General features: G+C 37.5%; 1 protein-coding gene and 2 long non-coding RNA genes across 3 annotated transcripts; all 3 read right to left on the bottom strand.

Annotated features, from left to right (window-relative positions):
* Nucleotides 1-19,259: 19,259 nt before the first annotated feature.
* Nucleotides 19,260-19,781, bottom strand: LOC145114515 (uncharacterized). Its single transcript, XR_013711058.1, has 2 exons — nt 19,608-19,781; nt 19,260-19,516 (listed from the first exon to the last, which is right to left on the bottom strand). It is a non-coding gene; the product is annotated as an uncharacterized LOC145114515 (long non-coding RNA).
* A 7,750-nt stretch (nt 19,782-27,531) lies between these two features.
* LOC145112407 (uncharacterized) lies at nt 27,532-28,311 on the bottom strand. Its single transcript, XR_013710521.1, has 2 exons — nt 27,880-28,311; nt 27,532-27,788 (listed from the first exon to the last, which is right to left on the bottom strand). It is a non-coding gene; the product is annotated as an uncharacterized LOC145112407 (long non-coding RNA).
* Nucleotides 28,312-29,639: 1,328 nt separating this feature from the next.
* On the bottom strand, nt 29,640-35,908 carry LOC145115857 (type 2 DNA topoisomerase 6 subunit B-like). Its single transcript, XM_079052216.1, has 14 exons — nt 35,777-35,908; nt 34,534-34,646; nt 33,390-34,084; nt 32,245-32,271; nt 32,036-32,065; nt 31,725-31,918; nt 31,546-31,615; nt 31,210-31,398; nt 31,014-31,059; nt 30,456-30,584; nt 30,333-30,374; nt 30,185-30,247; nt 29,946-30,085; nt 29,640-29,858 (listed from the first exon to the last, which is right to left on the bottom strand). The coding sequence occupies exons 3-9, from the start codon at nt 33,441-33,443 to the stop codon at nt 31,048-31,050; spliced, it is 576 nt and encodes a 191-aa protein (XP_078908342.1). The 5' UTR covers nt 33,444-34,084; nt 34,534-34,646; nt 35,777-35,908; the 3' UTR covers nt 29,640-29,858; nt 29,946-30,085; nt 30,185-30,247; nt 30,333-30,374; nt 30,456-30,584; nt 31,014-31,047.
* Nucleotides 35,909-72,089: the final 36,181 nt, after the last annotated feature.

Here is a 72,089-nt window from a genome sequence, read left to right as displayed (position 1 = left end):
CATACATATGATAGGAAATGACATTTCAACTTTGAAAGAAGTTAAGTATTGGCTTAGAAAGTTTTTTGATATGAAGGATCTGGGAGAGGCTGCCTATATTCTAGGGATGCAGATTTTGAGAAATAGGAGAAAGAGACTAATTGGACTTAGTGAAGGTACATATTGGGATAAAGTATTAAAAAACTTTAGCATGGAGAATTCCAAGAAAGGAGAGTTGCCTATCCAGAAGAATACCAAACTAAGTAAGACTGAAACTCCGAGTACTGATACAGAGATAGCAGAAATGAGTCGAGTTCCATATGCTTCCACCGTTGGATCGATAATGTATACTATGACATGTACTCGCCCTGGTGTGGCTTTTTCTTTGATCATGGTTAGTCGATATCAGGGAAATCTAGGTAGAGCTCATTGGATAGTAGTCACGAATATTCTTAAGTGTCTGCGAAGGACTAAGGATTGGGTCCTTGTGCTTGGTGGAAGTGATGACTTGAGAGTAACTGGGTATAGTGATGCCACTTTTCAGACAGATGGAGATAACTTCCATTCTCAATTTGGTTGGGTGTTTACCCTTAATGAAGGAGCAGTGACTTGGAAAAATTCCAAACAGGAGACCGTGGCTGATTCTACATGTGAATCAGAGTACATAGCTGCTAGCAAAGCATCGAAGGAGGCTATATGGTTGAAGAACTTCATCAGAGATCTTGGAGTTGTGTTAGCCATAAAGTGTAACGCCCGTATTTCTGGGCTAAGCACTAATGCTGATGTAATAGTCTAGGTCAACCATTGTAACTCGTTTTAAAGTAATAAAAATGAATTACTTGAATATTATGTGAATTATGTGCTTTTGTGTGCTTATTACTTGTTTACCATAATATAATAAATAAAGGATAAAAATAAGCATCAAAAATAAAATGTTAGATAAACCCGATAGCTATGAAGAAAGTTGTAGTGGTCGTGTCAAGGATTCTGGAGATCTAAAGAACGCCGAAATCCGAGTTATAACGAAGAAGTTATGGCCTGTCGAAGCTTCGTGACAGAACCGGACGACACTGCGTGACGTAATTAGTGAATTTACGATAGAGGACTTTTTAGCCCTAGCGATCTGAATGAAAATCGTAGTGTTCGTTACACCAAGAGTGTGCATAAAAAGAACGCCCAAATCTGACTTCGTATGAGGAAGTTACGATTTTTCTAAGTTTCGGATCAGCAGTGCACAGCCCGAGGTTCGAATATTAAAATCGGTCGAGGACTAGCCGACAAAGTCTAAACGAACGTCGTAGAGTACGGTCCCGCCTACACGTGGATATAAAGAACATCGAAAACGGAGCTCGTAGAGTACGGTCCCGCCTACACGTGCAAATTGCGAAGCTGGATGCGAGGCTACGCCCCGCGAAGACTGCGGACGCCTCGCGTACACCGAAGGTGTAGATCTGAAAGAAAAAGTTTCAGATCTAAAAGAAAGAAGTATAGATCTTTCATCCAGCAAACATCTCAGGTAAATAGATAACATATATATACACATAACACATAATTAATATAAAATACGTCATATCTATGTGTAAGATGAAAGTGACAATACACTCACTTGATGAAGAGTGATTCGGACAACACTTTGCTCCTTAAAATAATCTTCTTTGACGAAACCGGGAAGTTTTCTTGAAAACCGGGCTCTGCACGGGCAGAGTTTCAAACCGAAAACTCTATTTCTTGGAGACTCCGGGCACTCCGAGGCTTCCTTCGGGGGCTAGGTGTTTTTCTAGGCGTTAGGGGGGTTTAGGGGGCTAGAGAGAGAAATTAGTGAGAGAAAGATATGAGGAAATGAGTGAGAAATGAGGCTGGCTTCGCTGCCTTTTTATAGCACCGAAGGTACGCTTAGCATTTTGACTTCTCCTGTGGTCCGAAATTAGCCACGATGCACCACCGAGACTCCGACACGTGTTGTACGAACGAGCCATTACGCCCAGCGTACCGAGGCCTCGCAGGCTATAAAAAGGCAGCGAAGCCAGCCTCATTTCTCACTCATTTCCTCATATCTTTCTCTCACTAATTTCTCTCTCTAGCCCCCTAAACCCCCCTAACGCCTAGAAAAACACCTAGCCCCCGAAGGAAGCCTCGGAGAGCCCGGAGTCTCCAAGAAATAGAGTTTTCGGTTTGAAACTCTGCCCGTGCAGAGCCCGGTTTTCAAGAAAACTTCCCGGTTTCGTCAAAGAAGATTATTTTAAGGAGCAAAGTGTTGTCCGAATCACTCTTCATCAAGTGAGTGTATTGTCACTTTCATCTTACACATAGATATGACGTATTTTATATTAATTATGTGTTATGTGTGTATATATATGTTATCTATTTACCTGAGATGTTTGCTGGATGAAAGATCTATACTTCTTTCTTTTAGATCTGAAACTTTTTCTTTCAGATCTACACTTTCTCATCTCAGTTCTAAACTTTTTGTTCAGATCTAAATTGTATACTTTGAGATCTATGTTGGATGAAAGATCTGAACTTTTTCTTCAGATTTAGACCGTATATGTATTTTATGCTGTGAAAATTATGCTGGATGAAGGATGCAAACATTATTTTTTTTAGATCTAGACTGTGTAAGTATTTTATGCTTTGAAGATATGCTGGATGAAAGATGTAAACTTTGTTTTTTAGATCTGGACTGTGTATGTATTTTATATCTACAAATATGTTGGGTAGAAAATGGGTAGATAAAATAGATGATGTGTGATAAAATGATGAGAGGCTTTGATGTTTACGATGTTTAAAGATGATGCAGTCATCTAGCGGAGTATAGATACCGACCATAGACTTTTCTAGGCAGTCCAGTGGAACGCTAGCAGGCTCGCAACCTGTATGTGTTTTTGAAGATGTACTCCATCCCCCCGCCCCCCACCATTGTTGCCTTATTGACATGTATTGCTGAGGAATCCCCTAAGCAGTGTTGTCATCCCGAAGAAAAATCCTTAGGCTAGATCCCTTAGAATAGATGCTTTAGGGACGTAAAGTGAGGATAACGGGAATCCCCTAAGCAGTGTTGTCATCTCGAAGAAAAATCCTTAGGCTAGGTCCCTAAGCAGTGTTGTTAATGATTTGATGAAAATAACTAATGAACTTATTATTGTGGGTTGAAAACCCTATATGCTCACCAGGCTCCCCAGCCTGACCCACTCAATTTCTTGTATTACAGGTAGTGGCAAAAGCATAGTTGTATGATCTGACGAGAGATTATGGATTTGTAGAAATTGATTAGAATGTTATAAGGCCTATGATGTTTGAGGCCAATTTTTGTTTTGTGGCCATGAAGTTATGTTTATGCTTTTGTTCTGTATCGATGATGACATCCCGACTTTTGTAATATAATGATAATACATGTCTTCAAGAAATGCTTTGATAACTTTTATCATATTATGTTTTGGGAACAAATTCCGCCGCACTTTTCTTTGAAGATTACTCTGATTTTATTAAAAAAGGATGAACGAAATTGATCTTTTCTGGCCGTGAAAAATGGGGATGTCATAGTTAGTATCAGAGCATTAGTTTAAGCGAACTAGGAATTTGTAGGATTTCTAGACTTAAACTTAGAATGCTAAGCGATGATCGTGAGATGAGTGTCTTCCATATTTTAGACATGAGCACTAGTTTGTTTTAGGAAAGATGCCTAAAATGGTTTTACGTGCTAAATGCTTTATGTTAGCCTTGTATGCTATAATTTGTTCGGATCCATGGTCTGTTACCAACCGGATCTGGAAACCTTATGTGTTCAGGATTCAAAGCGTTCGATTACGATATTAGAACTAGCATGTAACGTTTCGGAGTGATAAGGAGAATTTAAACGTCTATCGTGAGTAAAGATCTAAATTCACCTAATTTAGTGTACAGATCAAAATGGCAAGAACACGAAGTGGAGCTGGAGATACAAATGGAAACAGGAATCAGCGACCTCAAGCCCAAGGGATTAAGCAAGTGTCAATCATAGAAGCTGCACCTGAGGACAGTCACTATGGCCGGAGTACAAGCCATGATTCGGGAAATGATGGCTGAACAAAGGGAAGAGATGAGACAACTATTCCTGAATAACAAAAATGAACCTTCGATGCCTGTTGAGCAACCAGAACTGAATGACGGACAGTCAGAGGAAGGAAATTACAGCTGCACTGTCAGTCAAGTGGAACCCCCAGTGATCAGGAGGAACTACCATGATGTAGGAGTCGAGAGGAACGAATGCAAGTATAAGGACTTTACTACTTGCAAGCCATCAACTTTCACGGGGAAGGACGATCCAATTGGAGTCATGGACTGGATATCGGAGATGGAATTGGCTTTCATAACATGTGGTTGCAAAGGCAAACTACAGACCACATTTGGAGTGCGTCAGTTCAGAGGTGGCGCTGTTCGCTGGTGGAACACTCTGGGGAAGACCCTAAGCCCCAATGAGCCACTGCAGCTGAATTGGGCAGAATTTTTGGTACAGTTCAAGTGGAAGTACTGCTCAGCCCAAAATCTGCTCGAGCTAGAGAACCAATTCCTGACATTGAAGAAGGAAAACATGTCCATTGATGAATACACCAATGCCTTCACTGATAAAATGGAGTTTGCTTTGCGCGTCGTTCCAGACGAGCTGACGAAAGTTGATAAGTATGCAAAGGGACTTCCATGGGAGTACGCTGTGCCAGTCCGCCAGGCACCTACTCTGGAGGCAGCTATCTGGCTGCCAAGTCTGTTGAGGAAATGATCAAGGGAAGAGCCGTCGACAACGTTGAGGTTGGCGAAAAGAGGAAGTTTGATGGGTCGTCAAAATCTAACAAGAAGAACATGTCTGGGTCAAATAAATCTGGAGGAGGAGGAAACGAGGCAAAGTGGTGCGAAAAGTGTAAAAAGAAACACTCAGGGAAATGTAGCGAGGAGGTGACTTGCTACAAATATGGAAGGACATGGCATTAGGCCAACGAGTGCACATCCAACAAGAAGGTGTGCTATGGATGCAATGAACAAGGGCACATCTCTAAGGATTGCCCGAAGAAGAAGGAGGTGGCAAGGCCCAATGTCCCACCGAAGCCAAAAGCCAGAGCTTTCCAGATGACCCTGGAAGCCGCGAAAGAGGCAATGGACGTCGCTTCAGGTACCTTTCTTGTAAATGGATTGCCTGTCAATATATTGTTTGATTCTGGAGCAAATAACTCCTTTATATCACATAAATTTGGTGGAAGACTAGCATTGTCTATAGAAAATCTTGATGATGCTCTAGTTGTAGAAGGTACTAGTGGCAAATTCATACCTGTTAGCAATTGCATTAGGAATATCGTCATCGACTTGAATGGAAATGAATTCCACGAGGAGTTGTTGCCTATTGAGCTAAATGGTTTTAATATCTTACTGGGAATGGATTGGCTTAGCACCAATGATGTCGAGATACTGTGCAAGAAGAAGATAGTAAGAGTGAACCTGCCTGGGAAAGAGTCATTTGTGGTCTACGAAGACAAACGTAGAGTGAATTCTGGAATCATTTCCCTAATAAAAGCCAGAAAATGTTTGTCCAAAGGATGCACATCATACTTGGCATTTGTGATCGATGCTAAGAAAGAGAAGAAGGAGATGCAAAATATACCAGTGGTGTGTGACTATCCAGAAGTCTTTCCCGAAGATCTTCCTGGATTGCCCCCTGATAGACAAGTGGAGTTCCAAATAGACTTGTTACCAGGAACAAAACTAATAGAAAAAGCACTATACCAATTAGCGCCGACTGAGATGAAGGAGCTTATGACGCAACTTCAGGAGTTGTTGGACAACAGTTTCATTAGACCTAGTTCATCACCCTGGGGAGCTCCGGTGTTATTCGTGAAAAAGAAAGTTGGAAGCATGCGAATGTGCATAGATTACAGAGAGCTGAATAAGGCAACTGTGAAGAACAAGTATCCATTGCCGAGGATTGATGACATGTTCCATCAGTTGCAAGGTTCGAGCTATTTCTCCAAGATCGATTTAGATCAGGATATCATCAGCTGAAGGTGCGAGAAAAAGATATTGAGAAAACCACGTTCAGAACAAGATACGGACACTATGAGTTCTTGGTTATGTCGTTTGGATTAACCAATGCTCCAACAACATTCATGGATTTGATGAATAGGGTTTGTAAACCATTCCTCGATAAATCCATGATAGTGTTCATAGATGACATTCCGATTTACTCAAAAAGCGAGCAGGAGCATGGCAAGCATCTACGAGAGGTGCTAGAAGTTTTGAAGAAGGAAAAGCTATATGAAAAGTTCTACAAATGTGATTTTTGGATTCGGGAAGTCCAATTCTTAGGTCATGTGGTCAACCAAGAAGGAATAATGGTCGATCCAACAAAGATTGAAGCCGTGATGTAGTGGGAATGACCGAAAAGTCCCACCGAGATTCAAAGATTTTTGGGATTAGCTGGATATTACCGAATGTTTATCCAAGGCTTTTCTTCGATAGCAGCTCCATTGATAGCTTTGACCCATAAAGGAGCTACTTATACTCTGAGTGAGAAGCACGAGGAAGCATTCGAGAAGCTAAAGAAGAATTATGTGAAGCACCGATTCTTTCTCTACCCGACGGAGTTGAAGACTTTGCAGTTTATAGTGATGCATCTGGAGTTGGGTTAGGTTGTGTTCTGACCCAAAGGGATAAGGTGATAGCATACGCATCGAGACAATTGAAAGAACACGAAAAGAACTACCCCACTCATGATCTGGAGTTGGCAGCGGTAGTATTTGCTCTAAAGATATGGAGGCATTATCTTTACAGCACGAAGTGCAAGCTTTTCACTGATCATAAGAGTCTTCAGTATCTCTTTGATCAAAAGGAGTTGAACATGAGACAACGACGCTGGCTAGAGTTGCTTAAGGATTACGACTGTGAGATACTCTACCATCCTGGTAAAGAAAATGTTGTAGCTGATGCTTTGGGCCGAAAAGTGATTCTTGAAAGGAGAAGGCCAAGAGCGTTAAGAATTTAAGTTGTCTCAACGATTGTGGAAAGCATCAAGAAAGTTCAGGAAGAAGCTTCAGAGAAAAACGACCGAAAGGAAGAGCGTTTGGGCAAAACGTTGGTGTTTGGTAAGAATAATCAAGGATTGAAGGTATTCCAAGATAGGATTTGGGTACCTAGGACGGGAGGAGTAAGAGATCTTCTAATGGAAGAAGCTCACAAGACCATGTACTCGATTCATCCCGGCAGCACAAAAATGTATAGGGATCTGAAACCCTACTACCGGTGGCCGACGATGAAGCTCGATGTTGCGAAGTATGTGGCCGAGTGTGTGAGATATGCGAGAGTTAAGGCACAACACCAGAAAACGTTTCGGATTTTAGAACCTTTACCTGTACCCATGGTTAAATGGGAAGACATTACCATGGATTTTGTCACTAAACTGCCCAGAACAAAGAACAGTCACGCCATGATTTGGGTGGTCGTTGACCGGTTCACTAAGAGTGCACACTTCATAGCAGCCAATGAGAGGTGGTCTATGGATAAGCTTGCAAATGCTTATGTGAAGGAAGTAGTAAAACTTCATAGTGTACCTTTAACGATTTGTATCAGATCATGATACTCGTTTCACGTCAACGTTTTGGAGGAGTCTACAAGAGGAATTGGGTACAAAGTTGTGTTTAAGTACAGCTTACCATCTGCAGACCGATGGTCAGAGCGAAAGGACGATTCAAACACTTGAAGATATGTTGAGGGCATGTACCCTGGAATTTCAAGGTAACTGGGATGAACATTTACCTCTGGCAGAATTTTCCTACAACAATAGTTACCATTCGAGCATCAAGATGGCACCTTATCAAGCTTTGTATGGAAAAAAGTGTCGTACGCCGTCTTGTTAGCTTGAAGCTGGAGAAAAGCAGTTTATGGGCCCCGAAATAGTCCATCAGACTGTTGAAAAATTGAAGGTGATTAGAGAAAGGATGTTAGCAGCTCAGGATCCTCAAAAGAGCTATGCTGACAAGAAGAGACGACCGGTGACGTTCCAAGTTGGAGATTCAGCTTTGCATAAAGTCTCACCGTGGAAGGGACTGATAAGATTTGGGAAAAAGAGGAAAGTTAAGTCCAAGGTTTATTGGACCATTCAAAGTTCTTCAGAGGATTGGGAACCAAGCTTACAAGCTGGAACTTCCAGAAGAACTAGATGGTATCCATAACACATTCCATGTGTGTTATTTGAGGAAGTTCACGAGAGAAGTTCCCGACATAATTCCAATTTCAGAGTTAAGAATGGATGAGAATAAGAGGCTAATCGAAGAGCCTGAGGCGATTGTTGACCGTAAGACGAAGAAGTTAGGACGCAAGATGGTCGACTTAGTGCTTGTGCGATGGAAACATTAGAATGGGCCAAATATCACCTGGGAAACGGAGAGTGACATGATGAGTCGCTATCCGCATTTGTTTGCTGATGCATGATTCCGGGACGGAATCATCCTAAGGGGGAGATAATTGTAATGCCCGTGTTTCTGGGCTAAGCACTAATGATAATGTAATAGTCTAGGTCCACCATTGTCACTCGTTTTAAAGTAATAAAGATGAATTACTTGAATATTATGTGAATTATGTGCTTTTGTGTGCTTATTACTTGTTTACCATAATATAATAAATAAAGGATAAAAATAAGCATCAAAAATAAAATGTTATATAAACCTGATATCTATGAAGAAAGTTGTAGTGGTCACGACAAGGATTCCGGAGATATAAAGAATGCCGAAATCCGAGTTATAACGAAGAAGTTATGGCATGTCGAAGCTTCGCGACAAAACCGGCACGACACTGCATGACGTAAATAGTGAATTTACGATAGAGGACTTTTTAGCCCTAGCGATCTGAATGAAAGTCGTAGTGTTCGTTAAACCGAGAGCATGCATAAAAACAACACCCAAATCTGACATCGTATGAGGAAGATACGATTTTTCTAAGTTTCGGATCAGCAGTGCACATCCCGATGTTCGAAAATTAAAATCGGTCGAGAATTAGCCGACAAAGTCTAAATGAAAGTCGTAGAGTATGGTCCCGCCCACGCGTGGAGATAAAGAACGTCCAAAGAGGAGATCGTATGCGAGAGTTATGAATTTTAGAAGTCGGAGGTGCAAATTGCGAAGCTGCATGCGAGGCTACGCTCCGCGTAGACTTCAGACGCCTTGCGTACCAAGTGCGCCCCGCATACACCGAAGGTACGCTCAACGTTTTGACTTCTTCAGCGGTTCGAAATTAGCCACGATGCACCACCGAGACTCCAACACGTGTTGTATGAACGAGCCATTACGCCCAATGTAGGTCTGTGGTACGCCCAACGTACCAAGGCCTCGCAGGCTATAAAAAGGCAACGAAGCCAGCCTCATTTCTCACTCATTTCCTTGTATCCTTCTCTCACTACTTTCTCTGTCTAGCCCCCTAAACCCCCTAAATCCTAGAAAAACACCTAACATCCGAAGGAAGCCTCGGAGAGCCCGGAGTCTCCGAGAAAAAGAGTTTTTCGGTTTGAAACTCTGCCCGTGCAGAGCCCGGTTTTCAAGCAAACTTCTCGGTTTCGTCAAAGAAGATTATTTTAAGGAGCGAAGTGTTGTCCGAATCACTCTTCATAAAGTGAGTGTATAGTCACTTTCATCTTACACATAGGTATGAAGTATTTTATATAAATTATGTGCTATGTGTATATATATGTTATCTATTTACCTGAGATGTTTGCTGGATGAAAGATCTATACTTCTTTCTTTTAGATCTGAAAATTTTTCTTTCAGATCTACACTTTCTCATCTCAGATCTAAACGTTTTCTTCAGATCTAAACTGTATACTTTGAGATCTATGTTGGATGAAAGATCTGAACTTCTTTCCTTCAGATCTGAACTTTTTCTTCAGATCTAGACCGTATATGTATTTTATGCTGTGAAAATTATGCTGGATGAAAGATGCAAACATTATTTTTTTTAGTTCTAGACTGTATAAGTATTTTATGCTTTGAAAGATATGCTGGACGAAAGATGTAAACTTTGTTTTTCAGATCTGGACTGTGTATGTATTTTATATCTACAAATATGCTGCGTAGAACATGGGTAGATAAAATAGATGATGTGTGATAAAATGATGAGAGGCTTCGATGTTTACGATGTTTAAAGATGATCCAGTCATCTAGCGGAGTATAGATGACGACCATGGACTTTTCTAGGCAGTCCAGTGGAACGCTAGCAGGCTCGCAACCTGTAGGTGTTTTTGAAGATGTACTCCATCCCCCCCCCCCCCCATCGTTGCCTTATTGACATGTATTGCTGAGGAATACCCTAAGCAGTGTTGTCACCCTGAAGAAAAATCCTTAGGCTAGGTCCCTTAGAATAGATGCTTTAGGGACGTAAAGTGAGGATAACGGGAAGGGGTAATCGGGTTAATGATTTGATGAAAATAACTAATGAACTTATTATTGTGGGTTGAAAACCCTATATGCTCATCAGGCTCCCCAGCCTGACCCACTCAATTTCTTGTATTACAGGTAGTGGCAAAAGCATAGTTGTACGATCTGACGAGAGATTATGGATTTGTAGAAATTGATTAGAATGTTGTAACGCCTATGATGTTTGAGGCCAATTTTTGTTTTGTGGCCATGAAATTATGTTTATGCTTTTATTCTGTATCGATGATGACATCCCGAGTTTTGTAATATAATGATAATACATTTATTTAAGAAATGCTTTGATAACTTTTATCATATTATGTTTTGGGAACAAATTCCGCAACACTTTTCTTTGAAGATTACTCTGATTTTATTAAAAAAGCATAAACGAAATTGGTCTTTTCTGGCCGTTAAAAATGGGGATGTCACAGTTGGTATCAGAGCATTAGTTTAAGTGAACTAGGAATTTGTAGGATTTCTAGACTTAAACTTAGAATGCTAAGCGATAATCATGAGATGAGTGTCTTCCATATTTTAGACACGAGCACTAGTTTATTTTAGGAAAGATGCCAAAAATGCTTTTACGTGCTAAATGCTTTATGTTTGCCTTGTATGCTATTATTTGTTCGGATACATGGTCTGTTACCAACTGGATCTGGAAACCTTATGTGTTCAAGATTCTAAGCGTTCGATTACGATATTAGAAGTAGCATGTAACGTTTCAGAGTGATAAGGAGAATTCAAACGTCTATCGTGAGTAAAGATCTAAATTCACCTAATTTGGTGTACAGATTAAAATGGCAAGAACACGAAGTGGAGCTGGAGATGAAAATGGAAACAGGAATCAGCGACCTCAACCCTAAGGGATTGAGCAAGTGCCAATCGTAGAAGCTGCACCTGAGACAATCACTATGGCCGGAGTTCAAGCCATGATTCAGGAAATGATGGCTGAACAAAGGGAAGGGATGAGACAACTGTTGCTGAATAAAAAAAATGAACCTTCGATGCCTGTTGAGAAACCAGAACTGAATGACGGACAGTCAGAGGAAGGAAATTACAGTCGCACTGTCAGTCAAGTGGACCCGCAGTGATCAGGAGGAACAACCATGATGAAGGAGTCGAAAGGAACGAATGCAAGTATAAGGACTTTACAACTTGCAGGCCATCAACTTTCACGGGGAAGGAGGATCCAATTGGAGTCATGGACTGGATATCGGAGATGGAATTGGCTTTCATAACATGTGGTTGCAAAGGCAAACTACAGACCACATTGTAAGGGTCGAAGACCTGTTGTAATATGTCGAAGACTTAAAGTTATTTTACAAGGCATTTTGTAACGAAACGTAGAAGTTTAGTCCTTGTACTTTTTTATTTTAAGAGATTTTTATTTCAGGCATGCGAAGTAGAGAGATACACCTCATTGGAAGGCCAAGAGATATTTATTTCAGGCATGCGAAGTAGAGAGATACACTACGTCTCAGTATACAAACTTTTTTGTTCGTATGAATAACTGCAAAAAAAATACTCTACGAGACAAGCAAGAGTTGAAGAAGATTATTTCTTGGTACACGGAAATTCGAAGAGTGATGTTGTATGCCATACAGATCCTTGCGAACTGAAGAAGGTCGACATTATTACAAAGGGGGAGAATGTAAGGGTCGAAGACCTGTTGTAATATGTCGAAGACTTAAAGTTATTTTTACAAGGCATTTTGTAACGAAACGTAGAAGTTTAGTCCTTGTAATTTTTTGTATGCTTTCATGTTTCCTATAAATAGGGAAATTACTTAGAGTTAGATAAGAGTCTTTGTACGAACTTGTCTACTTTCTCTCTGTAAGAATTGAAAGCGTAATAAAGCTGAAACCATATCATATTTACATCGTGTGTTCTTATTACGTTTTTGTTACTCTGATTTGTTACATACTTAATTCATCACATCTTCACACAATTACAGTGCGTCAGTTCAGAGGTGGCGCTGTTCGCTGGTGGAACACTCTGGGGAAGACCCTAAGCCCCAATGAGCCACTGCAGCTGACTTGGGTAGAATTTTTGGTACACTTCAAGCGCAAGTACTGCTCAGCCAAAAATCTGCTCGAACTAGAGAACCAATTCCTGACATTGAAGAAAGTAAACATGTCCATTGATGAATACACCAATTCCTTCACTGACAAAATGGAGTTTTCTTTGCGCATCGTTCCAGACGAGCTGACGAAAGTTGATAAGTATGCAAAGGCACTTCCATGGGAGTACGTTGTGCCAGTCCACCAGGCACCTACTCTGGAGGCAGCTATCTGGTTGCCAAGTCTGTTAAGGAAATGATCAAGGGAAGAGCCGCTAGCAAGGTTGAGGTTGGCGAAAGGAGGAAGTTTGATGGGGATGTCACATAAAGGAGCCAATGGAGATTTCCTCTGAGAATGAAGGAGCGGTTTTCTTGACAAAGGAACCAAGAGATCATGGCAGATCGAGAGATATCGATAGAAAATACCATTTTATAAGGCATAGAGTAGTAGAAGTACACCTCATCGTAAAGAGGGTATCATCAGAAGAGAATCATGGAGATCCTCTCACAAAGGGTCTGAGTAGGATTAAGCACGTTCAGCATGCAAGGAGCATTGGCCTGAAAGATGATATTAGTTTTAGTAGTTAGATAGATATTTAGAAACTTGTAACAAAGTAAATGAAATTGACTTTTGATGATTAAATAATAGAGAATTATTTATGAGTATTGTTTACTTTCATTTGTCCATTGTTTATTATTTTGTTTCATTTTGCATGTTTTACTTCCCAAATAATTGGATTATTCAAACATCCACAATCATTCATACTTTTGGAAGTAAGTAGTGAATCAAGACTGTCTTGAATCGGACTGTCGATTGTCTAAGGGTTTAGACATAGCAAAAGTTTGCTACAATATTCATGAGTACTTTTGAAATGGGGATTTAAGTATTAGATTAAACCACGCTCAGAGAATTACTTCATGGAATTTATCACAAGAAATTCTAAGACGATAATATCTTATAATCTTTAAACGGAGATATATGAGTTGTTGTTTACAAGTTGGTTGTGCATTGATGATACATAAACGCATCAGTAACTTGATGTTATAAAACATATTGTTGTGCATGATTTGATGAGTAAATAGTGCAAGCATATAAGTCAAATTTTATATGTTTCTTTTGCCCTAACGGGAAAAGCGATATCTTGGGCCCCTCGATGATTTGCTTTTGACTTATAGTGTCGGGCCCAACCAGGACTAAAATTGGTGTGTTCGATTAGTAGTTATTTGTCATTACAAATCAAAAATCGGGAAACAAAGTATTGGAAAAAGATATTAATTTTTTTCCTTGTCGTTTGTCCACATGATATCTTGCAGAATGATGGATTATATGATCACTTATCTTAGGACACATAACTGACTAGGTCAGAGTTCGACAGCGGCTTTGAGAGCTATAATTTGTTAATCAATTTTTGAAGTTATACTGGCAACTATTGTTATTATACTTATCCAAGTGGGAGACTGTTGGACTAGGTTTCTAAGCTCATAACTATAATTTGTATATACTTGAACTGATAGTAGCACGGTCCTTTTGGGTTGCCCTCATAACTAGCAACTAGACATGATGACTTTTGGAGAGAGGTTGAATTTATTATTTGAATAATAAATTGAAATAAATGATTTATTAACGTATTATGAAAATAATATATTAATTAGAAATCATATTATTTAATTAATATTTAATCAGAAATTAATTGGAATTAATTTCGGGATTAAAAGAATTAATTGAAAGTGCAGGGACTAAAGTGCAATTGTTCAATAGTTCAGCAAGAGGTTCCAAAACCTTCCAAAGAAGGAATTGACGGTTTTCCTAAGGATAATTAGGGTTTCTATATTATCCTATGTAGATAATTAAGGAGGTGGATAATTACCAATTTGAATTAATAATATTTTATTCAAATTAGGGCTATCCAATGTATCCTGTCTGCACTATAAATAGACCCATAGGGCTTGAGATTTTCGGCTATCTAAATCCCAGAAGGATAACTGAATTTCTAAGAGCCTCTCCTCCTCTCTCCTCTCTCACCCTCTTGCTTAGTTTGGGTGTGATCTACTAGAGATGTGACACTTGTGACGCTTGCTCTCGAAGTTCAAGATTACTCGGTTTTCAATTGTTATTGCTATATAACAATCAAGGTATGTTTTCTTAACCCTATTTTATAGATTTTGAAAATAGCATATACCTTATAGGTTTTTTTGTTTGATGTTCAAAAGTTGTATGTTCAATTAGAGAAAACATAGATCCAAGAATTAGGGTTGCATGCAGACATATGTTTTTTGTATGTTATGCTCAAAACCCATCAGAGCCTCCACAACAAGTTGAAGTCGTTACCCATTCCCACGTGGAAATAGGAGGAGATCACTATGAATTTTATCACGAAGTTTCCAAGGACGGCACGTGGAGTTGATTCAGTATGGGTCATTATCGATAGATTAACCAAGAGTGCTCATTTCATCCCTATTTCAGAGAGCATTTCCGCGTAGAAGTTGGCTGACATCTACAACAGAGAGGTAATCACTCATGACGAGGTTCCAGTTTTGGTGATCTATGATTGCTATTTTTGTTTCCCCTCCAAGATTTGGGTCATTATCGGGTAAATTTTTCGGGTTTCGGGTAATTCGGGTTTTTCATGTTAAGAAAAATACCCGTTACCCGACCCAAATTAAATTCGGGTAATTCGGGTAGTGGGTCGGGTTCGGGTAATTCGGGTAATATGTCGTGCTCAAAATTTGAACATTGAGATATCAAGACTTTAACAATTTAACCTAGTCTAATAAGATGTTAACAAAACAAATACTTAAAAACATAGTTTAAAAGTTGAATCTTATAATAGAATCAAAAAAGAGTTTAATATATAGATTAGATTTATTACTCATTGTTTTAGATGGAAGATTTGTAAATTAAAACACTAGAAATAAGCCAAAATCGAAAGATACTAGAAAAGTATACACAGATGCATTTTGATGAAATAATAACAACCAAAGTCAACCATTTAAATTACTTGATAACATCAGAACAATGTATATGCATGTATTTTGCATTTACCAAAAAAACTCACGTCTTAAATCTAGAAAACATAGAAAACCATTACATATTATGAAAATAATAACATGTCAAGTTCCAAAAGACATTCATAAATATTCACGTTCTTCTTGAACCTTCACTACTTCATCTTGCTCAAATCTATATAAAAAAGTCAAATATTGTTAGTATTAAAACGAAAAGATATTAAATATACAATCATTAAAATAATAAATGATAAACAATTACCTTTTCCGATTTGTTGATTTTCTTCCCAATCTTTTTCATAATCGATTGTGTCACTTATGCTACCCAGAATCCAATCTTGTGTACAAATTAAACTTTCAACAATCTTAGGAGTCAAAGAAGTCCTAAACGGATCCAAAACCCTTCCACTTGTGCAAAAAATGGATTCTGAAGCCACCGTTGAAATGGGAATGGCGAACACATCTATTGCCATCAATGATAGAATCGGGAATCTTGGACTATTCACTTTCCACCAATCTAGAATATTAAACATTTCTAAGTCGTCTTCAACCCTTTCTTGCAAATACTTTTCTAACTCCCCAATTGATTCAACTATGTTCGTCTTCATCTTTTCTCTTAGTTTATTATCTCAATGGGGGGTTAGGTGCCATAAAATCCGGGTGTTGGCGTTTCCCTAATATCGATGATGAAGTAGTAGACTCGGCAGTACTTGAAGTAGAACTTGGAGAATGAATTCACTACTAGAAAAATAGCCTTTTACGACGCGCAATGCGTGTCGTAAAACGCTCAGACGACGCGCAAATGTGTGTCAATGAAGGCCCTGTCATAACTAGAGACGACACGCTTTTGCGCGTTGTCTATTTACGATGCGCATTTACGACGCGCATTTATGACACGCATTTACGACGCACAGTTATGACACACAATGCGTATGCGTTTACATGTCCAAGACGACAATGCCATAATGATGCTTTATCCAAGCTAGTGGAAGAATCGATACACAATACATTATTTCCTAGGTTATCTACAACCGACACAGTTTCATACACACCATCACAAGGTAATGCTTTAAAATAAATAAGATTATTAAAGAAAGCATTAATACCACCACTATCATTATCAAATGAAAAGGTAAAACCATGTTTGTACAAACCATGAAAGAAAATAATATTTCTTGCCATTTCAGGTGAATAACAATATTTATTCAAATCTAATGTTAACCCACTACTTAGCAACAAAGAATAAACTCCAATTTTGGTGACAGGTGTAACTTTCCTATTTCTCATGATCAAGTTTATCTTCCCATGCTCCACATTCTCACTTCTTCTTAGTCCCTGCAAATCACAACATATGTGAATACCACAACCTGTATCAAGGACCCACGAATTAGAATAGGGTGAGTTATTAGACAATATAGTGTATATACCTGCATGGTTGGGTTGTACTTTCCCATCCTTAACATCTTGCTGGTACTTTGGGCAGTTTCGCTTCCAGTGCGATTTTTCATGGCAATAGAAGCATTCAGCCTCTTTAGGATTATCAGAAGGAGTGACGAAACCTTTCTTGGTTCCACTTGAAGAGGAGCGATCTAGGGACTTTCCCTTGGTAACCTTCGAAGGGCTCTTCATCTTCCTTCCTTTGCCTTGCCCGATTGCCAAGACAGGGGCTGCGGTAGGAGTAGTAACAACCGACTTACCTTTAAGACCACTTCCCACGGTCTTCAAAAGTCCTTGAAGTTTGCTGATTGTAACTTCCTCCTTGTTCATGTGGTATGTCATGCGGAATTCATCATAACACGAAGGTAAAAAGTGCAAAATGATATCAATTGCCAACTCCTCTTGGAAGTTCACATTTTGTTCAACAAATGGTCCAGATACCATTGCATTTTCTACATGTGGCCCGTGATGGGTTCACCATCCTTCATCCTGGTTGTTATCGTGGAGGAGATAATTTCATATCGCTCTTGACGTGCACTCTGATGGTAGCGGTCCATCAAATCCTGGTGCATCTCAAAAGGATAGTAGTCCTGATAGGACTTTTGGAGCTCAGTTGTCATAGTGGCCAACATGATATATGCCACTTTGGTAGCATCTCTTTCATGTGCCTGATATTCAGCGATCTCCTCAGGAGTAGCAGACGAGTCAAGTTCTTTAAGCTCCTTGTCGAGGACATATTCTATGTCCTCATACCGAGTGACCATCCTGATGTTCCTGATCGAATCCATAAAGTTGGATCCATCAAAGATGACTCTCCCATAAAGATTCATGAGAGAAAAGGAGCCGGTAGGGTTTGAGCCAGAAGAAGCATTGTTGGAAGACATCTAAAAAGAAGGAAAAACAAGTTTAGATTAGATATAAAGATAGTCCTTAATAAGACACACAAATGTAATATTAATGCTAGAACCCAACACAATATTTTATAACTTATAAGAGGGATGCTGTAATCCAAGCTATAAAATATTTGAAGGTAGGTGAATGACGATTCACCAATTTCCACCGTGAAAAACGAAATAAATTATTAGGTTTTAATTGGTTTTGAAACTCCTAGATTCTTTGAGATTCATTGAACTTTTCAATGGCATGTTTCAATCTCGAGTGTCCCCTTCAGGTTTTGTGACTGGGATGCCGAGGATCACAAAACAAGGTGTGAAGTAACCATGCAAATTACTTGGTACCCTTAATATTTACCCCTCAATCGATGTGCCGGTTAACCACACGCGCTCCGTCGATTCTATGATAAACATTAAGTTACCCTTTGCCTACCTTGTTAAGTCTAGGTTAGTGTGCCGGTTAACCACACACGCTCCACTAATGACTTAATCAAAGTGCAAAGTGTAATTTCATGGGTTAGCACCTTATTCACATTTTCCTAAAGTAACTAAGATTGGGAATTTATAAAACATTTAGTTACTTTATTTTTCATCATACTTTTAATGAAGATTTAAAGTCCTTGTCTTACCCGTTCGGCTAACGACCCTCCACCGATCAACGAAGCGGTGGGTGAGAGTGGAGACCCATTAAGCTGCCATTTTATAGGCAACAACCTTATACCCCCCTTATAGACCTTATAGGGGTTGGAACTAAAGTTTTTAAAATGACTTTACATGTTCCAAAACTTTTGAGGGCAAGTTTTGTAACTTTCAAAACTTTTCACCTTTCATAACTTATGAGTTAATGAATTAATAAAATGAGAGACTTTTCATTTTATGTAACCTATGTGTTTAAAACTAAAGATATACAAATGTAATTTCACATTAAAGAGAAGCTGAAAGAAGTTGATCCAAGTGGTAAATTTTTTTTGGTAGCAGTTAAAAACTTTACCTTTTTATCAATAAAAACTAAAATTTACCCATCATTTCTGAATGATTTTGAGCATTCTAACACTCCTAAGGTGTACATGCAACCCTAGAAACCTTGGATCTATGTTTTACTAAGATACATGCAAAATTGATTTTCCAATGTTCTTAACCTATCTAGCATAGCATGGGGAACTTTTAAACATAAATGCTAGAAGAAGAACATACCTTTTGTAGTTTGGATTCCTTGAGAACCTTGTGAGCCTAGCACCTCAAGTGTGATGCCTCAAATGTCTCACAAAACACTACAACACTTGGAATAACCTAGAGATAAGTTCACTTAGACTCAAAATCGAATTGCCCGCTCACTTGTACAAGTAGTGCCCGATTTTGCTTGTATAGGGTTCTTTATATAGTTGTGGCAAAATCGATATGCATTTACGACGTGTCTTTACGATACTCATTTACGCATAATACAAAAATATGTAAACAAATATATAACAAAACAATCAATTTCTAATAACATTATGTCAAAAAATTGTAATACATTGTTATTAAGAGGTTTTCCCTAACTATAAAACCTATACCAAAACAATCAATTTCATCCAATCATTACTGTTAGAAGGGTTGTCAATGTTTCTAGTAAAATATCACGTGCAACCCAACTCCATGGCTCATCTTCTAAATCTTTGGTAATAAGGTCTTTAACAACTTCACACATTAAGCCATACAACAGACTGAGTGTGCCAAAAGGCCTGAACATCAAACATATCAAAAATAAAATAACTGAATACATATATACACTTAAAACATGAAGTCAATGATTTATCTATAAAAGAGGGTGACCTTATTTGTTTCAAGAGGTTGTCAAAACTAACAGGATTGGTAATAGAAGCTATCGATAACAAGCAAATCACTGAATAAAAAAAAATCATCATTAGGTTTCTTGCCTGCATTACAAATGCCAAAAACTCAATAAATTTGTGAATTAGTTGTCACATGTTTGAGGATGGGTCAGTTACCATATGTACTTCTATATAGTTAAAGAGGTTGAGAGATGCTCTTGATGTCTTTCTTACCATATATATCACTAAGATAAGCTGTCATATAGTTTGTGAGATCCCTTATGTACGTTTCACAAATTATAACCAAATATTAGAAGGCTCTTGGGACTTATGGGTGAGGATCAGTAAAGATAATATTAAAAAAAACAAAAACAAAATAAAAATATCTTACTGATTTGCTTCCACTGAGTTTTTTATTCCAGAAGTTGAAAGAACAAAGGTCTGAGCCACAGGGATAGCTGCAATTATATAGGTAAATGATATAAGGGTCAAGGAGTTGAGTAAGAATTATAACGCCTCTTAACTTTTCCATATACAAATTTTTGTGAGAAAAATAAAAATAAAAAAAATAAAAAAGATGGAAAAGGCTTATGAAATTGTACCTGGTGACTAGAATTTAGTACTAACATCCCATTTAATTTTAATCACCCATCCTTCTAGATAAAACTGAAGATATACAAATGTAATTTCACATTAAAGAGAAGCTGAAAGAAGTGGATCCAAGTGGTAAATTCTTTTTGGTAGCAGTTAAAAACTTTACCTTTTTATCAATAAAAACTAAAATTTACCCATCATTTCTGAAGGATTTTGAGCATTCTAACACTCCTAAGGTGTACATGCAACCCTAGAAACCTTGGATCTATGTTTTACTAAGATACATGCAAAATTGATTTTCCAATGTTCTTAACCTATCTAGCATAGCATGGGGAACTTTTAAACATAAATGCTAGAAGAAGAACATACCTTTTGTAGTTTGGATTCCTTGAGAACCTTGTGAGCCTAGCACCTCAAGTGTGATGCCTCAAATGTCTCACAAAACACTACAACACTTGGAATAACCTAGAGATAAGTTCACTTAGACTCAAAATCGAATTGCCCGCTCACTTGTACAAGTAGTGCCCGATTTTGCTTGTATAGGGTTCTTTATATAGTTGTGGCACATGTAGGGTTACACCATATAAACCCTAATTGTCATGGCTTTCCATATTCCTTGATCATGGGTTTGTAACCTCCATGGACTATCCATGGAGCACCTTATGGGTTTTAACCCAATCCATACAAACCATGGATCATTAGCCCACTATACAAGAATAGATGATTTACACAATCAACCCTATATATTTAATTAGTCTCCTTTTGATCACTTAATTAATTCCAAATTAATTCTTTGATCAATACTAATTAAATAATATTATTAATATATTAGAACTTATAATATATTAATAATCCTTAAGTGTCATTTCTCTCATTTTGGTCTATCCAAGTATTGCAATGCCATGCAACCCAAATGGATCATGCTAACCGGGTCAAGTACATACCAGAAATAGTTATGGACTTAGACACCTTATCCAACAGTCTCCCACTTGGATAAGTCTAATAACTATAACTGCAAATATGACTTCAGGAACCGATCAGCAATCGTAGCTCTTTCAAGGTCTCACGGAACTGAGATGATGATGATACGCCATTTAAGATAAGTGATCATATAATCCTCTGTTCTAGATATCAGCCGGACAAATACATCAAACAATGTCTTACTTATTGTCCAGCAGTTTGTTTCTCGATTTCCGATTTGTTTGACATAGAACTTAATTGAACACATCAACTTAGTTCTGACCGGGCCCGTTACATGGGTCAACACAAAATCATCGAGGGGCCCCGATATCGGTTCTAATCCAAGAAGGAACATATAAACTTCGACTCATATGCTTGTTCTACTACTTGTTGAATCATGCACAAAGGCACGTTTTATAACATCGAGTTACCAATGCGTTTTCGTACAATCAATGTATAACCAACTCATAGGCAACAAGTCATATCTCTAGGTTTGAAGACTTATCTGATATTACCGTCTCGCGATCACTCGAGATAAATTCCATGAAGTTATACCAGCGAGCATGGGTTGAATCCAGTACTTAGAACTTAAGAGCACTCATGAGTGTTGAAGCAACACTTTGCTACGTCCAGTATCTTGGACATCTACAAGCGAACTCATGACAGTCTTGATTCATATCTACTTTCTACATATGACCGACTATGGAGAATTTGAATAATATGAAATAACATAACATAATTATTCTGGAAGTCAAAACATGCAAAATGAAACGATAGTAAACGATTGACAAAAGATAGCAACACTTTACTTATAAATAAACACAAATTTTATTCATCATCAAATGTCAATTACACTTTACACATTTCAAAGCTATCTAACTACTTAAACTAATATCATCCTTCAGCCCTATGCGCCTCGCATGCTGGAGATGCTTAACCCTACTCAGTCCCTTTGTGAGAGGATCTGTTGGGTTCTCATCCAATGATACCCTCTTTGCCACGAGGAGTCCTTCTTCTATTCGATGTCTGATGAAATGGTATTTTTTGTCGATATGTCTGGATCTCCCGTGATCCCTTGGTTCCTTGGCTAAGGCAACTGCACTTTCACTATCACATAAAATCTCTATAGGCTCCTTTATAGCTGGTACAACCCCAAGGTCTCCAATGAAGTTCTTTAGCCATATGACCTCCTTTGCTGTCTCGCTTGCTGCTATATACTCTGATTCGCAAGTTGAATCAGCCACTGTCTCCTGTTTGGAACTTTTCCAAGAAATTGCTCATCCGTTTAAGGTAAAGACCCAGCCTGACTGAGAGCGGAAATTACCCTATCAGTCTGGAAGCTAGCATCACTATACCCTAATACTCTCAATTCATCACTCCCACCGAGGGTAAGGACCCAGTCCTTAGTCCTCCGCATGTACTTGAGAATGTTCTTTACCGCAGTTCAGTGAGCCTTGCCAGGGTTCCCCTGATATCTGCTGACCATGCTCAACGCAAAAGCCACATCAAGACGAGTACAAGTCATAGCATACATGATCGAGCCTACAGCAGAAGCATAAGGTACTCGACTCATCTCAGCTATCTCAGCCTCTGTACTCGGGCTCTGAGTCTTTCTCAGTCTGGCGTTACTCTGGATCGGTAACTCTCCTGTCTTTGAATTTTGCATGCTGAACCTATTCAGCACCTTATCCAAGTAGGTACTCTGACTAAGTCCAATTAGTCTTTTACTCCTGTCTCTCAAAATCCTTATCCCTAGGATATAGGCAGCTTCACCAACGTCCTTCATAGCGAAACACTTCCCAAGCCAGGACTTCACTTCCTGTAGAGTTGGGATGTCATTTCCGATGAGTAGTATGTCATCCACATACAATACCAAAAACCTAACTATACTCCCACTAGCCTTGACATATACACAAGATTCATCTTCACTACTCGAAAAACCAAACTCTTTGACTTTCTCATCGAAACAAAGATTCCATCTGCGAGGTGCTTGCTTTAATCCATAGATGGATTATTTCAAGCTTACACACTCTATTAGGGTACTCTGTACTGACAAAACCCTCTGGCTGACTCATGTAAACATCCTCAGCCAACTTTCCATTAAGGAAAGCAGTTTTGACATCCATTTGCCATATTTCATAATCATGAAATGCAGCAATGGCTATCATAACCCTAATAGACTTAATCTTCGCTACTGGTGAAAAGGTCTCATCATAATCAACTCCCAGAGGTTGAGAAAAGCCATTTGCAACCAGTCGCGCCTTATAAGTGTGTACATTACCATCCATGTCGGTCTTCTACTTGAAGATCCATTTGCACCCGACTGTCTTACGACCTGGTACATTGTCAACCAAGTTCCAAACTTGATTGTCATACATGGATTGTATCTCGCTGTCCATAGCCTCTTTCCATTTAGCAGGCTCAGGGCCTACCATGGCTTCCGTGTAGCTTTTAGGTTCACCCAGACTCACCAGTGTGCTATCACTGATAAGTGTATCACCTTCCGCAGTAATATGGAAACCATAGTAATGCTCAGGTGCATTCCTAACTCTCGTGGAACGCCTCAGAGGTACAGACTCTTCTGTCGGATCAACAGGAGTTTCCTCCTCAGGTTGATTGCTAGGGTTTGAGATTCCTTCACCACTTGACTCTTGAATTTCTTCAAGGTCAATTTTCCTCCCACTGTTTCCTTGGCCCATGAATTCTCTCTCTCGAAAGACTCCTCTCCTTGCTACAAAGACCACATTATCACTAGGTCTGTAGAAGAGGTTACCAAAGGATCTCGGTTGGTAGCCGATGAAAATACACCTCTCACTTCGAGGTCCGAGCTTATCGTGAGACTCACGCCTCACAAAAGCGTCGCAACCCCAATTCTTGATGTGGTCTAGATTGGGAACTTTTCCGGTCCACATCTCATGAGGTGTTTTGGAAACCTTCTTTGTAGGGACTAGATTAAGGATATGGGCGGCAGTCTCTAAGGCATACCCCCAGAATGAGATTGGTAGCGAAGCTCGACTCATCATGGAACGAACCATATCCAACAAGGTTCGAATGCGCCTCTCAGCCACACCATTAAGCTGTGGTGTCCTGGGAGGTGTCATTTGTGAGATAATCCCACATTCCTTAAGATAGTCAAGGAACTCTGTACTAAGATACTCACTACCTCGATCAGATCGAAGCATCTTAATTGCCCAACTGATTCTCCACTTCCTGTTTGAACTCTTTGAATCTTTCAAAGGTCTCTGACTTATGCTTGATTAAGTAGACATATCCATATCTACTAAAATCATCAGTAAAAGTCACATAGAAGCGGTTACCATCTCTTGTGGCGGTTCTGAAGGGTCCACACACATCAGTATGTATGAGGTCCAACAAACCCTCACCCCTAGCACAAGTACCAGTGAAGGGTGACTTTGTCATTTTCCCAAGCAAACAAGATTCACAACTATCATCTAGTTTTAGGTCAAATGACTCCAAGACTCCATCCTTTTGGAGTTGGCGTATGCGTTTCTTGCTTACATGTCCAAGACGACAATGCCATAATGATGCTTTATCCAAGCTAGTGGAAGAATCGATACACAATACATTATTTCCTAGGTTATCTACAACCGACACAGTTTCATACACACCATCACAAGGTAATGCTTTAAAATAAATAAGATTATTAAAGAAAGCATTAATACCACCACTATCATTATCAAATGAAAAGGTAAAACCATGTTTGTACAAACCATGAAAGAAAATAATATTTCTTGCCATTTCAGGTGAATAACAATATTTATTCAAATCTAATGTTAACCCACTACTTAGCAACAAAGAATAAACTCCAATTTTGGTGACAGGTGTAACTTTCCTATTTCTCATGATCAAGTTTATCTTCCCATGCTCCACATTCTCACTTCTTCTTAGTCCCTGCAAATCACAACATATGTGAATACCACAACCTGTATCAAGGACCCACGAATTAGAATAGGGTGAGTTATTAGACAATATAGTGTATATACCTGCATGGTTGGGTTGTACTTTCCCATCCTTAACATCTTGCTGGTACTTTGGGCAGTTTCGCTTCCAGTGCGATTTTTCATGGCAATAGAAGCATTCAGCCTCTTTAGGATTATCAGAAGGAGTGACGAAACCTTTCTTGGTTCCACTTGAAGAGGAGCGATCTAGGGACTTTCCCTTGGTAACCTTCGAAGGGCTCTTCATCTTCCTTCCTTTGCCTTGCCCGATTGCCAAGACAGGGGCTGCGGTAGGAGTAGTAACAACCGACTTACCTTTAAGACCACTTCCCACGGTCTTCAAAAGTCCTTGAAGTTTGCTGATTGTAACTTCCTCCTTGTTCATGTGGTATGTCATGCGGAATTCATCATAACACGAAGGTAAAAAGTGCAAAATGATATCAATTGCCAACTCCTCTTGGAAGTTCACATTCTGTTCAACAAATGGTCCACATACCATTGCATTTTCTACATGTGGCCCGTGATGGGTTCACCATCCTTCATCCTGGTTGTTATCGTGGAGGAGATAATTTCATATCGCTCTTGACGTGCACTCTGATGGTAGCGGTCCATCAAATCCTGGTGCATCTCAAAAGGATAGTAGTCCTGATAGGACTTTTGGAGCTCAGTTGTCATAGTGGCCAACATGATATATGCCACTTTGGTAGCATCTCTTTCATGTGCCTGATATTCAGCGATCTCCTCAGGAGTAGCAGACGAGTCAAGTTCTTTAAGCTCCTTGTCGAGGACATATTCTATGTCCTCATACCGAGTGACCATCCTGATGTTCCTGATCGAATCCATAAAGTTGGATCCATCAAAGATGACTCTCCCATAAAGATTCATGAGAGAAAAGGAGCCGGTAGGGTTTGAGCCAGAAGAAGCATTGTTGGAAGACATCTAAAAAGAAGGAAAAACAAGTTTAGATTAGATATAAAGATAGTCCTTAATAAGACACACAAATGTAATATTAATGCTAGAACCCAACACAATATTTTATAACTTATAAGAGGGATGCCGTAATCCAAGCTATAAAATATTTGAAGGTAGGTGAATGACGATTCACCAATTTCCACCGTGAAAAACGAAATAAATTATTAGGTTTTAATTGGTTTTGAAACTCCTAGATTCTTTGAGATTCATTGAACTTTTCAATGGCATGTTTCAATCTCGAGTGTCCCCTTCAGGTTTTGTGACTGGGATGCCGAGGATCACAAAACAAGGTGTGAAGTAACCATGCAAATTACTTGGTACCCTTAATATTTACCCCTCAATCGATGTGCCGGTTAACCACACGCGCTCCGTCGATTCTATGATAAACATTAAGTTACCCTTTGCCTACCTTGTTAAGTCTAGGTTAGTGTGCCGGTTAACCACACACGCTCCACTAATGACTTAATCAAAGTGCAAAGTGTAATTTCATGGGTTAGCACCTTATTCACATTTTCCTAAAGTAACTAAGATTGGGAATTTATAAAACATTTAGTTACTTTATTTTTCATCATACTTTTAATGAAGATTTAAAGTCCTTGTCTTACCCGTTCGGCTAACGACCCTCCACCGATCAACGAAGCGGTGGGTGAGAGTGGAGACCCATTAAGCTGCCATTTTATAGGCAACAACCTTATACCCCCCTTATAGACCTTATAGGGGTTGGAACTAAAGTTTTTAAAATGACTTTACATGTTCCAAAACTTTTGAGGGCAAGTTTTGTAACTTTCAAAACTTTTCACCTTTCATAACTTATGAGTTAATGAATTAATAAAATGAGAGACTTTTCATTTTATGTAACCTATGTGTTTAAAACTAAAGATATACAAATGTAATTTCACATTAAAGAGAAGCTGAAAGAAGTTGATCCAAGTGGTAAATTTTTTTTGGTAGCAGTTAAAAACTTTACCTTTTTATCAATAAAAACTAAAATTTACCCATCATTTCTGAATGATTTTGAGCATTCTAACACTCCTAAGGTGTACATGCAACCCTAGAAACCTTGGATCTATGTTTTACTAAGATACATGCAAAATTGATTTTCCAATGTTCTTAACCTATCTAGCATAGCATGGGGAACTTTTAAACATAAATGCTAGAAGAAGAACATACCTTTTGTAGTTTGGATTCCTTGAGAACCTTGTGAGCCTAGCACCTCAAGTGTGATGCCTCAAATGTCTCACAAAACACTACAACACTTGGAATAACCTAGAGATAAGTTCACTTAGACTCAAAATCGAATTGCCCGCTCACTTGTACAAGTAGTGCCCGATTTTGCTTGTATAGGGTTCTTTATATAGTTGTGGCAAAATCGATATGCATTTACGACGTGTCTTTACGATACTCATTTACGCATAATACAAAAATATGTAAACAAATATATAACAAAACAATCAATTTCTAATAACATTATGTCAAAAAATTGTAATACATTGTTATTAAGAGGTTTTCCCTAACTATAAAACCTATACCAAAACAATCAATTTCATCCAATCATTACTGTTAGAAGGGTTGTCAATGTTTCTAGTAAAATATCACGTGCAACCCAACTCCATGGCTCATCTTCTAAATCTTTGGTAATAAGGTCTTTAACAACTTCACACATTAAGCCATACAACAGACTGAGTGTGCCAAAAGGCCTGAACATCAAACATATCAAAAATAAAATAACTGAATACATATATACACTTAAAACATGAAGTCAATGATTTATCTATAAAAGAGGGTGACCTTATTTGTTTCAAGAGGTTGTCAAAACTAACAGGATTGGTAATAGAAGCTATCGATAACAAGCAAATCACTGAATAAAAAAAAATCATCATTAGGTTTCTTGCCTGCATTACAAATGCCAAAAACTCAATAAATTTGTGAATTAGTTGTCACATGTTTGAGGATGGGTCAGTTACCATATGTACTTCTATATAGTTAAAGAGGTTGAGAGATGCTCTTGATGTCTTTTTTACCATATATATCACTAAGATAAGCTGTCATATAGTTTGTGAGATCCCTTATGTACGTTTCACAAATTATAACCAAATATTAGAAGGCTCTTGGGACTTATGGGTGAGGATCAGTAAAGATAATATTAAAAAAAACAAAAACAAAATAAAAATATCTTACTGATTTGCTTCCACTGAGTTTTTTATTCCAGAAGTTGAAAGAACAAAGGTCTGAGCCACAGGGATAGCTGCAATTATATAGGTAAATGATACAAGGGTCAAGGAGTTGAGTAAGAATTATAACGCCTCTTAACTTTTCCATATACAAATTTTTGTGAGAAAAATAAAAATAAAAAAAATAAAAAAGATGGAAAAGGCTTATGAAATTGTACCTGGTGACTAGAATTTATTACTAACATCCCATTTAATTTTAATCACCCATCCTTCTAGATAAAACTGAAGATATACAAATGTAATTTCACATTAAAGAGAAGCTGAAAGAAGTGGATCCAAGTGGTAAATTCTTTTTGGTAGCAGTTAAAAACTTTACCTTTTTATCAATAAAAACTAAAATTTACCCATCATTTCTGAAGGATTTTGAGCATTCTAACACTCCTAAGGTGTACATGCAACCCTAGAAACCTTGGATCTATGTTTTTACTAAGATACATGCAAAATTGATTTTCCAAGGTTCTTACCCTATCTAGCATAGCATGGGGAACTTTTAAACATAAATGCTAGAAGAAGAATATACCTTTTGTAGTTTGGATTCCTTAAAAACCTTGTGAGCCTAGCACCTCAAGTGTGATGCCTCAAATGTCTCACACAACACTACAACACTTGGAATAACCTTGAGAGAAGTTCACTTAGACTCAAAATCGGATTGCCCTCTCACTTGTACAAGTAGTGCCCAATTTTGCTTGTATAGGGTTCTTTATATAGTTCTGGCACAAGTAGGGTTACACCATGTAAACCCTAATTGTCATGGCTTTCCATATTCCTTGATCCATGGGTTTGTAACCTCCATGGACTATCAATGGAGCACCTTATGGGTTTTAACCCAATCCATACAAACCATGGATCATTAGCCCACTATACAAGAATAGATGATTTACACAATCAACCCTATATATTTAATTAGTCTCCTTTTGATCACTTAATTAATTCCAAATTAATTCATTGATCAATACTAATTAAATAATATTATTAATATATTAAAACTTATAATATATTAATAATCCTTAAGTGTCCTTTCTCTCATTTAGGTCTATCCAAGTATTGCAATGCCATGCAACCCAAATGAACCATGCTAACCGGGTCAAGTACATAGCAGAAATAGTTATGGACTTAGACACCTTATCCAACAATTTCAAGTATGAAGTGTCATCAATTACTATACTTGAACTAGATAAGGGTATGATTAAAAGTTTCAAAGGATGTGATATTAGTTTGTTGAAATTTTCATGGGCTGGAGGGTATAATTGTGTTACAAGATCAAATTGTAATATGACAGGCAGTGTCCACTATTTTGGATGTGATTGCAGCCACCTATGAATATAATGACATGTGAAGAGTGAAATAAATAAGAAGGATGTATACATCTTTGTGTGTGTGTATATATATAATAGAAAATGAGATTTATGTCTATCTGAATACAACCTCGGGAAGCCTTGTGATTGTTGGTTTATATCCAACAACATACAAAGGAAGGATGTTATAATGTTCATGTTGTTCTCTGTTTGCATCTACATCTCTTGTGTATTGTTGAGTCTACAATGCCATAGAAGCATACATGAGCAATGGGGTATTTAAACTTACATGGCAACTAGATATCAAAGTATGATAGAACAATCATACCTCTTGCTCAATTTTTGAAGCAGAAACCATAACCCTTAGTACATCATACAAAGAGAGTCTGTAGCCTTGAGTCAAAACTCTGGCCAGAAATTTGGCCCCAAAAGTGCTTCATTTGTTCTTCAGATAGACTGAATCAAACCCTACAGTAATAATCAAGAAAGTTATCCACATTGATTAATGAATAAAAAGAACCCACAATAACATTTCATTTTTTTAATTGATAACGATGTTAAACAGACCTTTCCATAGGTCTTTTCACCAACAAGAATGGCTCTACAGTTGTCATGAAGTGCAATAGCAACCTATTCAAACTATCACTGATTAGACTCTTATCACTACTCTAATGAAAAAAAATTGAACACATAATATGGTTATATTAGTCCTCACTATTTCACTTGCACTAGCAATGTTTTTGTTCACCAAAACCTGCTATAAAAGAACATAAATCAAGAATTAGTTACCCATAGCTCCAAATTTATAAATAATGTTATTAAAGAAGGTAAAACTTACAATGATAGGAGCGGTAATAAGAGGCACTGTTTCAGCTACTATACTTTTTGCATTCTGACTTTCTCGTCCAACAGTATATATTACAATCTCCCCTTCATTTAAAAACAGTTTAGCGATTTCAATCCCCTCCTAAAAGAAGAAATTCCATTAACAATACAATCAGATGATTTACAAACAAAAATTGATTAGATTTATGCAAGTTTAGCTGCACTAATCCACCAAGATTATCTCTAAGATCAAGAATAAAGAATGAGGCACCCATTTGTTGAAGTGTCTTCATCGTTGTCAATATTTCCTCTTCAAGTTAGTTACTCAACAATAACAAAAAAATGGTAACCATATAATTACTAGCATAAAAGACAACATTAGATTCACTGTATCTTTTTCTTCAAAAGGTTCTGATCGAGGGAGTTTGTGCTCATTTATATGTTGTTTTCATTCTTTAAGTGCATTTTCATTTTATAAAATATATTTTTTAACAGCACTCGATAAAAAAAACAGAGCCAAAATGGGATTAACAAAATAGAAATGTTGAAGACGAAAAAAATAAATACATACATCTTCAGGGGAATGACACCGATCAGCTACTTCCTCAATTGAATGCCTGATAAAAGTGGTGATTATGTTACTTGGTCAAGTGTAGAGCACTATTATCAGGTACTTTAGTAGATTTTCAAAGTATAAAATATGAAAGTGAGATTTGTACTTTTTAAATGACCTTTTTACCCTTACATGAAAATTAAGGAACACAAACCTCAGATACCAGTCTTTCCCTTCCTTCAATATCAGCAAATACCTCCATTGGAGACCTAGAAAAAGGTTGACCATGATGTCTTTGACTAGGAAATCCAGCCATCTGATTCATCCATACTAGCATTGATGGAATTGGACCCCTGTTTAAGGTCAACAGCTTCAGGGAAAGGATCAAAGATACTCCTCTAACCTTGCATCAGGTCAAATGGATTAATTTCATCAACCGTATACCCACTATATGGTTGTTTTTAATACAATAGAAACAAATCAAAATACATTAGATCACATTATTTCAATTTCTTATCAAAAAAGAACACAAGGTTCAAAAGGTTCTCACAGGTTCTATTGTTGTTTCAGTATTCCTATAACTTTTGTAGACCTCCCCACTTACTACTTTCAAGTGATACCTAACAAAAAAAGCATTAATGCAACAAGATGAAAATGTGTGGTCAATAATAATCAGGTGATCTAAATAACACAGTTACCTTAACTAGATCTTATCCACTTACAACTTACTCGATTGTAAAGCAAGAACGGCATATACTATCTTTTTTATTCCCATGCTTGAGAACATAATCCACAAGGCCTGACTTGAGGCATTCAACATTTGTTTCTGAAGGTAAATCAATGCACTCATTTGCCACAATAACATTTGCACATTGGTGCTCAGGAAATTCTCCCTTGTCTACAATCAGTTCAATTCCAACCTTCTGATAAAACAAAAACAAATAAATAAAATACAAAGTAGAGTCATTCAGATTGAAAAATGAATAATGGTTACATCAATGTTTTCAAGAAAATCATAATAAGTTTGAACTGATACTTACAGGAATCTTCATAATGAGCATCTGCACATACTAGCAGAGCACAAAAAGAAAAATATTAGGTGATCTAGCCAAAAAGAATAAAAGATTATTGGGACTTTGTATTGTTGATATGAAACAACTAACCTTCTGGAAAAAGCAAGTAAATCTCACTCAAATGCACGGTTTAAATTTAAAATCGACAAATGCAATCCAAGAAGAATGATACTTACTGGTAGTGGCAATTGATATAACTCCATCTGCATGGAATAGCAAAGTTGTTCATCAGTTGATTATTATATAACAGATTGGAAGAGATCTCCAAGATTTTATGTTAGATTTTCTAAAAAGTAGCAAGTATCAATAGTTCAAAGATCTTTGTAGATCTAAATGGACAGAATCAATCACTTCCTTTCACACTCTTATAATAAGAGGTTAAAAACAAAACGGCATGATGATCTTCAGTATGATCTTCAGTAAACAAGTTACAAGTGTAACATATCCTTTGAGAGATCTAGAAATTTGTTTTCACAAAACCAGCCACCATAGCCCTAGGCAAGGCTGCTACCCATTCATCACGATTCAGATTGGTAGGAAGAGCACACAAAACATTGTTCAAAAGGTTCTCCTTAGTATATATAGCTCATGCAGACCGATTATGACCATCACATACTAGCAAAAGCGAAGTTAGGTGGGAGCATTACAAGAAATCCATCAACTACTACAATAACTTGCTCTTCCGATAAGATTTTTCTACCAATTAGATTTACACAAGTCTCATAAATAAGCAAACTTGAAAAGCTATTATATTGTGATCCCATCTCATAAGTATCATTAATTGATAGCAAATTGATAGCACACAGTAAAACACAATTAGCTATAACAGATCTGAAGATAGTTGACTAAACTCCCCCATAAACAATATATTATGAACATGCTGAAACAATTGTAATGAACCTACAACTGAAGTAAACAGCAACCAAACAAACCAGATAAAGACAAACTCGACATAACAATGAGCTTTCCAAATCTTACAACACATACATCAGAAAAACATCAACAGCCCAGCCATCCAAAGCTCTTAAAATAAGCTACAAAAGAACACCTCCTAAAAAACAACTCTAAACAGTGGCCCAAATAGCATCGAAATTCTAAATTTGCATAGATTAGAAACAATCTATTCGACTGCCCTATTGAAACTTCAGCAGATGACAAAGCCCTTTAATTTTCAGGAGAATAGAACTAGTGATTAGAAGGAACGATTCAAAAATTAAATAAAAAATTCACAATTAGATTTTCAGAAAGAATTATGTAAGGAGGAGCGGAGTGAGAGAAAAGAACTGTGAGTTTTGTTAAGACTAATACCAAGATTTCTTACTTGAATCTTTCCAAAACTGTATGTCCATCTCCTTAGTTGCCTCGTTTTCTTCATATTATATTATCAAGCGTGCCGGTGGTTGGTGCTTAGAAGAGCTAGAAGAATCGAGATTTGCTGAAAGATCTTGGGTTAAGTGAATCGGGGTCCTAAACCCTAGCTTAGTTATAAACAAGGTAAGGTCGGCCTTGAAGACAGAATAAGTGGTAACACCATCTCCCAACACACGTTGGCATTCAGTTTTGATCAATGCGAAGTCTTCCCTTTTCTTAGATTCATTATCCTGACCACAAGCAATCTCCGGCCTATCATCCTTTTGATTCGCCGATTGATGCTTCAACAACACCGACAATGGAACGTGCTCACTCTTATTGCAGGAAATTTCCTTGATCGCTTCTAGTATCCAGATTTATAAAGTCAAGCTTACAGCTTTTCCTATTCCAGCATGATATACTCGATAAAATCCTATAAGATCAAAAATAAAATCCTTAGCAATCAAACATTCTGAAACGATTGCCTTACATCTAACAAAAATCGAGTAAAATAAGCATCAGATTCAAAAGAATGACACAAATACTAATTTTCATAAGTCGTAACAACGATAGGTGCATTCTTCATGTTTCTTCTCTTTTTGTCTGTCTCAGAGTGACACTAGGGCTTGAAATTCTTGATCTTCAGAGTGACACTAGAGCAGAGATCTGATGAGACGATTAACAAGTAAGGTTAGAAGTAGCAGAGAAGCGGATCGGAGACGAGAGAGAAAGAGGGAGAGGGGAGAATTGATTGCAAAGATGAAATATAGAAAGAAGGCGGGAAAGAACAAGGCGGGTTTTCAAAATTTTGGGGATTTCGTTTTCCCCAATTTATCTACTAAAAAGCGCGTTTCATTAAAATTATAAAGCGACAGTTACAGATGACGCACATTTAAGATAAAGTGCCCTCCGTGTTTTTTACTTTTTTTCTTGAGACACTAATTTAAGGGCACGCAATAATGCGTGACGTAAATCCTTAAAAATTTTTTAGAGATGACACTATTTTGAGGTCACTCTCTATTGCGTAACATAAATCAGTGCGTGTCGTCAATTGCGTGTCATTAAAGGCTGTTTTTCTTGTAGTGATTCTAATATAATCATTATATAATTCATACATAGAATCCGTGATATATTTCTTTTTGGCCTCCACCCCCTTTTCTCCATAACGATCCTCAAGTAGTATAACCAAATACTTTACTTTGTTCTTCGGATCAAGAATCAAAGCAATCTACATAAAAATTGTTAAAAAAAATAAAAATCAGGAAAAAAAAACATGAAAAAATGATAAACATAACAAAAAAACAGAAAAACTGCTTTCTACATAATAAAGTTGTAAATTGTAAATTGTGTAGTGAATAAATAAATTGGAATGTGAATTATCATGAACATGCAATCTACATAATAAAGTTGTGTAGTGAATAAATAAATATCTAGAAGAGTTACCTATGATAATATGCGAATTGAATAAAAAGGTAATATTTATGTCTCTTTCCATTATTTTGAATATAAATAAACAATCAATAATTATGTTTTTCTCGTGAAGCAGATTTTGAAAAGGTGAGATTTTTTAATTTTTTTTTAAATTCTAAATACTAAGAATGACTATAAAGCCATAAAGGATTAGATATGCATTTATGCAACACCATTTTACTAGGATAGTAGGATTGGTTGAACTTAAAACAGAAAGTCAATACAATATCAGAGGGCCTTATTTTGTAAAGGTTTTCCACATTATAAGATATTTTATATATTACATATCTGTTCGTTTCTATGCATGATAAATTGTTTTAATTCACTCAATATTTATATGTTTGCAGGTTGATAATTTTGAGGATGTTGAATTGGAAAAAAGGCTCCATGATGCTAAATTATGTCTACCAAGTATTGTAAAAGCTCTAGTTCTAATTGCATTATGTATATGAACACAAGTAAAATGTTGTAATTAAAATCTTATCAAATTCTAATTTTGTCAACGTATTCTAATTAACAGGCTATTGTCATTAAAGCAACTGATTTCCCAGGTTTAAATGTTCCTCTTCCAGCAATTATGCAGGTATGCAATTTAATTTATTGGTTGATAGGGGTAAATTTGGTATTATCTTTTTTCAGGGTTCTTATTTTAACAAAGACTAAAGAATATCACCCCCAAAAATCAACTTCCATATTTTCCAAAAGGAACCCCCATCCCTCCCACTGTACAAAAGATATATTTACAAAAACTAAAAGGGACGATTGGGTGGAGATTCAATCGTGCAAAAAGGCAGGTTAGCAGACAACAGGATATCAGCAATTCAAGCATATTCAAGAATGAATCCCAAACGCATGCACACAGAATGCTTGAGGAATGTTTTCACTAACCTTTGAAGTCCAAATCCGTGACCACCTGATGACCGGCGAGGAGGCGGCGACGACTAGATGAAGTTGATTGATCGGTGACGATTGATGACTGACGAACGAAGTAGAGCGGACGAGGGTTTTTTTATGCAGAGAAAATAGAATGGGACGGATAAACTATAAAGGATATTATTTGGGCCATTATTTGTTAAATATATTTCGGGTAATCGGGTATACCCGAAACCCAAAAAACTTACCCTTTAGCCGACCCAAAAAAAAATCGGGTTACCCAAATACCAGAAAAAGTTAACCCAATACCCGATTAACCCGACCCGAATAACCCGATATCCGAAAAAATCGGGCGGGTAATTCGGATAACGGGTATTTTCGACAGGGCTAATTTGGGTACTATACTGCATTTCAGCACATCATACCACCCCCATACCTATGGACAGAGCAAGCAGCCTATTCAAACGCTAGAGGATATGCTCAGGGCGTATGTGCTATATTTTGGTGGAAGTTGGGAAACTTATCTTCCATTGGCCGAGTTCTCCTACAACAACAGTTAACATGCCAGTATTGATCGACCTCCCTTTGAGATGGTGTATGGGAGAAGTTCCGGACCCCTGCTTGTTGGGGCGAGTTAGGACATCAAGTTATAGGGAGTAATGAAGTAGTACTCAATACTACAGAATTCATACAGCATGTGCGCGGTCGGCCGCAGTTCACACAGATTCTATAAAAGAGTTATGAAGATCGGCAACGTTCAAATCTGAAGTTTTAGGTCATACATTTTGTGCTTCTAAAGGTTTCGCCTTGGAAGAGTGTTATCCAATTTAGGAAGTGGGGCAAGTTGGGCTCTAGATTCATTGGTATTTTCAGGCTTGTCGCCCGGGTGGGTAGGCTTGCGTGTCAGTTGGATCTTCTTACCGAGCATATTCAAATCCACAACACCTTTCATATCTCTTAGTTGTGCAAGTATTTAGTGGATGATTCCATAGTGATTACTTGTCACACCCCGCTAAAGCGGAAACACGAAGCATGACAGCGGTAACGGTTTCATAGCAAAAGTTAAAGATACATCACCATCATAAAAACATTTATAGTTTACAATACATATTTAAAGAAAACACATCCAACATAGGTCTCAAAATAAACATCATTTTTTCAAAAACTAGAAACACAAAAGCATTTTCCCACTTGATGTAGCATACTTATGATGATGAATCTTTCGACCACTTACTAATTATTTCCTGAAAAAGCATGTAAAACGAGTGTCAACTATAAAAATAGTGGGTGAGTTCACAGGTTTACAAAAATATAGTTTCATGAAACATAATAAAAGTTTTGATAGAAGTTTCCATAAAAAGTACATTGCTAAGATGAGTAAATAAGTTTGTTGCCATCATGAGAAATAAAGTTTGTTGCTAAAACGAGATACAAGGTTCGTATGTGCATAATGATTATATCATCAGTTCACAACCCAAGCCTAATGACCGAAGGTGCCCTCTTCTATGTCTATCGCTATAGGGAAATATGGTCAAATGCACTCAAGCGAATTGTGCGAGTGAGGAGTTGTCTACCTCCTAATAGCGCTATCCATAATAACCATGGGCTCAAATGAGTTAATGAGTTGTGTGTACTGATTCCAGGGACTTAAATGCGATAAAGCCTCATGAATTAACAATAGCATACATATACATAGCAAAATGTAGCAACCAAGTTTAATAAAAGTCAAATTAAAATACAACGAACAATAAACAATTTTTGGACATGCTTTTCCACCCCAAAATGTAAAAACCGAAAGTAGGGGAGTTGTAAATACTCACAATGTTTCAAGTAGGTACAAGTGGTGCCTTGGAATACACCAACGCCTTACTACCGGGATCCTACGACATCAAACGCACGCTAGTGAGTTTCTATGTCGAAATCTAATGCTAATATACTAAATTCTACATATAGAGAAATGCCATTTTTTTTGTTCTAATATTGGTTTTATATTAATTGGTTACAATTTTTCTTAAATGGTGAAATTTTATAACTTATGTGATTAAGACAATTTTGGATATTAATTTTCCAGATTTTTGTAAAATTAATTGAGGGTATTTACACACATTTAAAGGTGTTTTAAGCTCCTAAAAATCCAAAATATTATCAAACAGTTTCCAAAAATTCTCAAACTCTGCATTTTCATTTTAAATATAGTAGAGGTCTTCCAGAAATTTTCCCTTGAATTTTTGATGTGATTAACTATTTTTCCAAGTTTTTAAGCCTTCATAACAATATAAATTCGTGAAAAAATAGCATCCAAATGATACAAATTCCCAAACTTTTTATAATACTGCCATTAGACATACTTAAGCTGGGCAAAATATAAAAATGGTCTTCTAAACTGTTTAACCCATTTTTATGAGTTTTGTGCATTTATTCTAATAAAAATTGAAATAAATAGAAAACAGTTTCCAAAATCACCCAAACTTTTTGTATTACTGTTATTAAACATTCTTAAGCTGAGAAAAATATAAAATTGGATTTCTCAACTGTTTAACCCAATTTTATGATTTTTGTGCATTTATTCTAATAAAAATTGAAATAAATAGAAAACAATTTCCAAAATTACCCAAACTTTTTGTATTACTGTTATTAAACATTCGTAAGCTGAGAAAAATATAAAAAATGATTTCTAAACTGTTTAACCCAATTTTATGATTTTTGTGCATTTATTCTAATAAAAAATGGATTTAAGTGTATTTAATCTTGGGAAAATAGAAGAAAAATAGCGTTCAGAAAAGAAAAATCATCAAAATTTTTATGAGTAGAACTATTTTTCCTGTTTTTAGTCCATTTTAAATAAAAAATCGGGGAAAAATAGGAATGCATTATCAAAAATTCTGAAAATATTTTTCTGAGTCTTCCACATAAGGTAGGAGCTGCGAAAATTATTAGATACCCTTTTCAAATTCTATAAAGTGGTTTTATGATTTATTGGGATTAAACAAAAAGAAAAATTTAAAACCATACTAAACAGTAACAAAAATCGTTGAAACTGAATGATAGGTCATTATTTACCATAGGGGTCATCCACGAGTTTACCTAGGATTTATAGACCTCAGAAAGTATTTTATATGATTTATGGCCTTGTTTTCTTGTAACAATTTTAATAAATCAAGGAAATCATAAAAACTCTTGGGATTTTTCAAATCCTCATATTATCTTACTGGGATTCTAAGGAAATTTTGTTTTGAACAGAAAAGGATTTTTAGATTTTTTTTATAAATAAAATCATTTACATGCACTATTAACAATGTACTTTGATCATCAAGCTCTTTAGCTTGGTGTTTATCACATGTATCACGGTTTGAAGACCATGCATGGACATATTTTGTTCATAGTGATGTTTTCAAAGGAAAAACTTGAATGCACAAGGTAGATGAACCTTTAAAACTTGTAAAAATCCGTATTTTAGGGTTTGACATAGGTTTTGGTCCTTAGATTTCACCATTAAACAACATGCTTGTTGTTCTTGGGTGAAACCCTACCACCATCATAATCAAACTAGAAATTCATGGATATGTTCATGAATGTTCATAAAAAAATGGTGTAGAAGATTGAGAAGTGCAAGAAAACCTTTAAAACAAGAAAGAAAAGTGAGGGAAAATGAAGGATTTTTGTGATTACCTTGAATAACAACCCTAGAAGATGAAGATTTGAAGGTTGAGAGGTGTTCTTGGCTAGAGAATTTCATGGGTTTTGAGAGAAAATGAGAGAGTTTAAGTGTGGTAATTGGTGGAGTGTGAGAGAGTGTAGAGAGGGATGTGAAGTGTAAGAATAGATTTAATGATTGAAGTTTTAGGGAAAAGAGAGTATGAGAGAGAGGGTGGACGAATTTTATAAGTATAAGAGAGTTCTTCTCTCTCCTAATTCAAATTTATATAATTTCCCCTTAAATTTTTATAAAACCCCTCCTAATTTTTATAAAAAGGCTTCTTTATTTAATTCTTGATTTATTAAAAATCTTTGTTTTTAACTAATAAATTATTATTAATGTTTGATAATTAAATTTTTATGTCTTTGATAATATCTCATAACTTAATTATTTAATTTGATATAATGAGGTTCATAACAAATCTTATAGAGTTTTTAGGTTTTAAAGTTTATAAATTTTGATTTTTGGGCTCTTTAGGGCTTTTGGAACTTTGTTAGATATTTACCATCATATTAAAATGAAATTAGAAGATTTTAATTTATTTTTAGGGTTTTATACTCTTTTTCAATTGTAACAAATGTTTGGAGATCGTTCTAATTCAGGTATTGGCATTTCCTACAGTAGCTAGACAACTTACTAGAATCGTAAGAGTAAAGTATATTAGTCCTAGATTTTAGTTGGATCCTAGTTTATACAAGATTTTGACCTAATTTATACTACTAGGTCATGGAATGATGTGCATATATAGTTTATAAAAAGTTGAACGAGTCCGAGAATGACCTGAATTTGACAGTCGTCACATTATCCCCCACTCAAAAAAAATTTTGTCCCGAAATTCATTATATGTCATCGCTTGCCATCGTATGGAAAAAGTTGTGGATACTTTTCCTTCATGAGGTACTCACGCTCCCAGGTGTACTCCGGCCTGCGTTTTGAGTTCCATCGAACTTTCACAATCGGAATCTTACTCCGCTTGAGTTGTTTCACCTCTCTGTTAAGGATTTCTATCGGCTCCTCAACGAAATTCAGCTTATCACTGATCTTGATTTCCTCCAGAGGTACTATCAATGCTTCATCGGCTAAACATTTCTTAAGATTGGAGACGTGGAATGTGTCGTGAATGGCGCTTAACTCTTGGGGTAATTGGAGTTTATATGCCACCGGACCGATCCTTTCAATGATCTCAAAGGGTCCAACATATCTTGGGCTTAGTTTTCCTTTCTTACCAAATCATACAAGCCCTTTCGAAGGCGACACCTTTAGAAGTACCTTGTCTCCGACTTGGAATTCTAAAGGTTTCTGACGATTGTCTGCATAACTTTTCTGACGATCTCTGGCAGCTTTAACCCTATTCTTAATGATGGCAATCTTATCCGTTGTTTCTTGGATAAGGTTGAGTCTAGACAATTGCCTATCTCCGATTTCTGTCCAACACAAAGGAGAACGACACTTGCGTCCATACAATGCTTCATACAGAGCACATTGGATACTCGTGTGGTAACTGTTATTGTAGGAAAACTCGATTAGACAGCATTAGCTTCAGATGTCTAGGCCACACTTAGTGAACTTGGCATACAATTTCTGCTCCTTCAATAGCTCCAACATTAGCTTCAGATGTCTCTCATGATCTTCTTTGGTTTGCGAGTAAACAAGTATGTCATCGATAAATACGATTACAAACTTGTCTAGGTACGATCTACAGACTTTGTTCATCAAATCCATAAAAACAGCTGGCGCGTTCGTTAGTCCAAAAGGCATGACTAAGAACTCAAAATGTCGATAACGGGTTCTAAATGCTGTTTTATGAATGTCTCCTTCGGAAGTCTCAGTTGATGGTATCCTGACCGGAGATCGATCTTGGAGAAGTATGAAGCGCCCTGTAACTGATCGAACAAGTCATCAATTAGAGGAAGAGGATATCGATTCTTGATCGTCAACTTGTTCAGTTCTCTGTAATCAATACACATTCGGAATAGATTGTCATTACTGCAAGATGATGCTAAAGGAAGTTTCGTCAACAAACCAGTTAGTGATGAGAAGAAGAAGTTTGAGAAAAATGAATCAAAGTCTGACGAATCCAAAGTTGAGAAGAAGCTCAAAGGAGATTCCGGAATAGATTGTCATTACTCCAAAGGAGCAAATCATTTAGCGATAGATTGCATGATTCGTAAGAAATAAGAAAAGAAGAACAAAGTGAAGGACGGAGCATATTATTATGAGAGATTGGAAGAGGTTCGTGCAAAGGCGAAGGGGTTATATTTGGTTGTACAAGGAGAAGGAGAGGATGAAGTCCCCTATCAGATTTGGTCATCTGGTTCGGATGATGAGGAAATGCGTAATCCTACGCATGGTGCTATGTTCACAAAGTTTGAAGATGATAAGGACGAAATGGTAACTGGTCGATGTTTCATGACCAAATCAGGGGATAAATCACCGATAACAACTAAGGTACGTTCTATTCTTCAATCTTTTAACATTCCTTTGGAAGCATATGATTCTGAGATAATTGCTTTTGATGATTTTGTTGCTTATTTCGATAATATTGTTGTCTCTGCTAGTAACGAGGCAAAGAAATCAACTTCTCAATGGATAGAGGTACAGAAGCAGTTAGACTCTAAGAAAATAAAAATAGAATGTTTAGAGTTACAGATTACAAACATGATGTGTGATAGGGATTCGTTGAGTAGTGAAGTAAAATTGTTGCTTGCTCAACGAAACATATATTGTAACTCTGCAAAAAGACTTTATGGAAAACTAACTGCTTTGCATCATTCTTCTGATATAAGCAAGGAACAACATAGGAAGTTATTACCTTTTCTAGCTTATGAAAGAGAGAAGGTTGATAATATTTCTTATGATTGCAAGAAAAAATTGCTGAATTTGATCAAATTCCTGATGATCGATATGCTTATGGCTGAATTTGATCAAATTCCTGATGATCGATATGCTTATGGGATTTTTAAAATTGATGAATATCTTGATGCAAATGAATTAGTTGATATTGTGAATGATACCTTGACCAAAACTGAACAAATTAAAATTTTGAAAAGGACTGAGAATTCGACATCTGATTCTCAATCTAATTTTGCTGATATCGAAGATAAGTCTGATAATATTAGCAAAATTAGTGATATTGAGGATGTTGATTGTTCTCAGTTGTCTATCGTTAATGTTGCATCTAAGTCTAAAGGAAAAGAAAAATGTAAGGATTCGTTGGTTAAGATTGACACTGACAAACCCTCAACTTCAAAAGTTTGTGATTTCGACCATGTGAGTGTCAGAGATAGTCAAACAGACAGCAGTGATGATGAAAATGATGATGAAGTTTCACACAAACCCATGTCATCAAACAAAGGTTCGAAAGAAACAGCAATTCCACGAATTGTTGGTGATCAGGTGTATGGTGATACTGAAAACTTCGACAAAGTGATGAATGAAAAGGGTGCTCATTATCTCGAAACTAATTCAGTGGTGTATCCTAATTTCAAATGCACAGATGATATTGTTTTTCCAAACCAACTGTTTGTAACAACAGGAAATGTCGAAAACATCAAACCAGAGTTTAAGAAATTGGTCGAAGATGATAACAAACTTACATCTGATGAAGGATTCTTTTCGAATCAATGCACTATCGAAAATAACCTCACAAAGAATACATACAATTTTCAAAGACAAAAACGTCAACGAAAATGGGTTGAAAGTGAAAAGGTTGAGAAAGAAATTTTAAAACAAAGTGTTGTGAAAAATGAACAAGGTGTCAAAATTAATTCACAAGAATTTAAAGATCAAATTGACAAATTTTTCGAAAGATAATGAAATTTCAAAGAGACAAGCTCGAAAGAAAATTTTCTGGCAAACTGTTGAGTCTCGAAAGAAACAAAACAGTTTGACAAAGAAAACATTTGAAAAGAAAAAGTCTAATTTTGTTAAGACTATGTCTTCATCACATACAGACAATCAGAAAAATCCCGCTCAAATTAATAAATCGTTGTCTGAATCCATTCTGCAAACTAAATTTTCAAAAGCTAAACCACAAGCTAAAACATCATTTTCAACAAATGTCAATCATTCATCACAGAAATTTCAAAATCAAAATTTCACAAATCGATTTTCTTCTAATTCACAACAAAGATTTTCTTCAAATTCAGACTTAAAATCAACATCTTTACCAAATCATTCAAAGAATTTTCGAAACCGATTTTCTCAAACCTCAAAATTTGAAAACAAGGTTAAAAGTCGACATGTTGAAGAATTGCATCCTAAATCAAATGTTGATTTTATTCCATATAATCCAAATTTTCCAAATCCTTCTGGGAAACAAAAATTGAAAGTTTCGTACACTAAGGGTATGTCTAATGAGAAGAATTTCAACCATTGGCTTGAAGGAAAAGGAAGAATGTTTCAATCTAGAAAATTTTCCCAACAACAAATTCGAGAAGCTTATGAGAAGTATGTGAATCATTCTTCAAATGAAAGTTCATCTTCGAAAGAATCAAATGTTTCTGTAAAAGCTTGGAAACCAATTTCGAAGGTTAAGACAGCTGAGAAAACAACTGAGAAGCCAAAGGCGAAAGTCAGTGACAATCCTAAACCATCGAAAACTTATGTTTATGTTCCTTTATCTGATGATGTGGACTTAATTGATAGTTTCAAATCAAAAGTTCGTGGTTGGGTTTTAGGTTCTTCATTTCACTTTGTTTTTAAAACTAATTTCCAAGGACCCAAACAGCCTTGGGTACCTAAATTCTTCATTAATTGCAAGTTTTGTGTGACGAGCAATATGATGATAAATGGTATATTGATAGTGGTTGTTCTCTTCACATGACTGGAAAGAAGGAGAATTTGCGTGATTTTTGAAGTATACAGCATGCAAGAATAGTAAAGTTTGGAAACAATCATAAATGTCAGGTGAAAGGTTATGGTAAAGTCACGAATGGACAGTTTACCGTAAATCGTGTTGCTTATGTTGAAGGTCTTCAGCATAACTTGATAAGTGTTTCACAACTTGTTGTGGGCACTGGCAATCAAGTGGTGTTTAATGAAGAGGGGAGTGTTATTTCAAATATCGAAACAAAAGAAGTGTTGCTCAAATCCAAACGTTATGGTGATATGTTTACTCTTGATATCAAACCAATCGTTGGAAAACCTTCAGTATGCCTACTTTCGAAAGCTTCATCAGATGTTAGCTGGCTATGGCATAGAAGCCTTTCTCATTTGAATTTTCAAAATTTAAATAAATTGGTCATAAATGATCATGTTCGAGGTTTACCTGTTTTAAAGTTTGACAATGATACTTTTTGTGCAGCTTGCGAACAAGGAAAACAACATCGTCAAGGACACCCAATTACCATTGACTCAAACATTGTTGAACCATTGGAACTTCTTCATATTGACTTATGTGGACCATTAACTGTTGAAACACTCAACAAGAAATAGTACATTTTAGTCATTGTTGATGATTTTTCTCGATTCACTTGGGTTTATTTTCTCAGGTTAAAATCTGAAGTAACTCAAACAATGATCGATTTTATCAAGAAAATAGAGAAAAGATTAAAGAAGAGTGTGTGAAGGATCAAGAGTGATAATGGAACTGAATTTAAGAATATTGTTCTTGATTCATTCTTAATGGATAAAGGAATTTCGCATAATTTCTCGTCACCATATACACCACAGCAAAATGGTGTGGTTGAAAGATGAAATCGTTCACTTTGCGAAGCGGCAAGAACGATGCTTACATATGCGAATCTTCCTCAATATATGTGGGCTGAAGCAGTTTCGACAGCTTGTTTTACTCAAAATCGATCTTTCATTCATCATCGTTTCAACATTATTCCTTATGAAATAATTAATAACCGAAAGCCTAATGTCAAATTCTTTCATGTTTTTGGGTGCAGGTGTTTTATAATGAACCTTAAGGATAATCTTTCGAAATTTCAGTCTAAGGCTGATGAAGGAATATTCTTGGGTTATTCTCATAATTCGGTTGCTTATAGAGTGTTGAATAAACGAACGAGAAAAGTAGAAGAAACGTTTAATCTCACTTTTGATGATTATTATGTTAAAAGAGTTGAAAAACATTTTGATCAAAAACCGATTATTAATGAATCAAATGATGGATCTGACAATTTTACTTCATCCGATTTTGACTATGATTTAATTTTTAGTGTTCCTGATAGGGCTGTTGATGCCGAAGTTCATGCTTTAGATAATCAAATTCCTGAAGTTTCAAAACATTCTGATGATTCGACATTAACCTCTGAAAATCATCCTGATGGCGAAAGAATGCAAGATGCACATGTAGAGGGGGAGCACTTGGATTCGTCTTCTAATGTGGAGGGGGAGCATCCTTTAGAGGGGGAGAAAAGGAGAATGGATAATGATGTTAAGGGGGAGCATCATGTTGAGGGGGAGCAAAATAATCTAATAATGTCGAATAATGATCATAATGAAATTTTTCATGATTCTAATGACAATGTTTCTATTGTAGGATCTGAAAATGACGAAATGTTTGAAGATGCACCGTTAGATTTTGATCCAGCATATCCACCGTTAGAAAAATGGACGAAGAATCATCCACAAGAGCAAGTGATTGGAAATCCACAAGATGGAGTTTTAACGAGAGCATAGATTCGTGCAAAGAATGAGGTACTTAATGCTCATCAAGAGTTTTGCATGTTTAATGTTTTTATCTCGAAAATTGAACCTAAGTTAGTTAAGGATGCAATGGGACACTCTATGAAATCTGAATTGGCTGAATTGGAAAGAAACAAAGTTTGGAGGTTAATTCCTAAGCCAAAAGATGTATCGATTGTCGGATTAAAATGGATTTTTAAAAATAAAACCGACAAAGATGGTAATATTGTTCGAAATAAAGCTAGGCTTGTCGTAAAAGGGTATTTGCAACAAGAAGGTATCGACTATGAGGAAACCTTTGCCCCAGTCGCAAGACTTGAGGCTGTTCGAATATTTTTAGCCTATGCAGTACACAAGGACTTCGATGTGTATCAAATGGATGTCAAATGTGCATTTCTCAATAGAGAACTTGAAGTAACAGTTTATGTCGAACAACCTCCAGCTTTCGTAAGTGACGAATTTCCTAATCATGTTTATGTCTTAGATAAAGCTGTGTATGGGTTAAAACAAGCACCAAGAGCATGGTATGCAACTCTTACCAATTTCTTAAAACAGTCAAAATTTAAACAAGGATCAGTTGATCCCACATTATTTCGAAAGAAAGTTGGGAATCATCTTATGCTTGTTCAAATTTATGTTGATTATATTATTTTTGGCTCAACTGACCCTGCTCTGTCTAGTGAATTTGAGAATTTTATGAAAAGCCAGTTCGAAATGAGTATGATGGGAAAAATTAGCAATTTTCTCGGAGTAAATATTCATCAGAGCAAAGAAGGCATTTTCATAAATCAAGAAAAATATACGAAGAATTTGCTCGAAAAGTTTGGAATGCCAAATAGCACGAAGTTAAGAGTACCAATGGCGGTCGGAACAAGACTAACACCTTCGTTAGATACACCTGCTGTTGATCTTACTTTATACAGAAGCATGATAGGTTCGTTACTTTACCTCACGGCAAGTCGACCTGTTGTTATGTTTATGTTTGTAACTGTGCTAGGTATCAGTCAAATCCTCGAGAACCACATCTCACTGCAGTCAAGAATATTTTTCGTTATCTCAAAGGCTCAATTTTGTTAGGATTGTGGTATCCTTCGAAAACAGGATTCTTCATACAAGCCTTCTCAGATGCTGATTTAGGAGGTTGTAATCTTGATAAGAAAAACACAAGTGGTGGTTGTCAATTACTAGATGGGAAGTTAGTGAGCTGGCAATCGAAAAAGTAAACATGTGTTTCGATTTCCACAGCAGAAGCTGAATATGTTGTTGTTGCAGCTTGCACTTCACAAATCATTTGGATTCAAAGTCAACTGCGTGATTATGAAATCAAGATGAAGAAAATTCCGTTGTATTGTGATTCACAAAGTACAATACACATTTGTCACAACCCTGTGCAACATTCGAAAACCAAGCACATTGCTCTTTGTTATCATTTTATAAAAGATCATGTCGAAGACGGCAATATTGAATTACATTTTGTAAAAACAACTGACAGCTTGCTGATATTTTTACAAAACCATTGGATGAAAAATCGTTTGTACGAATTTTGACAGGTTTGGGAATGATAAATGCAAGTTCTGTTCCAGGACGAAATTTGCAAGAATGACAAATTGATGATGAAAAAGTGTTGATTCAGAGGCAGAAAGATGTATTCAGAGGCTGATAGTATTAAGCATTCAGAGGTTACTGTTCATATTAAGCGCTTCGACACGCTTCGTTTTCGTGAATCTGGATATGCAAATTTTAGTTAGTTTGGTACAATCTTTCCTTTACAATTTTCGTTAGTTTTATTTTTCGAAAAATTTGAAAACACAAAAATATTTTCGTTCTTTTGTTTTGTCTTTATTTCTTACGAAAAATCAAAAATCCAAAAAGATTTTATTTGTGTTTTGTCTTTAAATTTTCGAAAAATCAAAAATGCAAAAATATTTTATTCTTGTTTTGTCTTTATTTCTTTCGAAAAATCCAAAATCCAAAAAGAGTTTATTTTTGTTTTGTCTTTAAATTTTCGAAAAATTAAAAATACCAAAAAGATTTTACTTTTGTTGAGTCTTTTCTTTTTCGAAAAATCAAAAATAACAAAAATATTTTTTTTTATTTGATCTCATATTATTTTTCTAGTTTTTGTTTTGTTGTAGATTTCCATGATGATCATGATTGGTTTATGCTTGCAGTTCTAGGTTCAAGTATTTTTTTTTCGAAAACTTTGAACTAGTTAGATTGTCCCTAGAAGCATGCTGCAGCATGTCGACCAAAACCTCTTTTGACTCAATGTGTGTTTTGAAGCCTTAATGAAGTTTTCATCACGGAAATTTCTTCCCAATCAGGCTGTATTCACATTAGTCCATGAGCTACCTGACTCTTCTCATTGGAGTTAAGAGTTTACTGCTTGGTACAAAAATAACAGAGGTACATAATGTTTCGAAAAACCAATCTTTTTCATCAAAACTTTCTTACACGAACACACAATATGACATATGTCCAAGAGATCACTGGTCAAACCAATCAGGATTTAGACATATCAAACTTCTGTGTTAATGATCTACAATCATGAGACCGTGATGAAAGTGAAACCCAAAATATCGAACTCATTTAAGGAATTAACGGGGAACTACGTTCCAGATTTTAACGAAACAATCGTTTCTGTAACAACTTTCGAAACTCCAAATCATATTTAATTCTTTTGAGTGATCTTGATCAAATATTCGAATCCCACGATGTTTGTTACCCAACAGGATCCAACACAAATTTTTTTCCTTGAATATGATTTTCGTGTGACTTTTATTAGCTTTCGAAGTTACTTTCTATATTTTTTGCAAAGCATACATGCCCCTGACTACACTGGTCATACATGTAATTTCTGTTACAATTACTCACATTTATGTTAAGTGTTGACATGTAATGAAATCTTAAACCACCCAAAAAGCTTGTCAAAAAGAGGCCCTTCGATACTTCTCTACTAGTATTCGATTGTAATTCACGGGAAACCACACAAGCAGTTGATTATCTCTCTTGATAATTAACGAAGTAATCTTTGCCCGAGATTTAATTGCTTTTATGTCGAAATTGTATTTTTCGACATCACAGATCCAAAATTTTCGTTAAAATTTCTTCTTATCTTATTTTATTGGCACACTGCACTCACGAAATCCTTGAGGTTCTGAGTATTACCAACTCAGGCTGAAGATTTCACAACTTTGGCATATGAATTCGTTTTTAAACCCACAAACTAAAGAGCCCAACCTCAATGCCGAAGGTTTTTGGTACTGTTTTCATGATACTCACGAACAGTCTGATGTAACGGTTTGGCAACATGGCCCGATTTTCAAGGTACTTTATCTGACATACCAATTACAACGGCTAGTGGAACGAGTGTCAAGAAAAGACGTGGCTTATACTTTACTGAAGTCGTTTGGAATTCAATTAGGGATACATATATAAAGGAAATTAAACATTCCTTTATATTTTACGCATTCTAAAGAAACTCAGATGAACAAAAAGCCCTAATTTTCTTCTGTTCATCAAAGCTTTCAAAGTTCTTAATGGCTACCACTCAAACCACAAACTCTGAAGAAGTTGGTTCTCAACCAATCATGAAGATCCAAAGCACTAATTACCAGGTTGAGGGTAATGTTTCGTTGTACCCTGAAGAATTGCAGATGTTGATTGTTGCTCTACAACATTCTGGGCTTGCTACTGCTATGTTCAATTATTTTGTTGTTCCGATGATATAGCTATCCATGGCTGGTTCCACTGCTTCTTACAGCAAAGCCATGGATGTTATCACTTTCAATCTTGTGAATGAAAAGAAGTTCCGACTCACGAAGAAGATATTCACTAAGATTCTGGTAATCCCTAACTCGCCTCCATTCTTTAAGCCTACCAATGCTCAAGTTATGCACATGTTTAATGAGATGGGTCATCAGCCACCACTCACCAAGATCAGTGATTTAAATAAATCTGGTCTTCCTTGTATTTGGAATTTTCTGTTTGGCATATACCTTCGTTGCTTGACTGGACAAAGTGTAGGTCTTGACAAAGGGAGAATGGAAGTATACGCAATGGTTGCAGGAATCTATTATGATTTAAATGTGGACTATGCTACTCAAATGTGGAAGGAGTTCATCAAAAGTGTTGACAACACGAATGTGGTACAGGGGATTTCTTGTGCTCGGTACTGGAGCTTAATACTTCAATATGTCTACGATAAGGAAGGGATCTCAGTTCCAGCTGATGAACCAACGACTGAATTCTTGACATATCATTTTCCAAAGTCTGTGGAAGATGATTCTATAGTGTTTCAAAATGTTGCAAGGATTCCTGATGGGATGCTAAAGAAGATTGATCCATCGAATTCTGTTCTAGTTGCATATTTGAAACAAATCAATCCTTCTGTTATTACTGGTGTTTTGTTGTCCCAAGACAAAACTGGTTCATCCAAGAAATCGCAGAAAACCAAGAAGGTGGTTAAAGAAGGTGTTGATAAGAAAAGTCCAAAGAAAGTTAAATCTAAATCTCCAAAAAAGACTGCTGATAAAGAGACGGAGTCAAAGAAAGGTGAAAAGTCTGTGGAAAATGGTGTTGCTGAATCTTCGAAGAAATTAATCTCTTCGAATCTGGGGTATTCAAGCGATTAAAGAAAATGTCTCATAAGTCATAAACTTCCTCAGAAGATCAATCTCAACTTATTCGCAAAGCTCAATTGAATTGGAAAGGGGTTAAAGTTCGTGAGATTCCCGCTCATGTTTCTCCTTCATCAAAGAAACGAAGAGCTGAAGATGTGGCGAAACATATTTCCAAGAAGATAAAGAAGATGAAATTGGTACTTCCAGAATCATCTTCAGAAGACACTGAAGAGGTTCCTGAAACACCCGAAATTGATCTTTCAAAGAAAGTTTCCATTCCAGAGAAGACTCATGTCACACCACCCGAGGATTCGTTAACCAAGTCATTTAATGAGGAGGTTTGAACCTTAGACATCACTACACACGTATCTGATACGCATGTAAATGTCATTATGGGTAAAGGAGATTTGAAAAAAGGCATTCCAGTTTCATCTCAAGGTATTCCTGAAACCTCTTCAATTGAAACTTTAGTTTCTTTACCCCTATTTATCATTCCTATTACTCAACCCACAAATTCACCCACCTTTGATCATGTTATCAATCATCCTTTCACTTCTTTGTTCTCATCTCAATCCACTGACCCACCAAAACCACAATCTGATGATGAAACAGATGGAGGAGGTTTCGGAGGAACGTTTGAAGAATTACATTTTGATTCTGAGGAAGAAGATATACTAGATCACATGTTGATGTCTGGAAAACAGTTCAAGATATTGAACAGGAAGCTTAATTCGATAATTTAGTCTCAAGCCAATGCAGGGGGAAGACATTCTGTGTCTTGTCTTGAAATTGATGTGATGCTCAAAGCTCACGAAACTAGGCTATTTAACAAACTTTCTGGTTTGATTCAAGAATCGGAATCTCGAATTCTTGAGAAGGTGGATCAGAATGACAAGAATAATGAGTTACGTGTCAAGTCTCAATCTTCGACGTTTAATGAAGAAGTCAAAGATTTTAAACGAATGGCCAAAGAACGTCATGTGTTGTTCGTTAAAGATGTTAAGCAGGTTCGGGAAGATGTGAATTTTAAGCTTCAAGAACTTCGAGATGATATGGAAAAGAGATTGATGTGGTACAACAAGATTATGCATCTCTCAATCAGAAAATAGACATCATTGCTGATGTGGTAACAAGTTTGTCACGTTGTATGAAGCGTTGAGTCCTCAAATTACTCAAATGTCTACTCAAGAAAGTACAAGCTTAGCTCAAATCACCACTCTGTTGACTGAGTTAAAAGCTTTAATTTCGAAGTCTGGATCATCTCCTCTGATTACGCCAGAATTTTTGTCTCAAAAGTCTACACTATTCGAAGCCATTCTTCATAAACAATTGGCCCCATTATCTCGAATCACCAATCTCTTACCAACGAATGCCCCACATGTTATTACAGGGGTGGAAGGGGGAGAAAGAATGAAGGTTGGTAAAGGAGAAAGTGCATCTGGTGTTGCAAGTGAAGAAGTGAAGGTAGTTGGCAAGGTCTTCACAACCCAAATTCCGACATCAAAACCAAAACCAACTGTGTCGAATGCTGAGCCAGTAAGTTCGACTATTGTTACTACAATTCCAATTACGAAAGGCATTGTAATTGGTTCAGCTGGTGAAGGGGGAAGTGAGTCAAAACCAAAGGAAATGGAGAGAAAGGCTGGGGTAGAGGCTGAAATGGAGAGACAAATAACAAGTATTCTGAGGCAACGGAAAAATGATCCAAAGCATATGAATAAGGGAGATCCAAACAAACTTCACAGTACGAGAATATCGAAGCCAGGGTGTCATACAACAAAAGTATGCATTCGAAAAGAAGCCACGAAAGAGTTATTCTATCGAAAATTCCGATATGAATCAACTTGATTTTCCGATCAATGAAATGATGTTCATCACTGCTCAATATAAAATCATCGAAAAGTTTCCAAATGAAGATGATTGTCTTCATATGAAAATCAGATTTCATGCAGTTGTGGGAAAGGAACAAGAGGAAGTATGGTCACGTGTGAAGATAAAAAGGGTGATAAGCATTACAAAGGAAGTGATGTTTGAAAACATGATACATAACTTTCGTTATCATGTTGTGAGAGCAAATAATGTTTTGTGTGATTTTTCAGTTGCTGATTTTCCCTTAATGAATCTTAGTGATTTGATTCAAGTTGCCCTAATTTTGAAAGATATGGATGCTTCTCAACTCCAAGGAAATGACAATGAAATTTTGAGACTGGGATTGGGTCACATCAAAATTTTCATAGACAGTTATTATGATTGTCTAGCATTAACGGATGTGGAGTTATCAACAGCCTTGGGAAAAGAAGTGGATGTAGCTATGGAAGTTTCGAAGTCTCAAGCTGAATTGAAAAAGTATGCAGATGGTGAAATATGTTTGAAAACCATGGGGTTAGTGTTTTCGGGAAAAGATACGAAAGGGAAAGCTAAAAGGTTTTTATTCCAAACTTCAGAGATTGAAAGATATACAACTTTGCAATATACGAACTTCATTGTTTGTATGAACAATTGCAAGAAGAATAATGAAGGGGATAAAGCTGAGCTGAAGAAAGTTATAACTTGGTATTCGGAGTTTAGAAGGATGATGCATTTTGCTACACAGATTCTCACAAACTGAGAAGTTCGACACGATTACAAAGGGGGAGATTGAAGAGTAAAATATATTGTAATATGTCGAAGTCTATGTAATAGATGTTTCGTTAGTTTCTTATGTATTTGCTAAGGCATCTTTTGTACAAAGCGTCATGTTTAGCCTTAGTATTTTTTGTACTTTCAGTATTCCTATAAATAGGAGCTGGACTTAGAGTTTAGTTAAGAGTGGTAGAGAGATTTCCACTCATTGACTATCAATTTGTACTCTGTGTTCATTGAAAGTAATAGAGCTGAAACCAGATCATATTTACATTCGGTGTTCATTACTTGTTTACTCTGATTTTGATTCCATGTCTCGATTACTCACTTCTACAGTTCTCCACGACGTGACCATGGATTAATCACGAAGTGGAAACATGTTGAAGTCAGCATTGACTCTTGACTTTTTGACCTTGTTAACTTTTGGTTAAATTGCTAGTTCTAGAGTGTACACTAAGGTGTGACCTTGTGTGATTCGATAGGTGGGTTGTAGCACCTGTTTTGTGACACTGAGCTGAGACATGTCTGACTTCATGAGTGACTTCATGAGAGAGGTAAGTCTTATCACTATAGTATGTCAGATACTAGCTGTCTTTATGACTTTTGCATTGTATGTTGGATGGGTCAGTTTGTATGTTGGGTAGGGCCCGTTATATGGGTGGGGCCATTTATATAGATAGGGCCTGTTATATGTGTTGAAAAATGTTTTTGTATGTGACCTTGTATGTGAACATCACTGAAATAAGACGAGCTGTTTTTATGTTATCTAACAAATATTATCAATTATTTCAGGTTGTGTGGATTCGTGCATAAATGTGAAATACAAAAATACGTGAATGACAGAAAACGCATTGACGAGAAAAATTAGCTGTGCGACTGAACAGTTTCAACAATATATATATATATATATATATATATATATATACACACACACACATACATATATGATATATATATATATATATATATATGTGTGTGTGTGTGTGTGTGTGTGTGAAAAGTCAAAAGGAAAAGTCAAAGAATTAGAAGCAAACCCAATACCCACTTTTTTTTGCTACTACTCCTACTACAACTTGCAGCCATTCCTTTTATAATACAACTCAAGTAGATGAAGATATTTGTTTCACCATATATATATATATATATATATATATATATATATATATATATATACACACGTGTGTATGTAAAGATTTGTGTGTGTTTTCATTTGTTGTTTTGTAACACTTCGTACAACATCACCAAATACTCCCCAAGAACATCACCATCTTCATCTTCTTCAAGAACAAGATTAATTCGTGGAGAAAGTGAAGAACACCAAGATCAAACAACAAGAAAGTGAAGAACACTAAGATCATCAACAAGCTAAATGAAGAACACCATCAACCATCTTCATCTTCTTCATTGAAACTCAAGGTTCTTCATCTTCACCACTTTTGTTCATCACACCATTCACCACTAAAACACCTCCCTTACATCAGAACACCAAAACACAACCATGAAACACCCCAAAACCTTCTACATCAAGATCAACAACAAAACCCATCACTATTCATCATCATCTTCATAAAACTTTCACCACCTTATATCAACCTCCTTCCAACCTCTAAACAACCTAGAAAACATCCTCAAAACACCAAAACACCATTACCTTAGCCAAAACATCACAAACAAACCTTACCTTCAAACCACAAAAAATCCCAAAACTGAGTTCTGCGTGAACATGGCCCGTGTTCAGCATTCCTAAATCAGACCCGGCCCGTGTACTCATTTGTTTCCCTTTGATATCCTTGAACACGACCCGTGTTACTTTTGCCTAAATCAACACGACCGGTGTTCAGGATCTTGATCAAGAAAACCTTCCAAAACCCTCCTACATGACCCGTGTTACTTGTGCCTTATCTTACACGACCTGTGTGCATGTTTTTACCAAGAAATACCTCAAATACAAATACATAAACTTGTGTATTTTGTACTTTCATGAAAACAACATGTTTTACATAAAACTGAGCTTTGGATGAACTTTTTGTCTCTTATCAAATACCGGATTGATCTTTGAACAAATAGGAACAAAGTCTATTAAGATCTCGTCCAACTTTCGACCAGTCGTTCCATTAGTCCAACTTTCGACCAATCGTTCCATTAGTCCTACTATCGACTGGTCGTTCCATCAGTCCAGTTCTAAACTCGTTCAGTCAACTTATTGACGAACCTACTTAATATATATTTATATAGTTATATACTTTATTATAGCTTTATATAATTTAAATACAGTCATTTATATTATTTATAACTTTACGTCATTTAAATACAGTCATTTATATTATTTATAGCTTTACGTCATTTAAATACAGTCATTTATGTTATTATAGCTTTCAGTCATTTATAGCTTTCATATTTATATTTATTCCGCAATTCTTTTTCTTTATATATATCTGCATCTTATATGTTTAACTTATATATCTGTCACACAGTAACTGGTATCCGAGCCTTTATTTGTGGTAATCAAATAATATATTTTCAACAATTCATACTGAAACTTTGTACAATCTGTATGGAGAACTTCAATCATATGAATCCTCGATTGAACCACCAACCACTACAGCTTTTGGAGGACCACTTGCTCTTGTGTCCACATCTTCGCAAAACCAAACACCTTTCAACGATCAAAACATCAACAATTTTAATGAGACTACATCTTTTCAAAACCAAGCCTTCCAGTCTAATTCGAATGATGAAGCAAACTATCAACAACTGTGTGCGTTGGTTGCAAACACAAATCTCCAGAGATTTCTCCGAAATAATGGTCAATCAAATTTTAGACCAAACTTTCAAAATAGACCATCTTTTGGACAAAACAACTCAGGTTTTCAACCTAGACCTTACATTGGACAAAATTCTCAAATACCTTCCTTCCATAACAACTCAAACCAAGGTTTTCAAAACCAGGGATTTCAAAACAATCCCAACTCATGTCAAAATAATAATCCAAGCAACAGTTTTCAGAATCAAAATAGAGGTTTCCAAAATCAAGGTTACAACAATCAAAACAATGGTTTTCAAAACAACCAAAATTTTGGATTCCAACAAAACCATTCTCAACCTTCCAAACATACCCAAACTCAAGCACTGAAAGACTTCTGATTAAGAGTCAAAAGGATGACAGTGATGAAGAAGTTATCATTGGTCACAACTGCAAAGGAACAACTCACTATGCTAGAGAATGCCGAGCCAAAAAAACCAAAATCAAAGACTCAGCATACTATGCTCAAAGAGTCGACGAATTGAAGAAACTGGAAAACCAAGAACAGCAAAGAGCATTAATGGCAATCCATGAACCAACAATGGAATACTGGGCAACTTCTGACAATGAAGCTGACAATGAACCAGCACAATCAAACTTCTGCTTCGTAGATGGTGTTGATATACCTTCAAGAGATCCCAACGTCATCGAACAGGTATGGTCTATGATCTCTGAACTTGGTTTTTCCAAAACAATTTTTGAGTCCCACATAACCAAGATTGAGAAAAGTCTGGAAGCTGATCTCAAAACATATCATGACACAATGGCCAATTTTGATATTTGCAAATCTGAGTTACAAACCTTGCAACTCAAATATGGAGAATCAACAAGAACAAAAAGCAAATTGGAAAGAGACGTTGAAAGAAAATCAGAAGATTATAATCACGTCTTGGAACAATTAAATCAGACCCTAATACAGAAAAAGGATTAGGAACAAAAAATCAGTCAGTCATTTCTTCTGAAATAAACGATGTTTTAGAAATGGAAATCCTTCAGTTGAAACAAGACTTTCAAGAATCAACTGAAAAATACAATATTTTAAATTGTCACAACTATAAATTTCAAATCCAAAAGCCAAGCCAAAGGAGTCTGTGACAACCGTCAAATTCTGGTCTACTCAAAGTCAACTAAAGTCAACAAGTCAAACCGGTCAACTCTACTAACACTTGTATACTAGGGTTCACTTTATGTAATTACTATACAACTCACTATTTTAATAAGAAATCATCACTTGAAAAGTTGTATTTTTAGATTTCTTGAACCCTAATCGGGGTAAGTGAGGTAGCAAAGCGATAAAACACTATTACATACCCTTCGGAGGTGTGGAAGACTCTTAAACATGGCTTAACGGGGTTTGCGGACCTTGCGTTTCAAAGCCAAACACTCAAAAAGGTCAAAAAAGAAATCTCTCCCAAATCTCTCCAAGTATGTCAAATCTCTCCCAAATCTCTCCAAGTATGTCAAATCTCTCCCAAATCTCTCTAAGTATGCCAAATCTCTCCAAGTATGTCAAATCTCTCCCAAATCTCTCTAAGTATGCCAAATCTCTCCAAGTATGTCAAATCTCTCCCAAACCTCTCTAAGTATGCCAAATCTCTCCAAGTATGTCAAATCTCTCCCAAATCTCTCTAAGTATGCCAAATCTCTCTAAGTATGTCAAATCTCTCCCAAATCTCTCTAAGTATGCCAAATCTCTCCAAGTGTGTCAAATCTCTCCCAAATCTCTCTCAAAATCTCTCTCAACTTTTTATAATTACTCGGGGCATCCGACCTTCGAATTTGACGAAAGCAGCCCAAAAACGGAAGTCTACGCGAAAAACGGACATAAGGAGCCGAACCTCCTCAGGAACCGAAACCTCTTAGGAATAGAACCTTTTTAGGAGCCGAAACCCTCTCAACCGAAATGGACCGAGGGCTCTGTCCATTTCGGTCCCCTGATCATGACTGAACCGAGACCTGACCTAGCTGAACCGAGACCCGACTTTCGGCTCTCCTTCTCACCTTCGGTCCGAGAGGGCTCCACTTTCGGTCCGAGAGGACTACACTTCGGTCCGAGAGGCGACCCTGCACAGCCGAAACCCTCTCCCGGTTTCTCCTTCTACTCTCGGTTCTAGGGGCTAGGACCGAACCTCCGGCCCAGAACTTCGGAATTTGACAGTTTTTGCCCGGTTTCCAATATTTTTAGCGTTTTGAGCTCGTTTTTCGAGATTTTAACGCGGGATTTTCACCCAAAATCATATTTTAACATATAAAACCCCTTATTTCATAATTAATCACGTTTTGGGGCATAATCCTTATCCAAGAAGAGTGGGTGGGATATTATTGGTGGAGTGTTGACTTTGCTTTAGTGTATGACACAAGCAACACCCATGCCCACTCCATTAACCACCCTTGTCCTTCCACCATACCTGGTCATTCAATGGTACTTTCCCCATCATTTGACCAGCCACTCTCTTGGTCAAAGGCTGAAAACTATTATCTCTCCTCATGTTACTCTCATTTCTCTCATTCTCCACCCAAGAACAAACTCCTTTCTCTCTCACTTTCTCTCTCTAAAATTCGAGATTCAAGGGTATTCTCCAGACTTATCTTCCACTTTTGGTAAGTATTATCATCCTCCATATGATTATTTCACTCCTTCTACTCAAATCATAGGTTACTCACACAAACTTCTTCATATTTGTGTTAGTTTTTCGAATCTTCAAGCAACCTTCTAAGTGTTCTTGAGTTGAACACTACCTTTCTTCAACATCCACCCACTGAAATCACACAAGGTGAGTTCATACCCCTATCTTTTCATGTTTTTCTTAAGTTTTAAGGGGGGGAATACAAGTTAAAACACTAAGAACACAACTAAACTCATTTAACAGCCTTCATCAGAAAAGTTTAACTCCATTCAAGGACTGTTTTGGTCAACTTAAACATTTTAGTTTTCAAAACTGTACTAGGTGCAAATAGTTCAGGTTCATACCTTTAAAATGACTACTTGCACATCTCCATACCATTTTTCTACATTTTATGGTGATTTTTACAATACTGCCTATCATTTCAAGAACAAATCCGGACCAGTCGGTGATTATGGACTTTTTCACACAAGTTGGAGGTCACTAAAAATCATAATAAAATTTATGAACAAACTAGACTCATTTTCCAAACTCTCAGAATTTACAGATTCTGATTTGGACCTTTGATGATTTTTGTATAAATTTTCTAAGAACAGTAATAGAAATGTTAGTACTAGAAAAATGCTATCAATTTCATTTGCACCTTGTAACTTGTTGAGCAAGGTGTGTATCATTATGTGAATATATGTTTTTACATTATATGTCATTTCGTCTTGGTGTATTGACATACATCAGAAAACAAATGGATTTTACCTTCACAAGTATGGTAATTAGTTTATTGTTATAAACAAAGTTTACATCCATTGTATACAAACATTTGATAAACTATGGAAGTATAGTTTATGATGCTTTTACATTATAAACGATTATAATAAACTATAATAGGTATAGTTTATGTTTCATTACATTTCAAACTCCTTACCAAAGGTTTTCAGTTCACATAAATCTGTTAATGAATAAATTTGTGAGACATTCGCTTCGCGTTACATCCATGTAACAAAATCAAAAGTCCTGTAAATTGTAACCAGAGTCTCTTGTAGGAAGAACGTGATAGTTGTGTATAGATCTATATTGGGTCTGACAAACCCACACCTGAGCTGCATGCAACAGCTAGACCGGCAGGTCTGGGGTGACAAGTGTCATTTAACTTGCGACGCCTGAAGAACGTCGTGTTACAAGGCCGTCTGAGTCATAGTATGGTTATAATAACTCACATGTGGTATTAACAAAACATAAGATTTACGGGTTTTATTTCTAAATTTAACGAGTTTATGTCGATTTAAACTTGCATAAATTTCTTTAAGTATGGTAAAATACTTGTACACTTCGGTCTTGACTTTTAAGAATACAATGCATTACATAAGAAAATATGGGATCTTTCTTGAACAAACATCATTTTTACAAGAAAAGGATTTTAGCATCACCTTCAAAAGCTTATGAACTCACCAACTTAATTGTTGACACTCTTTCAAACTACTTGTATTCTCAGGAATAAATGAACAGGTAAACAAGCGCTTTTGAGGATGGGACGTTAAGGCGTCAAACATTTCATTTTTGTCAACATAATGTAATTGATTTGGAAACATGTAAACATACACTATGATGTATCTTTTTCAATTATATTTATGTTGGTTGTGTTTCCTTTGATCACTATTAAAACTGTTGTTATGATACTATACATGAAGTCCTCCACCCCCGGACGTTTCCGCCATCCTTGGTTTGGGGGTGTGACAGAGTGGTATTAGAGCAATGTTTATAGTGAACTAAGTATATCGAACCACATAAGATATACAAACTATAAACACATTTGGGACTGAAATTCTTTGATTGAACATTTTCAAATGACTATACTTTTAGAAAGTAAACGGTTTCTTGTTAAAAGTATAAGTACATACATACATACTCGCATAGTGTCATAGCTAGGAAAAACATAAAGTAAAAGAGGAGGAGTTGTATGTTACGATTATGCCTTGGGATATGTGGTCAAGTCTGGGATGGATATAGCCTGATCAACTATATCTGTCCGAGAAGTGACTTGCATATATTGGGGGATAGTCGTAGTGGACATAACATTTAAAAATACTATAGGAGTATTTTGTAAATTTATAACTCGACATTTTAGATTCATTTCATATCTCTTACACCCCTATTCTCGTACAGACAACATGGCGGGATTCCATCTACCTGGAGACCCTTACTTCCCTAATGAGGGAAACGCTGGATGGATCGAGGCAGAACCCGTGGAGATGGTCGAGGAAGATCCTGAGGAAGATCCCAAAGAGGATGAGGAAGACCCCAAAGAGGTTGGGGAAGAAGAGGAACCCGAGGAGGAAGAAGAAATGGGGGACGAAGAAGAAGAAGAAGAGCCAGAGTAGGAAGTCATCAACCCTCCTTACATCGCCAGGGTGCCTGCGAACCGCTTTGGCTACAACGGGCCCGAACCCCGTTGGGCAACAGTGATCGAGCGATGGAGCCGTCAGCAACGACAACGATCACCATTTGGTGATCAACGAGGTTACTACGACCTCAGCCACGGGGGACCGGCTGACAGAGCGCTTCCAGTCATGACTCAACAAATAACAAACATCGATGATCGCGGTAGAGCGACGACGGACCAAATTTGGGAGCTGAGTGCAAGCTACTACTACCCGCACCAGAGACCTCGAGAGAGAATCCTACTTCAGGGACCAACTCATCAAGGACCTTCTCGCTGCTCGAGCAGAAGCAAGGGAGTATCAAGAAAAATACTTGGCACTCAAGGAAAGAGTGATTGCAGTCGAGCGACGATTGGCTGAACTCCAGGGTGCATCAACCTCGTCCCAAGCACCACCAGGGGCCGATCACCGTGAGTAGAACTCATTCTACTCGCACGTCCTTGTAGAGTAGGTTTATGAGTATGCGTTGGTGCTACTCTTTTTGCATGTAAGCTAACCCTGCGATTAAGTGATTACACTACTCAAGGGGCTATGTTATGCTAAAATTTTCCGTTACGTTGATGTAGACCTGCTTAAAGGTCAAATTCTCCTAAACAATATGTATCAAATTATATCAATGAAATTGGCATGTATTTTATTTCATTGCGAGTTTATAATAAATCTCATAGCATGACAGTGCAAACAATTTACTTTCGGTGTTTCTGAGATTCTTAATGTACACCTCCTCGTTAGTTGTAATTGTGAGACGATCGACTTAGAAAAGGTGAGTCCGCCTTAGGTCCTGTTCCTTGTTTGGTTGTAGGCCTAAGATAGACTCATTAAGTTCAACGGCCTATTGGACCATAATCACAAATAACTGGTGTGCATCAAGTGATCATAGGAAAGGACCAGGCATGACCAAAGATTACAAAATTACATTTGGGTCACTACTAAATTCGGGGAGTTCGAACGCAAGAACTTTCTTCATAAATCATTTCTGAATGTTTTAAGTCGGGTCATATAACAAATAATCAAATTCAATAAACTCCGACTTACAATTGAAGACTTACCGATTTTTCGTCTTTATAACTTTTGACAGAACTATGCCGCCAAGGAAAAGACCCAGACCTTCCGGCAGCACAGCACCACCTCCGTCGCCGCCACCTCCACAATTTGACTCCGTGATGTTCCAGGCTGCAGTAACAGCAGCCGTGGCGGCTGCAATGTCGCTGATAGGGACGAACGGTGCTGGTGGTTCTGGATCGGGTGCTACGCACTCTAACCATGGGGACAGTACGGGGCGTACAAAAGAGTGTTCTTACAAAGACTTCACGAATGGCAAACCTGATTTTTTCAATGGAAGCGGGGGAGTGGTCACACTAATGCAATGGTTCGAGAGGACCGAAGCAGTTTTCGAAATCTGTGCTTGTCCCGAAGCAAGCAAAGTCAAGTATGCAGCATTCACTTTCACCGGTAAAGCTCTCACTTTGTGGAATGGCCGAGTTAAGTCACTTACTCCTGCAGTGGCTAACTCTATCAGCTGGGAGGACTTGAAAGCTTTAATGCTAAAGGAATATTGCCCGAGGGGCGTAGTGCAAAAACATGAAGAAGAACTCTGGAACCTCAAGATGTCGGGCACAGATCTTAAAACGTATACTACCCGATTCAATGACCTCGCACTCCTCTCCCAGCAATGGTCACTCCAGAAGAGAAGAAGGTGGAACGATACCTCTAGGGGCTATCATCCCAGATTCAAGATAGTGTGCTGGCCTCAAAGCCCACTACTTTCGACAGTGCCAAGGAATTGGAACAACAACTCATCGATCATAGAGCCAGCCACGGTATTGTTACCACCACCCATGATCAAGCTAAAGGGGGGACCGATAAAAGAAAATTCTGGAACAACAAAAAGAAGCAGTCGGTGCCAGACTCCTCCAAAAAGCAACAGACAGTTGCTGTTCGTGCTGCCACTACTCCTGCTACTCCAGCACCACCGAGGCAATATGTTGGAAACCTTCCCAAGTGCAACAAGTGTAATTTCCACCACACCGATGCTTGTCAGGAAATGCACTGCAAAAATTGCAACAAGAAGGGGCATACTGCTCGCTTCTGTAGGACGCCAGCCCAACCAATCACTCAAGTCAATACGGGGGCAAGTCAAGCCTGTTACAGCTGCGGGGAGACAGGACACTTCAAAAGAAACTGCCCAAAAGCACAAACCCCTAATGCTGGTGGCGTGGGGAGGGTCCAGGCTATAGGACATGGAGAAGCAATCAAGGACCCCACGGTGGTTACTGGTACGTTTCTTCTCAATAACTCATATGCATGCATACTCTTCGATAGTGGAGCAGAGAGGAGTTTTGTGAGCCATCTATTCAAACATTTACTTAAACACGATCCCCAATTACTAAAAGACACATACGTCGTAGAAATGGCAAACGGAAAGGCAGAGGGCGCTAGCGATATATACTCAGGGTGTACCCTCACTCTAGATAATCATTCATTTAAAATCGACCTAATGCCGGTAACAATAAAAAGTTTCGACATAATCATCGGCATGGATTGCTTAAGTTCTCATCGTGCCAACATTCTATGTTACGAAAAGGGCCGTTCGCCTCAATCTGCCAAGTGGCGAAACCCTTCTCGTTTACGGTGATAAACCCAGTGCAAACTTACAAATCATCTCTTGTGTCAAGGCTCAAAATTATCTCCGAAAGGAATACCACGCCTTCTTAGCCCACATAGTAGATAAGAAACAAGAGATGAAGGATATCAAAGACATTCCAGAAGTGTGCAACTTTCCCGACGTATTCCCTGATGACCTTTCAGGCATACCCCTCGCACGGCAAGTCGAATTCCGAATCGACTTGGTCCCCGGAGCTACCCCAGTAGCCAAAGCCCCATACTGCCTAGCGCCGGCAGAAATGCAAGAATTGTCCAGTGAATTGAACGAGCTGTTAAGCAAAGGGTTCATCAGGCCGAGCTTTTCACCTTGGGGAGCACCGGTCCTGTTTGTAAAGAAGAAGGACGGATCTTTTCGCATGTGCATCGACTACCGCGAGTTAAATAAGCTTACCATCAAAAACCGATACCCTCTACCCCGAATCGAAGACCTCTGCGACCAACTTCAAGGAGCAAGCTACTTTTCAAAAATCGATCTGAGGTCGGGTTACCATCAGCTACGAGTTCAAGAAGAAGATATCCCCAAGACAGCTTTCAGAACTCGCTATGGGCACTACGAGTTTGTAGTGATGCCCTTCGGGTTAACCAACGCACCTGCGGTATTCATGGACCTGATGAATCGAGTTTGTCGGCCCTACTTAGACAAGTTCGTGATCGTATTCATCGACGACATTTTGGTCTACTCACGAAATAAGGGAGAGCACTGCCAACACCTGCGACAAGTGTTAGAGACATTGAGAGCTGAGAAGCTTTATGCTAAATTCTCTAAGTGCGAATTCTGGACCCGAGAAGTGGATTTCCTTGGTCACGTGGTCAGTGAGAGAGGGATATATGTGGACCCCTCCAAAATCAAGGCAATCGAGAACTGGTCAGCACCTACAACACCAACAGAAATCCGACAATTCTTGGGGCTTGCTGGATACTACCGAAGATTCATCCAAAACTTCTCCAAGATCGCTAAGCCGCTCACCACCTTGACTCAAAAAGGTGTGATGTTTAAATGGGAAGATAAACAAGAAGCTGCCTTCCAAACGTTAAAACAAGCCCTGTGCAGCGCACCAATCCTATCTCCGCCAGAGGGAACCGAAGACTTTGTAGTCTACTACGATGCATCAAACCAGGGGCTTGGGTGTGTATTAATGCAGCGAGGAAAGGTCATTGCCTACACATCGAGGCAATTGAAAACACACAAGGTCAACTACGCCACGTATGACCTCGAATTGGGAGCAGTAGTGTTTGCCCTAAAGATCTGGAGGCACTACCTTTACGGAACAAAGTGTACTGTCTTTACCGATCACAAGAGCCTTCAGCACATTCTCAACCAAAAGGAGCTCAACATGAGGCAAAGACGATGGGTAGAACTACTGAACGACTACGAGTGTGAAATTCGTTATCACCCAGGTAAGGAAAACGTATTAGTAGATGCCTTAAGTCGAAAGGAATACTCGGGACACGAGTAAAGTCATTAACGATGACAATCCACTCACACCTGTCCACACAAATCAAAGAGGCTCAACTGGAGGCCTTGCAACCGAAAAATGTGACGGCTGAGGCATTAAGAGGAATGGATAAAAACCTAGAAGTCAAGGACGACGGAGTTCGTTACCTCATGAACCGAATCTGGACACCGAAATTCGGTGGTTTTCGAGACATCATCATGAACGAAGCACACAAGACTCGATACTCCATCCACCCAGGTTTAGATAAGATGTATTTGGATCTCAAGAGGTTGTACTGGTGGCCAAACATGAAAGCCGAAATTGCTACCTATGTAGGCAAATGTTTGACTTGCGCCAAGGTCAAAGTAGAATATCAGAAACCCTCAGGACTTCTACAACAGCCTGATATACCTGAGTGGAAGTGGGAACGAATAACCATTGACTTCATAACCAAGCTGCCCAAGACCACGGGCGGGCTCGATACCATATGGGTAGTCGTAGAAAGATTGACCAAATCGGCGCACTTCCTACCGATAAAAGAAACCGACAAGATGGAGAAACTGACTAGGACGTACATCAAAGAGATAGTCGATTTACCTCGCGATTTTGGCAATCACTTCAGAAGTCCTTGGGAACTAGGCTGGACATGAGTACAGCCTATCACCCACAAACCGACGGGCAAAGTGAGAGGACTATTCAGACGCTAGAAGACATGCTTAGAGCGTGTGTAATAGACTTTGGTAAAGCTTGGGATACCCATTTACCACTTGTCGAATTCTCGTACAATAACAGTTATCACACTAGCATCAAGGTTGCACCATTTGAAGCCCTCTATGGCCGCAAGTGCAGGTCACCTCTGTGCTGGGCTGAAGTGGGTGACACGCAACTAGCTAAGGGATAAGTCCCTAATAGCACCCTCACTGGCCCGGAGATAATAAGAGAAACTACAGAGAAGATTGTTCAAATCCGAGAACGATTAAAAGCTTCTAGAGACAGACAGAAAAGTTACGCGGATAACAGACGATCGCCTTTGGAATTCCAGGTTGGGGATCGTGTGCTATTAAAGGTCTCACCTTAGAAAGGTTTAATATGCTTCGACAAGCGAGGAAAGCTGAACCCTAGATACATCGGACCATTCGAAATCCTTGCCAGGATTGGCCCGGTAGCATATAAACAACGTTTGCGACAGGAACTTAATAACATACATCCTACCTTCCATGTATCGAACTTAAAGAAATGTCTATCCGACGAGACCCTCGTGATACCACTCGACGAAATTGAAATCAACGAGAGTCTCCACTTCGTGGAAGAACCGGTAGAAATCATGGATCGAGAGATCAAAAGAACAAAGCAAAGTTGTATTCCCATTGTAAAGGTCCGATGGAACGCTAAGCGAGGACCCGAATTCACCTGGGAACGCGAGGATCAGATGAAACAAAAGTACCTGCATCTCTTCCCAAATTCTTGAAGTCCCAGTCAAAAAGCAAATTTCTGGACGAACTTCCTTCTAACGGGGGGATGATGTGACAACCATCAAATTCTGGTCTAGTCAAAGTCAACTAAAGTCAACAAGTCAAACCGGGCAACTCTACTAACACTTGTATACTAGGGTTCACCTTATGTAATTACTGTACAACTCACTATTTTAATAAGAAATCATCACTTGAAAAGTTGTATTTTTAGATTTCTTGAACCCTAATCGGGGTAAGTGAGGTAGCAAAGCGATAAAACACTATTACATACCCTTCGGAGGTGTATAAGACTCTTAAACATGGCTTAACGGGGTTTGCGGACCTTGCGTTTCAAAGCCAAACACTCAAAAAGGTCACAAAAGAAATCTCTCCCAAATCTCTCCAAGTATGTCAAATCTCTCCCAAATCTCTCCAAGTATGTCAAATCTCTCCCAAATCTCTCTAAGTATGCCAAATCTCTCCAAGTATGTCAAATCTCTCCCAAATCTCTCTAAGTATGCCAAATCTCTCCAAGTATGTCAAATCTCTCCCAAACCTCTCTAAGTATGCCAAATCTCTCCAAGTATGTCAAATCTCTCCCAAATCTCTCTAAGTATGCCAAATCTCTGCAAGTATGTCAAATCTCTCCCAAATCTCTCTCAACTTTTTATAATCACTCGGGGCATCCCGACCTTCGAATTTGATGAAAGCAGCCCAAACACGGAAGTCTACGCGAAAAACGGACTTAAGGAGCCGAACCTCCTTAGGAACCGAAACCTCTTAGGAACAGAACCTTCTTAGGAGTCGAAACCCTCTCAACCGAAATGGACCGAGGGCTCTGTCCATTTCGGTCCCCTGATTATGACTGAACCGAGACCTGACCTTGCTGAACCGAGACCTGACTTTCGGCTCTCCTTCTCACCTACGGTCCGAGAGGACTCCACTTTCGGTCCGAGAGGACCACACTTCGGTCCGAGAGGCGACCCTGCACAGCCGAACCCCTCTCTCGGTTTCTCCTTTTACGCTCGGTTCTAGGGGCTAGGACCGAACCTCCGGCCCAGAACTTCGGAATTTGACAGTTTTTGCCCGGTTTCCAATATTTTTAGCGTTTTGAGCTCGTTTTTCGAGATTTTAACGCGGGATTTTCACCCAAAATCATATTTTAACATATAAAACCCCTTATTTCATAATTAATCACGTTTTGGGGCATAATCCTTATCTAAGAAGAGTGGGTGGGATATTATTGGTGGAGTGTTGACTTTGCTTTAGTGTATGACACAAGCAACCCCCATGCCCAATCCATTAACCACCCTTTTCCTTCCACCATACATGGTCATTCAATGGTACTTTCCGCATCATTTGACCAGCCACACTCTTGGTCAAAGGCTGAAAACTCTTATCTCTCCTCATGTTACTCTCATTTCTCTCATTCTCCACCCAAGAACAAACTCCTTTCTCTCTCACTTTCTCTCTCTAAAATTCTAGATTCAAGGGTATTCTCCAGACTTTTCTTCCACTCTTGGTAAGTATTATCATCCTCCATATGATTATTTCACTCCTTCTACTCAAATCATAGGTTACTCACACAAACTTCTTCATATTTGTGTTAGTTTTTCGAATCTTCAAGCAACCTTCTAAGTGTTCTTGAGTTGAACACTACCTTTCTTCAACATCCACCCACTGAAATCACACAAGGTGAGTTCATACCCCTTTCTTTTCATGTTTTTCTTAAGTTTTAAGTGGGGAATACAAGTTAAAACACTAAGAACACAACTAAACTCATTTAACAGCCTTCATCAGAAAAGTTTAACTCCATTCACGGACTGTTTTGGTCAACTTAAACATTTTAGTTTTCAAAACTGTACTAGGTGCAAATAGTTCAGGTTCATACCTTTAAAATGACTACTTGCACATCTCCATACCATTTTTCTACATTTTATGGTGATTTTTACAAAACTGCCTATCATTTCAAGAACAAATCCGGAGCAGTCGGTGATTAAGGACTTTTTCACACAAGTTGGAGGTCACTAAAAATCGTAATAAAATTTATGAACAAACTAGACTCATTTTCCAAACTCTCAGAATTTACCTGATTTGGACCTTTGATGATTTTTCTATAAATTTTCTAAGAACATTAATAGAAATGTTAATACTAGAAAAATGCTATCAATTTCATTTGCACCTTGTAACTTGTTGAGCAAGGTGTGTATCATTATGTGAATATATGTTTTTACATTATATGTCATTTCGTCTTGGTGTATTGACATACATCAGAAAACAAATGGATTTTACCTTCATAAGTATGGTAATTAATTTATTGTTATAAACAAAGTTTACATCCATTGTATACAAACATTTGATAAACTATGGAAGTATAGTTTATGATGCTTCTACATTATAAACGATTATAATAAACTATAATAGGTATAGTTTGGGTTTCATTACATTTCAAACTCTTTACCAAAGGTTTTCAGTTCACGTAAATCCGTTAATGAATAAATTTGTGAGACATTCGCTTCGCATTACATCCATGTAACAAAATCAAAAGTCCTGTAAATTGTAACCAGAGTCTCTTGTAGGGAGAACGTGATAGTTGTGTATAGATCTATATTGGGTCTGACAAACCCACATCTGAGCTGCATGCAACAGCTAGACCGACAGGTCTGGGGTGACAAGTGTCATTTAACTTGCGACGCCTGAAGAACGTCGTGTTACGAGGCCGTCTGAGTCATAGTATGGTTATAATAACTTACATGTGGTATTAACAAAACATAAGATTTACGGGTTTTATTTCTAAATTTAACGAGTTTATGTCGATTTAAACTTGCATAAATTTCTTTAAGTATGGTAAAATACTTGTACACTTCGGTCTTGACTTTTAAGACTACAATGCATTACATAAGAAAATATGGGATCTTTCTTGAACAAACATCATTTTTACAAGAAAAGGATTTTAGCATCACCTTCAAAAGCTTATGAACTCACCAACTTAATTGTTGACACTCTTTCAAACTACTTGTATTCTCATGAAATAAATGAACAGGTAAACAAGCGCTTTTGAGGATGGGACGTTAAGGCGTCAAACATTTCATTTTTGTCAACATAATGTAATTGATTTGGAAACATGTAAACATACACTATGATGTAACTTTTTCAATTATATTTATGTTGGTTGTGTTTACTTTGATCACTATTAAAACTGTTGTTATGATACTATACATGAAGTCCTCCACCCCCGGACGTTTCCGCCATCCTTGGTTTGGGGGTGTGACAGAGTCCCATATATGTAGTAGTTATAACTATACTATTGTTATGTTATGGTAATATAAATTTTTGAGAATTATGTTACCCTAAAACTCCTATGAGCCATGCAAATTAAGTGTGATGTTGAATTTACGTAAAGTATCAATCACACAAACAATAAGGCAAACATATTAAAGTGGACCCCTTTAGGCTGTAAACCACCTTTGGTGGACCTCCATTTGACTATGAACCTTTGTTTAAGGTCCATTTAGACTGTAAACCCCCTTCCAATTCAAGGGTGTTTACGGTGATGGTGAGTTGTAATGCATAAAGTGTTGGGTTTTGAGCATTCTAACACTCCTATGGTGTACATGCAACCCTATAAACCTTGGATCTATGTTTACTCTATTATACATGCAAATATTAACTATTCCAAGGTTTCATCCTAACTAGCATATTATAAAGCACCTATACTACAAAGTTCTAGTTAGATGACATACCTTTTGATGTAGCTTGATGTCTTCAAGCTTTAAGAGCTTAGCCCCAATAGTGTGGAAGCCTCAAATTGAATCATAAATAACCAAAACACCTTGGAAGAACTTGAGAGAATATGTATGCACACTAAAATCGGCCCACTCTTATTTTCACACACTTGTGCCAATTTTGTGAGCCAAGGACCCCTTTATATATTATGGAGGATTAGGGTTACATCCATGTAAACCCTAATACCCATGACCTTTCATTTACATAGGATCCATGGGTTAAAAGCTCCATGGACCATCCATGAAAGCTTGGCCCAACCTAAATGAACTTGGCCCATTCCATATATATAAGAGTCCATATTTAATTAGTTCTTTTTGATCACTTAATTAATTCTAAATTAATTCTTCATCAATACTAATTAAATAATATGATTCCATATTAATATATTAGTACTTATAATATATTATTATAAATCATAAATATACTATTCTCAAAAGACTATCCATATAAATTGTGCCGGTGAAGTGCAACCCAAATGGACCATGCCGGGTCGGGTCAAGTACATACCAAATATAGTTATGGACTTAGACATTAATCCAACATAAAGTCCCAATGCAAATCCTAGTAAAACATGCATTAACCCTTAGTAATAAGGCATTACCCATCAGTAATCAAAGTAAACATCCCATCCAATCCTTATCCCCATATGATAGAGCGTAAACCCCTACTCTCAAGTCACAAACTCATTTTCATTTAATGTAAACCTCCTTGAACTCTCTCAAGCATTCAACCAAGTTAGTGAAGAGGAAATACATATGGACCATACCAAGATAAAAGCTATTGAGGGATGGGCAACCCCAAGAACACCAACTGAAATCCGACAATTTTTAGGCCTTGCTGGTTATTACCGAAGGTTCATCCAGAATTTTTCCAAAATCGCTAAGCCTCTCACCACTCTCACCCAGAAAGGTGTACCCTTCCATTGGAATGTAAACAAGAAGCTGCTTTCCAAACCCTGAAACAAGCCCTCTGCAGCGCTCCAGTGTTGTCTTTGCCAGAGGGAACGGAAGATTTCGTAATATACTGCGATGCTTCTAATCAAGGGTTAGGTTGTGTGCTTATGCAGAACCGAAAGGTGATAGCTTACGCGTCTAGGCAACTAAAGACCCATGAAGTAAACTATACCATCCACGATCTCGAGCTAGGAGCTGTGGTCTTCGCCTTAAATATTTGGAGGCACTACCTATATGGTACAGAGTGCACCATTTTCACCGACCACAAAAGCCTCCAGCGCATTCTGAATCAAAAGGAATTGAACATGAGACATCAGAGATGGGTCGAAATTCTAAACGACTATGAATGCGAGATCAAGTATCACCCATGCAAGGCTAACGTGGTAGTCGATGCCTTAAGTCGAAAGGAATACTCGAGTCGCCGAGTAAAGACGCTGACAATGACCATCCACTTCCATCTATCCTCACAAATCAATGAGGCTCAGCAGGAAGCCTTCAAACCAGAAAACGTCGTCAATGAGGCATTGCGTGGAATGGTAAAGAATCTGGCATTCAAAGAAGACGGAGCCTACTATCTTATGGACCGGATTTGGACACCGAGG

This window comes from Lactuca virosa, chromosome 5 (assembly GCF_052849685.1).
Source record: "Lactuca virosa cultivar CGN04683 chromosome 5, Lactuca_virosa_CGN04683_v6, whole genome shotgun sequence".
Classification (NCBI taxonomy): domain Eukaryota; kingdom Viridiplantae; phylum Streptophyta; class Magnoliopsida; order Asterales; family Asteraceae; genus Lactuca; species Lactuca virosa.
The sequence above is the reverse complement of the archived record's forward strand: the minus strand, read 5'-3'. Positions and strand labels throughout refer to the sequence as shown.

Bases quoted from the DNA above. Each gene is read 5' to 3' on its own strand.
- LOC145115857 (XM_079052216.1), bottom strand. From the start codon at position 33,443: ATGAAGAAAACGAGGCAACTAAGGAGATGGACATACAGTTTTGGAAAG. The intron at 31,919-32,035 runs GTAAGTATCAGT...TTGTTTTATCAG, and splicing joins TGCTCATTATGAAGATTCCT to AAGGTTGGAATTGAACTGAT. The intron at 31,399-31,545 runs GTGAGAACCTTT...ACCTGATGCAAG, and splicing joins CTGAAACAACAATAGAACCT to GTTAGAGGAGTATCTTTGAT.